This window comes from Aotus nancymaae, unplaced genomic scaffold, assembly GCF_030222135.1.
Source record: "Aotus nancymaae isolate 86718 unplaced genomic scaffold, 86718_ANA_hifiasm-v0.15.2.pri h1tg000040l, whole genome shotgun sequence".
In the NCBI taxonomy this organism is placed as follows: Eukaryota; Metazoa; Chordata; class Mammalia; order Primates; family Aotidae; genus Aotus; species Aotus nancymaae.
The window spans coordinates 45826312-45898400 of NW_026988454.1; the positions used below are offsets into that span (position 1 = coordinate 45826312).

The 72089-nt window shown below is 37.5% G+C and overlaps 1 non-coding gene and 1 pseudogene across 1 annotated transcript; one reads left to right on the forward strand and one right to left on the reverse strand.

Annotated features, from left to right (window-relative positions):
- Positions 1-9206: 9206 nt before the first annotated feature.
- LOC105715680 (alpha-endosulfine-like) lies at positions 9207-44721 on the reverse strand (annotated as a pseudogene).
- Positions 44722-61351: 16630 nt separating this feature from the next.
- On the forward strand, positions 61352-61540 carry LOC135268621 (U2 spliceosomal RNA). Its single transcript, XR_010336919.1, has one exon. It is a non-coding gene; the product is annotated as a U2 spliceosomal RNA (small nuclear RNA).
- Positions 61541-72089: the final 10549 nt, after the last annotated feature.

Sequence of the window (72089 nt, forward strand, 5' to 3'; positions counted from 1 at the left end):
TATATCCACACACTTCCACAGATTTCCTGCACTGACTCCAATACAAGGATGAGTTGTTTCTAAACCGTACCTTTGACATACAAAAAAAGTACTTAACTCCTTCAGTAAATTGTAACTTATTTCGGGCTCCTTACACCAAGAAACTAAATGAGATCGTGACTCTGATAATACTCCTTTACTAAAGCATTGTTCTTCAGTCTGTACAAAGTCCAGTTGCAACTTCTTCCCTCCCACTCTGGGATCCTAGAAACATGAAGCCGCAGATCTGCAATGAGAGGAAATAAGTCATCGTTACTCTAAAATTAAAGTACCTATTCCTGCTTTACAGTTTATCAGATGTTTTGTCCGGATGCTGATTGTTTTGAAACTTTGTCTAAACATAGTGTATTTCCTAAAGGAATATTAGCAAACCAATTGCTCGCTTCTAGTGACAACATCCTAAATTTTATTAACATAGCAAAGATAAATGAGTAAACAGACACGGTGCTACTCAGTATGAGTACTTCCCAAGAAAGCTAAAGTCATAAAAGAATATAACTTAATACTTTTTACTGTACCTTATTAATTTTCAGTCATAACCAAGACCTACCTAGTGCTAAGTTCTTGGAAGTGAGAAACACTACACTTCCAATAGGAAGCATAAAATTACCTTCTTTTCCTAGTTTCTGATAAGATTATTTATGTATCAGTGAACAAAATCTTATGAACTTGATCAAATAAATTTCGGAATGTTCACTAATGTTCACTCTTTCTCTCAGTACCCTGTCCCCTGTCAGTTCTTACACATACTTATGGTTTTTCTTAGTGAAGAACAATTTCTAGTGATGGAAAATTGTCTAAGCCACGATGTTTATTTTCTCAAGGTTGTTTTTTTGCTGTAAATTGAAAAGGAATCCACTTTTCTGGATTGAAGTTTTTGCCTTTGGGGATTACAACAGCTTTGCTCTATTTTTTCCCCCCTTGATTTTTAAGTTCCCCATACTTTCAGCCTCTTCCTGAATAAAGAATAATTATTTGACTGAAATTTACTTTGAGCGCACGACCAAAACAAAAATCTTTGAAGAAGCTCAAAATAACACAGGAAATACTGAAGGGCTAATAGCTCAGACTCCTACAATTATTTAGATTTACAGAAGAAAATTAAATGGATCAGTGTGTGTAATAAGGGCTCTTAAGATACTTTTAATGAAATAGAAATTAGTCGATCCATCAGGTAAACATGGCAGTCTGGACTGTATTTAGGTAAATTGGAGATGGTGATTTCAATAACACAGGTCAGCAAAGCACCATTAGTATTTTGGAGTTGTCTTGAGGAAACGGGTCTTTCAAAGCACTGATTGTGCAATGGCAGCTGAGTCACTTAGGAAATTATGAGCCTGAATCCTGTGAGATGCCATCAGGCCCAATAAATATTATGCTTTTCTTCTTCCATGTCTTTCAACACATCTGCATAATCTTGGTTTGAAGGTCATCCAGCTGCACTCTGGGTAACCTTTGTTAATCTTTCCTATGAATAATTTTAGTCTTCCTCTTTTTAATTCATAATCCATGCAGAATTTTGGTCTTTTGTTTACTCTGGTTTACTGTATGATCTGATGAGGCAATGGACACACACTTAAAATTCAAGAGTTTTAATTGAAAAAAAAAAGGAGAGAGAGTGTTGCCATTCATTCAGTTAGCCTGGCTGCTAAAATAAGCTATGAGTAGCTATAAGTCACTGTAGTCAGGAAAATGTCTTTATCTTACAAGGGTATGAAATGGTTTATAGTATGATTTTTGAAGTATTAATAGTTGATAAGATTCATATAAATGGTATGATACACAGAAGGCAAATGTTTTTAAATATTTTTCAGGTGATTAGGACTAATGCTGTAATGTGAGAAAAACAGCTGGAATGTTAGGCACAAAAGAGTAAAATGTCTGCAGAATTGTTAACATACAGTTCTCAGACTACTTGGAAAATGCCTGACTTAAGCAGTTTATGATCAAATAGCCTTTTTTTTTCTTTTTTTACTTAACTAGATTTTAGGCTGAGTTCTAGTACTGAATGAAACAACTCAAAAAATCAGTTTGTAATATTTCTTGTTTTATTTGATACATTAATTGTAATACTGGCCTTTGATACTAGGCTTTAAGCCCTTCATCTAGACACTGGTGATACTGCTAACAGGCAAAAGGTAGATTCTTACACAGGCCATCCGGTCAGCAACCTGCCAAGCAATTACCTAATACCCGTTGTGTATACTGCATTAATGCCTTGAAAACTGTGTGTAAAGGAAGTAAAAGACACTGTCCTATCTTTGAGGAATTACTAAACTCTTTGGCATAAAAGAATGAGTGGCTTTATTGCCTCTTCTTTCTCCAACCAGCTCTTAAATACTGTGCATATTTACTTCTTTTTTGCCAGCATCTTCTGTGAGCATTTGTATCATTTCCCACCAAGACCAGTGGCCTGGGCTTCAACTACCACACATAAGTTAGTATATCCAAAATTTCTGTTTGTGGTCCCAGATCCTTGCTCAAACATCAGAGTTGCTTTCTGTTTTCTGGATAAATCCGTGCACATCTACTAAAAGCTCTTCAGAAACTGCAAGTTGATTTATATTCTCTATCTCATCCACTCATTATCTTCTGCTTTTTTTTTTTTTCCCAGAGGGAATTTCGCTCAGTCACCCAGGCTGGAGTGCAGTGGCTGATCTGAGCTCACTGCAGCCTCCGCTTCCCGGGTTCAAGCAATTCTCCTGTCTCAGCCTCCCAAGTAGCTGCGACTACAGGCGAATGCCACCACGCCTGGCTAATTTTTGTATTTTTAGTAGAGATAGGGTTTCACCATGTTGGTCAGGCTGTTCTCAAACTCCTGACCTCAAGTTGTCCGCCCGCTTTGGCTTCCCAAAGTGCTGGGATTACAGACGTGAGCCACCATGCCCAGCCATCTTCTGCTTTTTTAAAAGTCTGTTAGTGGCTCACAAAATCAGAGAATTTGGAATTTTCCTTCTTACTGACATCTTCATTAAGATCTGCCCTTTCTCCCTCCAAACATCTCTCTATTAAAAGTCCCAGAGCAGTTAAGTTTATGTTAACAGGTATGGTAGCCTTACTTAACTGGTCTCTCTTGTTCTAGTATCTCCCCTTTTCCATCCACCAATCTGTATTATTTTTCTAACATTCATATGTAAACACTCATGTAACTCCCATGGCAAAAAGAAAAAAAAAGCCTTTAATGGTTCCCACATGCCTACAGAAAACATCCCCAAATCTTTATCATGTTATAAAGTCTCTTTTCTGCCTAGCAACCATCTCTATTTCCAACCAGTTTTCCTAGTCTCTCTTTTCCCAGGGGCTTTTCCTGCTTCCACACTACAGAGTCTCAGCTTTTGGAGCACATTAGAATTATGTGGAGTTTTATAAAAATGTAGATTCCAAGACTCTAGAACCACAATCTTTTTAGTGGAGCATGGGAACCCATTTCTACTATGAATCTGCACTAGAATTCCCTCTCAGAGATCATCCCCCACCCTCCACCCACCTTCTACCTAAAGGATAAGTAGAAATCCAGCAAATTTCTACTTATCCTCTAAGATCTTGCTCAAATATTCTCTTCTCAGCGTTCTTTTTCTACATAACTCACACAGTAGAAATCACTCTCAGTCATGCTGATGGAACTTTAAATATTCAAATATATAGATTTAGAAATTATTTTTGTTAAAACCACACCTCTAATGCCCCTTTTTCTTTTATGTTTTCCCATAGTATTTACTGACATCTGACATGTTATATATTTTACATATTTATTTTCTTATGTTTGTCTCCTACCGTGAGAATATACACTCCAGAGAATAATTTTCAACTCTATTCAATGACAAATGTCAAACATACAAAAAAGTTTAAAGATTTGCACAATGAACCATCTTATGAACCCTCATCATGCAGTTAATAATTGCCATGCAGAGTCAATAATTGCTAACGTGTTGTCACTATTTGCTTCATCTGTCTACCCCGAAATAAATATAGCTGAAAACTTTCACATTTTGTAAAATAAGTGCAGATAATATCTTCTAATTATGTGAAATTTTTTCATAAATACAACCACTTGTTCACAAAGGAGAGCTCAAAAAAGATGTTTTAAAGGGGATTTGGGTGGTTTTTTTGTTTGCTTTTTAAATAGAGAGAGTCCAGGGTGGTCTTGAACTCTTTGCCTCAGTCCAGGGTGGTCTCGAACTCTTGGCCTCAAGCAATTCTCCTGCCTTACCCTCCCAAAGTACTGGTATTACAGACATGAGCCACCAGACCTGACCAAAGGGTTAATTTGAATGTATTTCTCCTGTTGAAGAAGACTATAAACTCTAGTAAAAAAAAAAAAAAAATTATTTCCTGAATCATTTGATAGTAAATTGTATACTTCCTGAGAGTTCTTTCCTGAATACTTCATCATGTATCTCGTAGGAGTAACAGTTTTTATATAACCACATAATTCTGACACCTAGAAAATCAAAATAATCCCTTCATGTCAGCTAATAGCATTCCATTATCTGATTTTCTGCAGTTAAGATTTCTGTACGTTTTCTTCACTGCTGTATCCCCAACAGCCTGAACAGTCACTGGCTCATAGCAAGTCTTAAAGAAAAAGTTTTTAACTTGGTAGATCTGTATCTCTGATTAAACTGAGTTTCTTTAAGGCAGAAACTATAACCTTTTTGTTCCAAGTCCCTAGCATAGTACCTGGAATATGGTAGGAACTTTATTAAATGTTTGTATAATTTAACTGAAAGGAAGGACACATTGTATTAATTATAGTTATAAGAGTTGAGGTGACATAGAAGTAAGGCAAAATCAGAGAGGAAATAATTCAGGAAGAGAAAAGAAAGCTGATGTGTCTGAGAAGAGTTTGGATCCAAGTCTTAAAGGAAATGGTGTCATCCAGCATGGCACAGAGGAAAGCTCTGTTCAACAGATACAGATAATCTTTTTCTGACTTCTTAAATCTCAGTTTCTGTCGCTACTGTTGAAGACAGCTACTCAAGACCATGAAACAAGTAGCATTGTCATGAACAAAAGATGGCAAAATTTTCAGAATATATTGTATCAAACTACACAGCATAACCTAAAATTAAAATAGGCCATTGATTTTGGTTGTCTTTCCTTAATTAATTTCTTTATAATATCCAATTACATGAGGGTTTTTTTTTTTTTTTTTTTTTAAATGTTTTGTGGACCCCACCCTCAACTAGGAGGCAGAAAATCTAGGATATAACTCTGGTCCTGCCTAGGGAAAGGTGGGTAGCTTTCTGTAACCACTGCTCCGGGTCTTGGTTTCTTCTTTTTTTTAAATAAAGAAGCTGAATTAAAATCAATAGTTTATAAACTGTGTTACTAATAAAATTGTTTTTATGCTGCAATTTTTTATGGGTCATGTTGTCAAAATTCAAAATGCAAAACAAGACACGTCAGAAATATTGCCCCTAATCTTGAACCTCAAAAATCTAGTCCCATACCTTAAATATACTTAAACTCTCAGATTTTTTGTATAGCTTCTGAGGGACATTGTAAGTATAAATAGAAAATGTATTTATAAAATATATATGCATATTTTCTTTTTTAATGAAAATGAGGGGTAGATTATTTATATCATTCTATGCTCTGCTTCCTACATTTCATGATATATCTTGGAAATTCTGTCAGTATGTAGATAACCCATCTTCTTTTAAAGTTGCATAATACTCTATCCACAACTATTTATTTTACCAGTTCCCTATGATTGGACACATTGTTTCAATCTTTTGTACTTTTGTAATTATAAATGATACTTCAATGAATAAATGTGTAAATAAATGGTTTACAGAATTATATTTGTAGAATAGAGCCCCAGAACTGGAACTGATAGATTAAATAATATGCACATTTATAATTTTTATTCTTGATAAATAGAGGTTCTTTCAACGTATAGTCTCAGTAAGAATGTAAAAAAATATAGAAAAGCTCATGTCTCCCCACACTTATGCCCATATGGTAGATACACAATGAAACATTTTTATATGTACATTTTGTTAAGTAAAACATAAAATGTTCTATTTTAATTTTCATTTCACTAATAATGAGTTGAGTTCCTGTATACATTTGCATATACACATATACATTTCTATTGAATTATTTTTTTATTTGAATCATACTAAATTTATAGACTATGCCTCAGTGACAAGTAAGATATTCGATGTTAAGTTTTATCTAAGTATGCAATATATTTTTCTATTAATTAATGTATTTTTTGAGTCTCCCAATAGTGATTTAAAGTTTTCTTCATATTAATCTTACACATATCATGTACAGTTTATTCCTAGGTATTTCATCTGTTTTGATGGCATTGAAACAGGCTCTCCTCTAAAATATATCTCTAAGTGTTGTCTAAACAACACGTACACACACACAGAGTACTGTTTTTCAGGTTTTTGTAAACCATGTGTTCCTATCCTTTAAAGATTTGTTTGTCAGAATGTTGTTGGTTTTAAATTATTTTAAATACTCTTTATATGTTGGAAAATTTAACCATTTTTTTGATTTTCCAATATTTTTCTCCAGATGGTCATTTTCTTTAGACTTTGTATATAGTGGAGTCTGTCTTAATTAAATTACTCTAATGTATTATTTTATTCTTTAATATCTTTTTGATATTAAAAAAACAAACAACCCGAAACATACCACGATATCCCCACCATGAAATAAATCAGTTATCAAAATTGGGAAGAAATATCTTCCTCATTTCAAGACTATTTTTAAAACTATCTTTAATACCTTTTTGATATTAAAAAAAAAAAACCCACAACATACCACGATATCCCCACCATGAAATAAATGGGATATCAAAATGGGGAAGAAAAATCTTCCCCATTTCAAGAATATTTTTAAAACTCCTTCGTGATTTCTTCTGTAGTTAAGTTCCACAACACATCATGTGAAAATACTATCTTCAACATAACACAATTGACACTGGGTTACCATGTTCACACAGCCTCATTTTCAAATATAGATTGACTGATTATCTTATTCCAAGTTAATGTCGGCTGAAGCACAAAGAAAATAATAAAGCTGGGGAAGAGAATAGCAGGCAGCTCTGTCTGTGGAAATCTTCTCTGCTTCCAGTCTTCCCAGGGGATGCCGACAAAATGGTTCAACTATGCTCCAGCATCCTGGAATTGCTGCTGCCAAACACAAACCAGGAATCTTCCCCTTTGATATTTAGGTGGACGTGAACAACTGCCATGAGGGAATGACAAACTGTAGTCAGGTCTGGGTTTGGATAGTAAAGCTGAAATCCCAGAACTAAAATGCAGCAGACTAGTTAAGCAAGCTCGATGCTGTTTTGGTCATTTAACTAACTACACAGTAATGCACATTTTAAACAAACAATTGAATTTAAACAATTCAATTTTGAGATCCCATTTATATCATGGTGGGGATGTCGTGGTATGTTTCAGGTTTCTTTTTTTTCAACTTTTCAAACTATAAAACATCAGGAATGTATTTATATAAAGTATGAAGTCTGTAAGAACTTGACCTTTTTCAGATGGATACCAAATGTTCCTAATATTATTTACACCTAGGAATAATGTTCCCCATTGATACAAAATGCCACTACTATCATCTGCTATACAACGTATATAATAAATATATATAGTTTTTTCCTGGACTTCCTATTTTATCCATTGATATGTCTAGTCACATGACTGTCACATTGTTTTAGTCCTTGTAACTTTATAAGCATTCTAATATCTTGTGAGCTATTAACAATCCCCACTACCAATTCTATTTTTCCTGATACTTTTTATTTATATGTAGTTTTTAGAAAACTTGAGAACCATCTTGACCAGTTTCAATTCCTATTTCTTATGTGAATCATACTGAATTTATGAATTATACCTTAGTGAAAGTGATATGATTGATGTTTCCTTTTATTATCTAAGTACACAATATGTTTTGTTAATATTTTTTGGAGGTGTTTCAATAGAGATTTAAAGTTTTCTTCATATCCATCTTATACATAGCACATAAACTGTACTCTTAGATATTTAGTATTTTCTAATAGTGGTAGTCTCTTCTAAAATGTTTCTGATTGTTGTCTGAATGCCAAATGATTTTGTTCCAGAAAACTTACTGATTTTCTTTATTACTTTTAAAAGCTTTTGTTTTTGTGTTTTAGCAATTTTCCTGAACTTTCCAGAAAGACAATAAAATTATGTACAATTGGTAGCTTTATCTCCTCCTTTCTAATATTTATAACTCTAATTTCTTCCTTTTGTCTAATAGTCAGGCTAGGACACCCAGTTCGATATTAAATAATGATGGTTATAGTGAATATTCTTGACTTTAATGCAACTTGTTCTAGTGTTTCACCATTAGGCATAATCCTAGTATTGGTGCTGAAGCAGGTATATTTTATTATGTCATAAATATATCCATCTATTTCTATTTTAAATTTTTCATCAAAAATGAAATTTGAGTGTCATAAAATATTTTTGGGGGGGTTGGGTTTTTCATGGGTTTTTGTTTTGTTTCTTTTATTTCAAATACTGAAAAATTTCTTTGGGCTCTGTGGGGTTCCCCACGCTCACGGCGCCTTTCTCCCACACTCACTTCCTTTCTCTCCACAGCAAATCTATTTCAAGGACAGTACTTTTTAAAATGATTAACGTTGAGTTCTCAACTTGCTCTGCAGAACTAGAGGACCTGTTTGCATCTGTTCGTGTGGATGGAGTTTCTTTTATCTGACACCAGGTCTCCAGCCACACTGAAACACGGCATTTATCCACAGAGCTCAGCTAGAACCCTACCCTTATCTTCAGTCTACTCCACTTCCTTTCCCTCGCGCCTACGCCACACAGCCACATGGTTAAGGAGGAGGATGGTTCAGGAATGTTTTTACCAACTCCAAGCCCTATTTCCTATTCCTCCATATCTTTCCCACCCCATCCTCTCAACCCCACCGCCACCCCCAGGATTTCATTGAGATTTCTCCCAACTGTTATTTGGAAAAAGGTAAAACAAAAAAGGTTCAAGGTTTTGGTGCTCAGCCCAAGGGGCTCCATGTGCTGGGACACCGACGGGCAGGGGCTTCTGCCTCTCCAGCCCGCACCAGAGCCACCTCCTGATCCCTGGCTGCAAAAGCAGGGCTCAGAAGGTGGCTCGGGTGTGGGCTGGCGAGGAGGGGGGCAGCATCATTCAACCTGGCCACGGGCAAGCTTGCTGGGAGGAGCGAGGACTTTCTCTGGGGCAGATCCTGCGGGGTGGGGATGTGGTCACCAGTCACCAGGTTCTTGTCTGGTTCTGCACTTGGCAGCTGCTTATTCTTCACATTGGCTTTGACCATGTCGTAGTCTCCTGAGACAAAGTACTTTTGCCCTTCCTGGAGTCTCTTCATGAGGAAGTCCGAGCCTCCAGGCTTTTGTCCTAGGCTTGGGTATTTGGCCTTTAGCTTTGCCTTTTCAGCTCTCTCCGGGAGAATACCTTCTTTCTCCTGCGTGTCCTGCTTCTCGCCGGTCTCCTCCGCAGGGTTCTCTTCTCCTTGTTTCTGGGACAAGGCGGGACTGGGGCTGTGGAGTGCAGGGGCCCGGAAAGGCAACCAGCAACCGGAGAAGGGAAGGGAGAAGGGAACGGGGACAGCCTGCGCCGCTGCTTTGGCTCCTGTCACTAGGGTTGCTCCATAAAATATTCTATATTATCTTTGAAGATACTAAAAATGCTTTCTCACTCTTTTAGAATTAGGTTTGGTAAATTATATCTTCCCCCCCAAATTGTCACTTTAATCTAGATTTTCAAATTTATTTGAATGGGATTGAGAATTGAACAAAGTAATCTCATAAGATTACTTGCATGTCCTTTTTGTGTATGATTATTTTCTAGTAATTTCTTATTTAGAGTATTTGTGCTTTTTTCCCTTCTTGACTGAATTAGATACAAGTGTATCTACTTTTCCCCCCAAAGAACTAACAAATCATTTTATTTATCAGTTCTACCATCTTCTGATTCCTAATTACAAACCCATCCCTCACCCTCCACTTTTTTTTTTACATTAATGCCTTTCCTGTGCTTAATGTGGGTTAATTTGCTGCTTTCCTAGGCCTGTAATGTCTCTCTTCCCTTTCCCTGCTAGCATTCTACTCATATTTCTGCAACTCAGTTCAGAAAATAACTTCTCTGACACCTTCGTCAGAGGCAGTCATGCCTTATCTTTGTTTACATGGCATCTGTGCACATTTAATCTGCACCATCTTTTATATTTTATCTTAATTATCTCTATAGCTATCTTCTCTAACATACTGCTTGTAATATAATAGGACTCAAGAAATGTGTGATAATGAATCAATAATATAATAATCTCAATGGGCATGTATAATGCTTACCTTTCTTATTCATCATTTTGATCTACAGCTAGGATCTTAAATAGCTGAAAATTCAGTGAAATAAATTAGAGACAATGGACCATGAAGATCATTCTTCTCAGAGAAGTTCTTCATGTTACGCATCAGTGACTTCCTAATATAGCTTCCTACTTCTGAAGAAATTGAACTGAATTATGCTAGTTTATAACAACAGAAAAGACATCAAACTGTGGATCTGCTTATTCAAAGTAGACTGAATTTTATCAGACTATTTCTCAACAAATAAAGTATTTATAATTATGAATTCTCTTTGGACCAATTTTCTTGGAAAAAAATACATATATATATATATATATATATATGTATTTTTTTTTTGAGACGGAGTCTTGCTCTGTCGCCAGGCTGGAGTGCAGTGGCGCAATCTTGGCTCACTGCGACCTCCGCCTCCTGGGTTCAAGCGATTCTTCCACCTAGCCTCCCGAGTAGCTGGGACTACAGGCACATGCCACCACATCCGGCTAATTTTTGTATTTTTAGTAGAGAGGGGATTTCACCATGTTGGCCAGGATGGTCTTGATCTCTTGACCTCGTGATTCGCCTGCCTTGGCCTCCCAAATTGCTGGGATTACAGGAGTGAGCCACCACGCCCAGCCTCTTTAAATATATTTTTGTATTGAAGGCCATTCTTTGCTGCAAGTGAATCAGACTCCACCACTGATCTGATTTAATGTACTTCATAAAAACTTCTCTGTCCTTAGTCTACCTTTTTAAATTCAGCTCATTGAGGGTCCCAAATGTAGTTTGAGATAAATTCCTTTGACTAAAGATTACTTTTATCTCTCAAAATGGAAAGCTTTTGGAAAACAACACACACTATCAAAGAATCAAAAAATAAATATACAAATTCTGTGATGATTAAATTTATTTGACTCTTTTCATAAAGTCTCTGGTTAACTAGGTCTTAAGAAAGAAAAATTAAGCAGTATATTGAGCAAAAGACATTGGAAAAGGAAAGGCTGAGGGAATGAAAGTTTTCTTGCCCTACAGATTTGCCCATCGCTATCGTTTTTAGCCCTATAGACCAAGCATTGCATTAATGTAAAGACCAGGACATCCAGCACATATTGCTTAATACTCAGAAATCAATACAGCATCTATTTATTCAAATTAACAAATATTTATTAAATGGCTACTGTGTGTCAGGCACTGTTCTAGGTGCTTGGGATACATCTGTGAACCAAACATATTTTTATTCATGTCCTGTTGGAGCTCATATTCATCTGGGAAAAGTCAAATAATAAATAGTAATGATAATAAATAAACAATTTATAGGCTGATTGTGGTGGCCTATAACCCCAAGAGTCTGAGGCTGCAGCCTAGGTGACAGAGACAGATCCTGTCTCTTAAAAATAAATAAATAAATAAGAGAGAGAGAGAGAAACAGAGAGAGAGAGAGAGAGAGACTGGGCTTTGTGGCTCATGCCTGTAATCCCAGTACTTTGGGAGGCTGAGGCCAGGAGTCCAAGGTGGCAGTGAGCTATGATTGCACACTGCACTCTTATCTTAGGCAACAGAGTTAGATCCTATCTCAAAACAAAACAAAACAAATTTATAAATAGTTTTTTTGGAGGGTGGTGAGTGCTATGGAAAAATGGAGCCATTTAAAGGGAGGATCACACAATTTAAGTGGAGAATCAAGCATACCAGAGGTGGGGCAGGTTGCCATTTTAAATGAGATTGTCATAGCAAGCCTCACTGAGTAGGTACATTTGAGCAAAAATGTTTAAGTGTTAAGGCAGTTGACCATGTGACTATCCAGAAAATATAGTATTTTTAGTGCAAAGGCATAAGGGGGGGGACATGCTTGGCATGTTCAAGAAGCACAGGGAGGCCAGTGTGGTCAGAAATGAGTAAGGAAGGTAAAGAGTAGAGAAAGGAGATGAGATCAGAGAGATACTGGGGTGAGGGGTAGAGAGGATGGACTTGTAGGCATTGACTTTTACCCTGAGTGTGATATGAAATCATTGGAAAGCTTTAAGCAGAGGACTGATGTAATCTGACTTATGCTTACTCCGGCTCTCTATAAAGAGTAAACTGCAGTAAGGCAAGAGTAGATCAGGTAAGAAATTGCTGCAGTAATTTCAGTAAAAATAATGGCTTCTGAACTGGAATGGGACCATAGGAAGTAGTAAGTGACCTGGTATATTTTGAAGGTAGAGGCAACAGGATTAGGTTGACGGCAGACGAGTTAGGTGTGGGATATAAGAGAAAGAGAAGAAAAAAGGTTAACTCCAGAAATTTGGCCTGGAATCATTATTTAATGACAAGATAAAGACTGAAAGTAGAAAACTTTAGGGGGAGAAAACTACAAGTCCCATTTGGGAAGTGTTAAGTATGAGGTATCTGTTAGCCATTCAAATGGAGGTTTTTCAGTTAGGAATTTAGCGTATAAGTCTGAAGTTCAAGAAAAAAGTCTGGGCTAGAGACAAAAATTTGAGAATCTATGACATAGAGATGGAAGGTAACTTCACAAGACTGGCTGAGGATGGCAAGGAAGGGAATGTAGATGAGAAGAGAAAGAATTCAACTCTGAAGAACTTCAACATTGAGCATTTGGAGAGAAGAGGAGAAGTAAGAGGACACCCAAATAGCAGCAACCAGTGGCATGGGAGGAAAACCAAGAGAGTATAGAGTCCTTGAAACCAAGAGAAAAAGTATATCTAGAACAAGCTTGTCCAACTCGTGGCCCATGGTTTGCATGTAGCCCAAGACAGCTTTGAATACAGCCAACATAAATTCATAAATGTTCTTAAAACATCATGAGATTTTTTTTTTTTTGCCATTTAGCTCATCAGCTATTGTTAGTGTTAGTGGATTTATGTGTGGCCCAAGACAATTCTTTTTTCAATGTGGCCAAGGGAAGCCAAAACATTGGATACCCCTGGATCTAGAAGGAAGAAGACCTTAACTGTGTCAGATGCAGCTGGTATGTCAAGTAAGATGAATCCTGAGAATGGAGCATGGCATTCAGCAGCATGATGTCATTGGTAACCACAGCAACAGTGGATCCATGAAAGGACCAAAATCCTGATGGGAGGGGGTTTAGGAAGTAGAGGAAGACACTGAGTATAGGCAACTATTTCATAGAAGTAGCTACAATTGCTATGTCTGCTTTACGAGTCCCAGAGAGATTTTGTACCCACCAAGTTCATATAATAATAGCCAGGGGAGCTGAGTTTGTTTGAATCCAGAATCTGCTCTTTGTGCTACTATCCCATACTAGCTGCAATCTGCCCTCCTCACAGACATAATAATTCAGTGGAAGAAGAAGCATAGACTAGAATTTTCCATTTATTTCTTGTTTTTTGTGTTTTCCCACCAAAAGTTCAGACAAGTGTCCCTACAACCTTCCATGGAATAAGTTCTCTCACTTTCCACTTTATCTTTCCTGGGCCGCCTTCTTACTTTGATTATGGAACCATTTATCATTTATCCTATCTCATCTGATACTCTCCTCTTTAGGAAAAAAAAAAAAACTCCTGGCTAGGTGTGGTGGCTCACTCCTGTATTCCCAGCATTTTGGGAAGCCAAGACAAGAGAATTGCTTGAGCCCAGGAGTTCAAGACCAGACTGGGCAACATCAGGAGACGCTATCTCTACAAAAAAATTTAAAAAATTAAAAAACAAAATCCCTTGATTACTTCTATTCCAAGTTACCATATTCACAGTTTCCACTTCACTGAATCCCAATTTCATTTCCCACTGACCTAAGAATCAATGTCCTTCAGTCTATTTCCACCACCCAGTAGACTTTGTCTACTAAAACCCGTAGCGAGTCCACCACTGATTCTGCTTGGGAGGTAACACACCTCATGTAGTTGGAAGATAGAGTGAAGAATCTTTGTGTGCATGTATGTGGGTTGAGGGCAAAGGGAGTGGCAGGCAAGCTGAGAACCAAGAGGGAAATCAAAATCCCAGAGAAAGTTAGGTTTACTGTGACCTCCCTAGCAGGGTTGGCAGAAAATGGGTCCAAGTGTGGGGACAAACAATATGGTCCCTAGTGTGACAAAGACATGTATTGGAAAATAGTTTCACATCACAAGGCTTGCAGGTTTACAATGCAGGGATGGGGAGTGAGTTGGATAATCACAGACAGGCCAATTACATGGCAAGGAAGATCGCAAGAATGAGCCCACAAGCACAGATGACTTGGTACAAAGTGCTCTGCTTTTATTTCTTGCCTTATGGCATGACTTCAAGTAGCTATGGCCTAGTTGTTTGATAAAACACTCCCCAAACCTTTCTAACTGGAGATTCCTTGTCACAGTGACAAGCTCAAAGTAAATTGAACTTCTGTTCTACAATGTACTCTGTTTTGTATCACTTGAAATGCTGATTTCTTCACAGGAATTATTATCCTTTATGGACATGATGGTCCTAGTCATAGCATACTACTCAGAAATTCATTATTGATTTGTGAATTTTTCAGCCTGTTTCTGCATACGCTGATCTCTTCCCTTGTATATTGCCTGCCCTAGCTTCATGAAAGCTCATGACTCATGAACTTCTGAGTCATGCTCTGAAGTTATGTGAATTAGTCTTAATTTAGTACTTTCCAGTTATCAGTATAAGCCCTGCCTGCTGAGAGCTTTGTTTCGTCTTCCTTCCTAGCACTTGGAGTTCTCTTAATTGGTAGTTGATAACTTCCACAGTGAGTATTTTACATGAGGCAGTAAAAGTTGGCCCGATGGCAAACAAAAAGAACAAAATAAATTGGCACTGAGAGGAAATTGTACTGTGTAAGGCACTAATACCCAGAAAAGCCAAGATTTTGTAGATAAAAAGTTTCTTGTTTACATCATTATAAAGTAATTAAGGTCACCTTCTAACAGCTGATCACAAATGAAGATGACAACTCTAGAGAACTTAATAAATAAGAGTGGGGAGATAGAATAATTTATTCTCTTATGGCAAAGTAACAGGAGAAACTTTGTTCATTCATAGCTATATGTGTCAATGAGATTAAATTATTGTACCAGAGAGGAAGCATTAGATTAAATAAGTGGATAACATGCATGCACCAAGTGTTCCTACAATTGGGGCCCCAGGTGGAATATAATCTGAGATTATAACATCATTTTATGTCTTCACACAGTATAGTGTCTAGAAGCCTTTAGGAACTAATAGCATCTGAGAACCAGAGAAACATGCCAATGAATGAATGATCGGGTTTAGGAAACACGTAGACAATGATCCACGAATTCACTTCTGTGTTAGAACAGACAGCAACTCATTTCACTGTTAAGGAGTTTAGAAGAAGCATCTTGAAAGAGTGCCTATCATTTCCTTTTTTTCTTTATTTGTAGAGACGAGGCCTCACTTGTTGCCCAGATGGGTCTCAAACACCTGACTTCAAGTGATCCTCCCATCTTGGCCTCCTAATGTGCTGAGATTACAGGATGGACCACAGTGCCCAGCATTTTCTTTTTTTCTTCACTGCTCTAGATGTATTTAACTTTCACGGGTTTTCTGTGGGCATGTTTTTTTTTTGAGACAGAGTCTCACTCTGACATCCAGGACTAAGTGCAGTGGCATGATCACAGATCACTGTGGTCTTGACCTCGCAGGCTAGAGCACTCCTCCCACCTCAGCCTCCTGAGTAGCTAGGACCAAAGGCATGTGCCACCACCCCCAGCTAATTTTTTTTATTTTTTGTAGAGATGGTTCTCACTATGTGTCTGGGCTTGTATCAAACGCTTAGCCTCAAGCAGTCCTCCCACCTCAGCTTCCCAAATGGCTGGGATTACAGGTGTGAGCCACCACACCTTGTCAGTGGTCATTTTTTTAGAAAAGAAAATTTGATTTTCAATGTTTCACACATTTTTAAGTTTTGTAAGTAAAAAAGTCTTTAAATCCTGGGAATTCTACAATCTCTTACTCATTCATGATCTTTTTTTTTCCCTTTAGAGACAGGATCTGGCTCTGTTTCCCAGGCTAGAGTAAGAGTGGCACAATCATAGCTTGCTACAGCCTCAAACTCCTAGGTTCAAGGTGTCCTTCTGCCCCAGCCTCCTGAGTAAGCATACATCACAACACCTGGCTAATTTGTTTTGTTTTGTTTTGGTAGAGATGATCTCACTATGTTACCCTGTCTAGTCTCGGCCTCTTGGCTTCAAGTGATCCTTCCACCTTGGCCTTCCAAAGTGCTAGCATTACAGCATGAGCCACCAAACACAACCCGTTCATAATAGTTTTACACAAAGTTAATACTTTATTGTTCACTCCCAGTGGATAATCTAGACTTAATTTTTATTTGATGTTGTAATGTATTATGCTTCTCCTTCAGAAAATTCATTTACTTTTGGTCTATATCAAGATATTAATGAAAGAAGGCCAAATGTTTCTTAGCATCCGGGATTAAGTGCATATGCAGTTCTGTCTTTATATATTACAGATGCGACTATAAATCAGAAGTAGATTGCTGTCCAATAGGTATGCATTACATTACATTGGAGTTTAACAAAATGTACCTATTTCTCTTTCCTTTCTTCTTCCTTCCCTTTACTTTTTTCTTTAAAAATATTCATGAAGTCACCATGATTGTCTATGTATTGTCTGAGGTGTCATAAATAAAGTGCTAAGCAAGAAAGACAAACATATCCCTTGCTCTCCTGGACCTTAGCATCTAGAGAGATAGCTGATTATTGTTTGTTTGGTTTTTTCCTGAGGCAGGTCTTGCTTTGTTGCCTAGGCTGGATTTCAGTGGTGCAATCATGGCTCACTGCAGCCTCGAACTCTTGGGAGATATAGCTGAGTATTGAAGAAATCTCTATATAATGGCAATTGTCACTGTCATGATAGAAAATATAAAGAGTTATGTATATTAATTTATGAGTCAGGCTTCCCTGAGAGAACAGCATAGCTAGACCTGAAGTATAAGGAGAATATAAGGGAGGAGATTTGGGGGTGGATACATTCCAAGCTGAAGTTAATACAGTGGTCAGGATTGTGAACAAGCATGGGAGGCTCTGTCCTTCCCTTGAACCCAAACCTGGAGATGCCACAAAGTTAGAAAGGACTTTGATGGATCCTGGAACTCAAATCAAAGACTAAAAAGCCCATGGAGAACCAGAAGGTAAGTCAAACCCCACAGGACCTAGAGGAAAGCTTCGTAGTTCTGTGCTTCTCTTGCTTCACATTTACTGGCCAACTCACTCTCACTGCTTACTCTGCCATACTTGATTCAAGGGGTAGGCAGGAAACATAAGCTCCAGACCAGCACCAACCAGGGAAGTCAGTTCATCTAGGGACCATAGGACTCTGAGTAGGAAGTATAGAATAACCACCTAATGCAGGACTAAATGGGCTTCTTATCACCATCACTTAATCCCTACTTAGTAGCTACGAGAGAAAGAAGCAACCACCAGAAAAGAGCAGGTTGGGAGAAATAAAGGCAGGTTATAGAATGCAAAATCAGAGGCTCTTTCCCCTATGGTAGCCACCCTCTAACACACATGTACACTTTCATCAAGAGGAGTGTCAGCTAGAATCCAAGTCATCATCCCTCCCTTTAGGTAAATATCACCAGTCAAGGAAGATGTTGATTCCACAAATATGAACACACGGGAAAACACCAACATCTGAGGAGTACAAATGCAAGCTCTGTGAAAAAAAGACTCAACCTATCCATGAGAAAGCAAAACTAATGGATCCGATTGAATAAGACTAAATAAGACTTAATGGTTCTTAAGAGTCATAAGATTAAAATACTCATAATAACACCTTTATCAAGGAGAGAGAGAATGTTGAAAACATCAAGCAGTTAAGAAGATCTAAGTAGAGATATTAGCATGAAAAATATAATGTTGAAATAAAGGATTTAGCTGGGCATGGTGGCTCATGCCTGTAATCCCAGCACTTTGGGAGGCCTAGGTGGGAGGATTACTTGAGCTTAGCCTGGACAACATAGTGAGACTCCATCCCTACTTGGGAGGCTGAGGTGGGAGGATCGTTTGAGTCCATAAAGTAGAGGCTGCACTGAGCCATAATTGCAGCACTGCACTCCAAGCTGGGTGACAGTGAGGCCCCATTTCAAAAAGAAAAAAATAAAATAAATAAATAAATGAAGAACTTAATATCTTAGGGAGGTTGAGAAAAGAACGTATCAGAAATGATTTCACCCAAAGTTTGCAAGTGACTCATCTGGTTAATATTGAGAGTCCTATACAAACAGATTTTTTCTATTCATTGAATTGATTTTAGATAAGGTATTTAAGAAATCCTCAAACCTTTCTCTATGGCTCATTTTTTAGTGGAAAAAAATAGGTAATTTTATATAAAAAGCATTTTTTGTAAATAACACAAATAGTACATAAATACATGATTACTGTATAAACTTCAACAAAGAAGTCTGTAGAAGAAAAATAAAATTTTCACCTCAACATCATTCTCAACATAAAGTTTGCTTTTCCTTTTCTTTAACATAAATAGGGCAACATCATGGTATTCTTTTGCTTTTTTCATTAAAAATTATGTATTTTAAATACATCTCTCATATATACATATTTCTGTGTATTTATAGCTCATCTTTTCTTTTTTTAAATTAGCTTTTTCTTGTGTCTTTATTTTATAATTTTGAAAGTATTCATGGTTATATGCTTATTATGAAAAAATCAAACAACACAAAAGTGTGTGTAAAGCAAAGTCAAAATCCCCTTTCATCTCTTTATCCATTTATCCATTTACACACACACACGTCAATACATGAATATGTGCATGCATGTATGTATATATTTTCACTGCTGTGAATTTGGGGACTAGGAAGATAAAAAGTAAGCTTCCACACCAGATAGGTGCAGTAGAAAGACGTTGGTTTCCATTTCATGCTATTATATAAGTTTAATCTCTTATAGTTTGAATATAAACAGAATCAGATGATATGTATGACCCCGTAATTTACTGGTTGACTGGGTAGTATTTCTTGGCAACTATCTCAGGTGGGCATATGGAACTAACTTATGCTACTAATGAACGAAAATTCTCAGGTTTACCATTCCAACAAAGATAGCATCTAGGTATTTTACCAGAGCTATATGGAACTATATTAGCTTGATCTTTATTCTAAAGATAACCACTTGTTTACTGGAAAATTTTTTTCCTGAATGAACAGTAATAATACTGTGTCTGGAACAAACAGTAGCAAACCGTATACAGTACTGTAGTATTTCTTTCCTTGGAATTTATGGAATTTATTAATATCACATTCCATCCTCAGGCAACTCTTGACCGCTCCAAATATTGTAGTTTAAAAACTAAAATGAAATATACTAGAATTTCAAGAAATTATTAGAGAATTTTCTACCAAAGAAAATTAAAGAACATACAGGGAATTTTACAAACACAGAAAAACACATAGTTATGATAATCATTTGATTTTAATAGTCACTACAATTCAGAAGCAGTCTTCCTTTTTATTCCTATTATTTTTATTGAAATAATCTGGCTTTTCTGTTGAATATGTCTCTGGTTTAGTTTAATAATTTAGTTAATTAATAATGACCTACTGGTTTGTTTTTCCAGAAATTTTACTAGTATAGTCAGGAAGTTTTCTAGAATCACTGGAAAAATCTGAAGATACAATGTTATTTCAGTTTGGTTCTTCAAACATAGGTTTTCATTCTTTTTAATACTGGGCATTAAACAAGCCAAAGTTTGTTACACTTAATAAATCTCGTCCTATTCAAAAAAATTCAAAAATTTTACAGAGAACTTTTTTCAATTACTATTTTTCCATTACTTTATATTCTAAGATATAATGACAAAGGGAAAAAAGAAGAAACAAAACTATAAAATGGAGTCAGGCACAGTAGCTCATGCCTATATTCCCAGCACTTTGAGAGGCAGAGGCAGGAGGATCGCTTGAGCTCAGGAGATTGAGACCAGCCTGGGCAACATAGTGAGACCTCATCTTTAATAAAATTAAAAAAAAAATAATAATAATGGGCATGGTAGCACACACCTGTAGTTCCAGCTACCTGGGGGGCTGAGGTGAGCATATGGCTTGAGCCCAGGAAGCCAAGGCTGCAGTGATCCCTGATCATGTCACTACACTCCAGCCTAGGTGACAGAGCAAGGCCCTGTCTCAAAAACAAACCAACAAAAAACAAACCAACAAAAAACTATAAAATGTAAAGATAGGGAAATGGAGAGTTTCATGTGCAGTTCAGTGTGAATAATATCTAATAAAGGACAGAAAATACTGCTACTAACAAATGATTAAGCAAAAGTTAAATTAATCCTGTGTTCATATTGCCTTTATTCAAAACAAAATAATTATTCCTCCTCTCTTTTCTCCAGTTGAATATTCCACTATAGTTACCTTTGTGTTGTCATTGCTACTAAATCTGGGTCCTTACGAAGAGGGTAAATCTCTTATTCCTCTTTATCTTATCACAATGGGACACACAGAGCACCTAGTATTCAACACATTATTAGTTGAGTTAATGAAGTAGAAAATTTATTTTTTTTCTTAGTATCATCTTCAGGTTGGGACAAGAAAATGAACATGATTTTATTTTGCAACATATTTCTCCTGGGTAGTAAAAGGATTTGTGGTTCTTCTAATTGTTTGTGCGTATAATGCCACGTAGAAAGAAAAGATGCCAGGCACAGTGGGTCATGCCTGTAACTGCAACACTTTGAGAGACCAAGGCGGGAGGATCGCTTGAGCCCAGAGTTCAAAACCAGCATGGGAAACAGAGTGAGAACTCATACAAAAGCTAAAATTTTAGCAGAGGGTGGTGGTGCATGCCTGTAGTCCCAGCTACTCAGGAGACTGAAGTGGGAGGATTGCTTCAGCCTGGGAGGTTGAGCCCACAGTGAGCCATGATCATGCCACTATGCTCCAACCTGGGCAACAGAGAAAAATCCTGTCTCAAATTTAAAGAAAAAAAAAAAAAAAAAAAAAAAAAAAAACAACTCTCAAGTAATTAGCATCAAACTTCCATTTCCCCTGAGATAGGAGGATTCAATGTTTTTAACTAGTAAAGCCAGGAGTGAGCCAAGCTTTAGATAACAGAAGAATGTTTCCTGTTAACTTAAAACCTGATGCTAAAGAAAGCCAAAGAATAAATGAGATAAAATTTAAGGCTCTTACATTGCCCAGAATGTAGAAAATGTTTAGATTACTTTTGACTTCTGTAAATCAAGAAAACCATAAAAAGAGTAGTGAAGTGGTTAATGTAATATCATGGGGAGAGACCTGGAATTGCCAAGAATTAAGAAGTGTTCATACTGTGTTGCTATCCCTTTATCTGTTCATTAATTTTTAGCTGTTATTTAGCATATAGACTATTATAAAGGAAATCTTCTGATATTTAACAGCCCTATTTAACGAAAGTCACCTATCATTATCAAAACTATTGGTGACTAAAAAATTAGTATCTGATGCTGATAAAGTGAAACTCTAAAGTTAAGGAATATTTTAAATCCTTCGTAACAGAATTCTGTGACACAACATTTGACTTTAAAGTAAGTCACCACATCTGGCTAATTTTTTTATTTTGTAGAGACAGAGTCTCATCATGTCGCCCAAGCAGTCTCGAACTCCTGGGCTCAAGCCGTCTTCCTGCCTCAGCTGCCCAAATTGTGGGAATTACAGGTGTGAGCCACCATACCTGGCTTCACTCTTTTTTACTTAACTGGTTTGTGCTGGAATTACTGTCTCATGTAACAAAAAAATCCTAACTGGTATAGATCACATACAGGATAAAGAATTATTCTCTTTTCTCCCATCTAAAGCTTCATATATATGTCCTACATGTCATGCTACCCAGAGGAAGGGCATGGCTCAGTTAAGAAAGAGGCAGAATACAGCCATGTGTAATAAATCAATTATATTCTTCTGCAGGGGGCACTGTTCTTTTCTTGGTAACTCTGCCAGAATCAGAATTACCTGGAAGCTTTGTTAAAGTACAAGTTATTAGGACTCAACCCTAGCTTTTTATTAAGCAAGTGTGATGCTTAATTTTATGTGCCAACTTGGGTGGGCCGTGGGGGTATTCAAACATTGTTTGAGTGTGTTTGGGAGGATGTTTCTGGATGAAATTAGCATTTGAGTCAGTGGACTCAGTAAAGTAGACTGTCCTCCCCAGTGTGGTTGGGCATCATGCAATCTATTGAGGGCCTGAATAGAACAAAAGGCTGAGGAAGGAGGAATTTCCCCTTTGTTCCTGCCTAACTTCTTGAGATTGGGTATATCATTTCATCTTCTCCTGTGCTCAGGTTTGGTTATATGTTATTGGCTCCCCAGTGGCCTTCAGACTCAGACTGAATTACACCACCGTCTTTTCTGGATCTCCAGTGTGCAGATGGCAGGCAGATTGTGGAGCTTCTTGGCCTCCATAATCCTGTGAGCCAATTCCTATAACAAATCTTCAGATTTATAGATATAGATATAGATATAAATGTTCTGTTTTTCTGGAGAACGCTGACTAATACAGCAAGTCTGAGATGGTGCTCATAAATAATGCATTTCTAACAAGTTCCTAGGTGATGCTGATGCTGCTGGTCACTAGGCCACATGGAAAGATAGATGCCTGTCTCCCCTCACTTTCTGAGTAAACCAGAGTAGCCCTCTGAAAAGGAAAGGATGAGCTGAATTAGTACCTGATCATCATGTATCAAATTTGCTCTCTTAGTATTTGGTTAAATCATCTTTTCTAGTCCTTCCTATTCAATTTATTTCTCCCTAAAGCAAATATACAATTAAAAAAAATCAGTACAGCAGTGCATCTGCTCTTATAGTCCATTGAGTAAGTAGAGGTCATGAAAGCTACTAAGGTAGAGTAGAAAAATGATTGAATAAAACAAAATATATACTTGAACGCAAATGCCCAGTAGCAAAGCCAAAATTTGTCTATATCCATATCTGTATCTATCTATCTCTACATCTATATCTATCTAAAAAGTGGAAGAAAGCAGACATGGAAGAAAAAGTAGAAGAAAGCTATTAACTATTTTGAATTAAGTTTTATGTTATGACTTTTGTGAGTGATATTTATTTCCTCACTGATTACTGAGTAAGTGTTATTTGTAAAAGTTAACAAAGTTATTGAGACATTTTACAAAACTGCTGAGAGAAGATTTCTTAAAAAAAACTCAAAAAAAGATCAGTAACTCATAAGTCATAGAAAAATACACATTAAGTGTTCTAAATACATGAATTTAAGATATCTTTTTACTTGACTATCCACATTTTTAAAAACATTTTCTTTAAAATGTGCAAATTGGAAATCTAATGATTCATTGCAAAATTTTCAAAATAGCCAAAAGTACCAGTTTATATCAATCACACTAAATTAATAAATATCTTCTAATGATCTTGTCCAAGAATATTTAAGTATGAATTATTTTCTGTTTTACTTATTTATTTTGGAATACAAAGAACTACTAAAACTAAACCAATGGCTTTTATTATCTTTTGTTTGTTCGTTCTGGGGATTTTTAAGACTTAACGATATACTGACAATTTTTTTTTACCTTAGTTTTTATTTTTATTTATTTATTTTTTTCCTGGCTGGAAGTTTTTGAGTTTTATAGCAAACCATATTGTACAGACTTGGAGACCAGAGTTTAAAAAAAAAAAAAAAAAAAAAAAAGGAATAAAGATTGCATGGCAAAACCTTACAGACTATGTTTTATCCCCACAGAAAATGTTAATGGGTTAGTAAAACTATCCCAAATTTACAGGTTCATTTAAATATGAAATAAGACTAAATGTAGTAGTGCAAAAAAGCACCATTATGACAAATAACAGAAAATTTTTCTTGATATTCTGCCCAATACTCATTCAGAGGCATAAAAACAAAATAGGGTGAGAGGAGAGAAATTTGAATAAATAGACAAGTAGAAAACAAAAGGTCAGCATTTTCTCATAATTCTCATTATCATACATTGGTTTACACTATCCCTATATGGGTAGTGAGAATGTAATACTTTATAGGAGTTTTTCCTTTTTTTTTTTTTTTTTAACTGAAACTTCAATAAGAGTTTAAGCTATATGAAAAAGAAACTCAGGGTTTGGGGGAGAATTGGTTTATTTCAATGTATTCATTTTACACATATCTTACAAAAAAAATTACCTAAGTAATGTTCAGAAATAATTACCTAGTTACAAATCGTCTGAAATAAACCCCAACAGCTTTCTCATATTCCTGTAAAAACCTATTAGAAACCTGAAGTGAAATAAAATCAGATTTACAAGAGTTCCAAAACAATGTACCACACAACAGAAGATGAAGTTGCAGTGATGGGCGGGGTCCAGAACATGTGGGACCTACCTCCAGGCCCTGGGAAGCCATGCAAAACCTTGTGATTAAAACAGGGACAGAGACATGGTCTGTATTCTGGTAAACTCTCCTTTCGCTGCTGTACACAGAATGATTTGTGGGGGAAAGAATGGTTTGGAAGTTAATAGTAGTACAGGTGAGTGGAGACAGGGAATTGGATTGGTGTGTGTTTGCAAAGCACTTAGTTCAGGTTCTTGTGCAGAGTAAGCACTATCTGAAATTATCAATCAAAATAACCCCGAATTTACATATTTTACAATTTTCCTCTCCTATCATGTCAAATCCAGATTTAAGAAGATATTTAAAGCCTTCTGTTATTCAAGTTCATTTTATTTTTTCCAATTACCCCACCACCACCACAAAATTATTGAATCCAGGACTTTGTTATTAAACAGAGAAAGTAGATTAAACAGAGAAAGTAGATTTAACATCAAGTCATGAATTCTTCAGCTTCCAAATAGCAAATCCAAATCTCTCCTAAATCTGCACAATTCTTTTCTCCTAGTACATGACTAGGAGGCGTTTCTCCTTAGCCTAAGGCTAAGCTTTACCTCAACTCTGGATTACAGCCCCTCTAGTCTTTTTGAACTCACATTCTATCCTTTGAATGATCACTTCTCTCACTGGTATCATCAACCACTTTTTAATCTACCAACTTCTTCCTATAGCACTTTCTTTTCTATTTGAAAAGAATCCACAACTCTCTCCTTTTTACTTAAAAAGTTTCTAAGGTTTGAAAGTTTATGGTCTTCATTTCTTTACATCTTCTTCCTTCTTCAGCCTCATACAACTTACTTCCACCTACACTTCTCATGGTATCTGTTCTTTCCAAGGTCACCAGAGAAATGAGTTCTCAGTCTTTCTCTTATTTGCCTTCTTGTAAGTGTTTGACGCTATTCAGTAATCTTCCATTCTTGAAATGTTCTTTTCTTTGCTTCATTGAAATTTCCCTCTTTATTTCCTTAAGAAAATTTTTGCTGTTCTCACAGACTAAGTTAGGTCCTATATTTTATATATATTCTTCTGGAACAAGATGTAAAATAGAAGTTTTAGGTGAATTTCTAACACAGCATTAAAGTGAGGTACCACACCAAGACGGAAACTTTTAGGGAAAAATATCAAATCCAGTTCATGACTCCTAAATCTCTCATTTATATGGAGAGCAAAGATTTTTCAAGATGATTGATTGGGAATGGCTGAGCTGCAAGACAAATACTCACCACTGGGAGGATCTCTTCATTCTCTATTCACACCTGAAACCTAGTGAAAGTGGCTTCAAGGAGGGTTTTCAAAGAGTTTGCTATTCACCTTCTACAGTTAAGAGAATATAGGGGACTGGCATGTGACATGCTGTCCAGAAAATCCAAAAGGAATAAGAGATGGTTGACATACTAAGAGATGAGCTGAAGAAGATGAATTGCTTTGGAATCTGCCTGCACTCCCGTTATCAACAGGGCAAATGCTGTGTGAAGGTCCCCGAGAGCAGGTGTGGGCCATGCACAATAGAAGGAAATTGTGGAGTTGACTTAGGATTTATCAAGACCATCTCGGGGTAGGGGTGGGGGTAAGTCCTCAGTGGAGAGAAGCTAAAAGTATCCCTTGGGTCTTAGGGCATGTGAGGAAGGTGTACATGACCCACAAGAGAAGAAAGCACCTTAGACAAGGAAAGTACAGGTGAGAGACTCTACTAAGAACATCTAAAAGCACCCTCAAAAGACTCAGTTTTAGACAAGGGCTAGGCCCAGGACCAAGAAATCAATTTAGAATATTCCTAGTCCAATAAGAAATGTTCTCTTCCTCTTCCCTATTTTCTTCCCCACACCTTCAGCCCTTCCCCAGAAGAGTCAGAAATAGCAATCAGTAAAAAAGAAATGAGAAAGAAAGAAGGAGGCAACCACACCTCTATCCCTGTTGAAAACCGGAGAGAACAGCATTTACATTGAATGAAGCTGGAAACTTGACTATTAGAAGGGGCAAGCACTTTAATTTCTGGCTAAGAATGTATTTGTAATCTAAAGTGACCATAAATGTAAAATGGCATTGTCCAAGTACTCATGGGAGCAGAAAATCACCTCCCTCCAAATTTTAAAGGGACAATGAGAAGCAACATAAAGGTACATTGTCTGCACACCCATTTGTCCAATGCGTTCAGTGTGCCAGCTATACTCCCATACACGTGCTATACAACTTCAGCTTTGTAAATGTCATCACAGTTACAACTACTTACTTGAGCTCTGCTTATCCCATGAAAGCTGTCATGTAGCTTTATCCCTAGACCTAGGCATTCAGTATATTATTCTTCAATTAGTCCTCCTTTCGTGCTATTTTTTTTGAATATATCTTGTCCAATAGCTTCACTCAGCTTTTGTTCCTGCCATTGTTTCCATTTGTGATCTCTACCTCTAAGCTAAGCAACGTAAATTCTACTCAGCTTTGTAGTGCATCTCAAATCTTTCTTTCTCCAGGAATTGTTTCTCATAGCTCCATGCCCTGCTGGCCACTGCCTTCTCTGAACTTCATACCCTCATTTCAACACATTACATTTTTACGTGTTGTCATCTTCCCAACAATATAAGATCTTTTGAGCACAGAACAAGTATTTTCACAATCTGTTGTCATTAAAAACATTATTCATTTCCTCAAGAAATATGACTTATTTTAGTCCAGGCACAGTGACTCAAGTCTGTAATCCCAGCACTTTGGAAGGTCAAAGCAGGAGGATTTCTTGAGGTCGGGAATTCAGGATCAGCCTGGGGAACACAGTAAGACCCTGTCTTAACAAACAAACAAACAATAAGTAAATAAATAAAATATTATTTTAGAGCCTATTTTGGGTCATGTACTATGTGTGGACTAATAAATATTCATGGTTTTGAAATAACATAATCTGCATAACATCTCGTATATAGGTGGAATCAGTCAAAGGAGTTTCCAATGTGCATTTTACACCGGGCACGGTGGCTCATGCCTGTAATCCCAGCACTCCGGGAGGCTGAGGAAGGCAGATCACTTGAGCTCAGGAGTTTGAGACTAGCCTGAACAGCATGGTGAGACGCCCATCTCCCAGACTCAAGCAATCCTCCCACCTTAGCCTCCCGAGCAGCTGGGACTACAGGAGCATGCCACCACACCCCACTGATTTTTAGCTTTTTTGTAGAGATGGGGGTCTCATTATGTTGCCCAGGCTGTATCAAACTCATAGGCTGAAGTGATCCTGCCACCTCAGGCTCCTAAAGTTTTAGGTGACTGAAGTGCTGGGGTTACAAGCATGAGCCACTGCACCTGGCTTATCATAGATAAAAGATTGTTATGTATAACCAAGAACAGAGGTCTAACATAAATAATATTAACAACAAATGTATCAAAAATTGGTTTAAATAAAATATGGTAAAACAGTAACAATGGTTGCATGGTTATAAAATGCAACTAGGAGCATTTTTTTTTTCTTTTTGGTTTATTTTTGATAAATGTTCATTAATGAGCATACATTGCATGTATAATAAAGATAACCTTTAGAGTATGTGTTTGTGTGTGTGTGTGAAGTGTATACTGTCTCTTCCTTTTGTAGGCTTTAAACCTAAATAAACCCCACCCTTCTTTTCATTCTACTATTACCGAAAGTACACATAAGTGTGCCAAAGGAGATCTGGGAAACATTAATTTAGGGAAGATACATAGTTCACTATATTCATGACATTTAAAAACATTATAAAAATGTCCAGTAATGCTTTATCCTTTGATGAGCAAAACACCAAGCTAAGCCAAACTATTTTTCAGTCAAGCTTGTTCAAGAGACAACCTGCCCATGGTGCTGATAACATCAAAAGTAATAATTCCTGTTGCTTAAATGAATGCAGTTTAAATCCATTTGGACATCTCAATAGGTATTTCCATCAGTGAAAATACAAAACCATTTTATCTAGGCCATGTTCAAAGTTGTTTATTTTGACTGTGGTGCATTGTATTATGTTTTTATCTTAATTTAAAAATTGAGGTATCAAATTCCACATACTATAAAAGCAACATAAAGGAATATTCCTTGAGAAAATCACAAATCATTAGCATGGGTGACTGATTACCTGCTGCTCCTTTCCAATTATTATAAAGTTAAATTATTTTTAGCCCATTTCTTGTTTAGAAAAAAAAAAGTGCAGCTCACTGCCCGTGCAGTATTCTGTATGGGGCAAACTGCAATTGGGTAACTGACTTTCAACACTTTCTTAATAAAGCTTCTAAAGACTAACACCACATTTTTGGTCAAGGCTCTTACCTCTGAGCCATCTCGCTCTGTTTTGTTTTTTGGTTTTGTTTGATTTGGTTTTGTTGTCTAGGCTAAATTTTTATCTCTTTGAAGTCATTACCTACTTTGAAGTTTAGCCTGGGAAAGCATTTTGTTTTGGAAGCCAAGAAGTAATCTGGAGAGTTAATTATAATTATATATGATAATGTGAAAGGTTCTTCATTCTAGCATAAATATTTCATGCATATAAATCTTACCACTCAGTTATTGTTATCCCAGTCTGAAGGGGTGTGTGTGTGTGTGTGCGTGTGTGTGTGTGTATATATATATATTTATTTATTTATTTATTTTTCTTTTGAGACAGAGTCTCACTCCATCACCAGGCGCCAGGCTGGAGTGCAATGGCGCAACCTCGGCTCACTGAAACCTCCTCCTCCCGGGTTCAAGCAATTCTCCTGCCTCAGCCTCCTGAGTAGCTGGGATTATAGGCACGCGCCACCACGCCCAGTTAATTTTTTTGTACTTTTAGTAGAGACGGGGTTTCACCATGTTGGCCAGGATGGTCTCGATCTCTTGACCTCGTGATCCACCCGCCTCGGCCTCCCAAAGTGCTGGGATTACAGGGGTGAGCCACCGCACCCGGCCCTGAAGATGTATATTATAATGCCTGTCTCTTTTCTCTTATGAACTTCCACCCACTGAGGAGAAAAGCAGGCAGTATATAGAAATGATTAAAATGCCCTACAGTTAAGAGCTGAAAAGCAAAGTCATTAAAGTTTAAAACAACTTAAGCTAAAACAACTGCAAAGTATAAGAAAGTATTAATAAAATTATTCAAAGGTATTATTTGAAACATTTGAGAAATCTTATGTTGACTTATTACAGTAAAAGAATAAAAAGATTATTAGTGCTGGGATATATTTACAATTTTTAGTTTTTATAACTTCCTACAATATTCTAAACAGTAACAGTAAGTCTAATAAACTAAAATGTTTTACTGTCCTACACTAACAAAACTTGTTCATTTTAACATTCATTAAAGCAACAAATACTTCTCAAGTGCCTACTACATTTGAGATAATTGAGCTAAGTGCTGGGGATACAGTAATGAACAAAAAGCAGTCCCTATTCGTAGTGAAATTTTAAAAAGGCAAGTAAGCCACTAACTTTAATATAATATGGTAAATGCTACAATGGCATTAAGGCAACATATGAGAATGGAATCTGTCCTAGTTCTAAAGTTTTGGAAAAAGCCTTCAAAAGAAGGTAGCAGTCAAGCTGAGACCACATCTCTGTGAAGAAAGCATTTACTTAGCCATGGAAAATAATTCTAGGTTAAGATAATATTTATTTAGTCAGCAAGTAGGTGAAATAATTTAAAATTAGTGTAGCATTTAAAAAAGAAAAGACTAACAAACACGAAAAGGAAAGAGAAAAACAAAGATGAAGAAAAAAGGAAAATATCATAGGATGATTAAGTAAACTCTTCTTATTTCTAAAAATCACCATTCAGCTGGGTGCGGTGGCTCACGCCTGTAATCCCAGCACATTGGGAGGCTGAGGTGGGTGGATCACGAGGTCAGGAGTTCAAGACCAGCCTGGCCAAGATGTTGAAACCTCATCTTTTAAAAAATTAAAAATTAAAAAAGAAAATCACCATCCAAAACCAAAGAGAACAAGTAGGGGGAGGCAGGAGAAGAGGGGCCCAGGTGGGTGGTATGGAGGCTGCTCTGGGACCTTAGTCTCCCATCCCTTCCCCTGCACTAAAGCAAATACCAAACAAACAAAACAAAATCCAAGAGAGCAAGAAACTGAAGCACAAATACCTTGTTTAATGAAACCAGAAGACACTTGTAACCCCATCCACAATAGATGATAAACCTAGCAGATGAAAAGTTGGCATATTGCTTAGGAGAAGCAACAGAGTTCAAATCCATGTGCTTAGGACAAAAAAAAAAATCCTGATTCAAAACAATCTAGTTTGTTGTTCAGTTCCCCTGAAAGTTTCAGAAACTGGAAGTAGCAGGTATCTCTGAAGGTGGGCATGTAAGGGGTTTCAAAACAGCAGTAATATTTGCAAATCTTTATTTAAAAGGAGCAGTAAGACCCTCAGTTTGTCCTGTTTCTGTGCTGTTAGGTAACTAGGTACACTGCAAGAATTGATTTTTTTCTTAAGAAGTTTAACCTGAATTGTTTCAGAGTTGGAAAACAAGACCCAAAGCAATTCTGTAGTAAGATATTAGACTTAATTTCTGGGTGGTAATAGGAGAAGTGAGATGAATTTAGTAAAAACCTGCATGTTGAACTGTGAAGTAAACAGCTCCCAGAACTACTCAGCCTACAAATGCCAGCTGCCAGACATAATCTCAAAGCAGGAATCTGGAGGATCATCCTCTAGGAACACTAACCAACCCTTAAGAAATCATATAGGTCCACCAGTCCAATTGGCAACCTACCCCAATACAAAGATCTGCCAAGCTCTTTATTGATTCCCCTTTAATGACGAAAATAAAAATATTCATGGCCGGCTACAGTGACTCACGCCTGTAATCCCAGCACTTCGGGAGGCCAAGGATGGTGGAATGCTTGTGCTCAGGAGTTCAAGAGCAGCCTGAGCAACACAGAGAGACCCCATTTCTTAAAAAAAAAAAAAAAAAAAAAAAAAGGTTGAGGGGAATTAGCCAGGCATGGCGGCATGCGCCTGTAGTCCCAGCTACTAGGGGTCTGGCAAGGGGCCAGGGTGGGGGGGAATGGGGAGGTGGTGTTGAGGTGGGAGGATCACTTGAGCTGGGGAGGCAGAGGTTGCAGTGAGCCAAGATGATGCCACTGTACCCCAGCCTGGGCAACAGAGCAAGACCCTGTCAAAAGAAAGAAAGAAGGAAAGAAAGAGAGAGAGAGAAAGAAAGAGGGAGGAAGGAAGGAAGGAAAGGAGGGAGGAAGGGAGGAAGGAAGGGAAGAAAGGAAAGAAGGAAGGAAAGAAAGGAAGGAAGGAAGGAAAAAGAGAAAATAGAAGAAATCATAAAACAACTAATCATAAAAAGTGTTCTTGAAAACTCAAAATTATATCTCCAAATAAAATATTCAATAAATGGGTTACAACCTAAAGTCTATTTTCCTACAAAATAAAATTAAAAGGTCCAAAATGATAAGTAGTAGAAAAGCAAAAGAAAAAAAATGGAGAATTGATCCAAAATGTCCCACATTCTACAGATATCTATCCCAAAATGAGTCAATTAAAAAAAAATGAGTGGGAAGAAAACCATCATTAAAGAAAAGGCAGAAAGGAATATTTTTCAGAATGGAAGAAAAGAATATGTAGTAAAATTAATGGTATGCAGTAGGACTCACGACTGCATTTTATTATGAAATCTCAAAATTTTAAGTTTGAAATGAAGATCTTAACAGCTTTCAAACTTAAAAAATAAAATTACATAAAAAGGACTAAGAATGGGCTTCTCAATTGTAACATTAAATGCTGGAAGACAAAGACTATGCCTTTAAAATGCTTAGTGAAAATGATTTTTAATCCTAAATTCTATAGCCAACCAAATACTAATCAAATGTAAGATAAAACACTTTTTAAAAGATTCAAAAACCCAAAAAAATTACTTTTTCATTATATTTTTTGAAAAAGCTCTCAGAGAAAGTTCTCTACTAAAATGTGTGATTAAACCAAAAGGGTAGAAAGCATGAGTCTTAAGAAATTGACGTCAAACATGGGAAAAGACATGAAGGAAATTCCAAAGTTGAGGGCATGCCTAGAGAGCCATCCGTCCAAACTGGAGTAGGAGGATACGTAGATTCAAGAGAAATGTCTTCTAAAAAAAAAAAAAATTAAGTGAAAGATTATTTTGGCAAGATTAAATTGTAGAAATCTACGAGAAGGGGTAGAAAACTTAGCTCCTGGTTCAAAGAAATGAAATAAATAAAAAAAAATATGAACCGATAATTCACTTTAGAAATATTCAAACATATAAAAATCAAGCCCATACTTATACTATTTAGCTCTACAATTTAAAAACAATTATGTAACCATAACAACTCCTCTAACTAAGGATGTTTAAAATTATGTTCTAACTATTGGGCAGATGTGGGATAGATAAGGGAATGTAAAAGAACTAAAATCTCTACCTTCTTTTAAAGAGGTGAATATAAAATTTGTAAGTTGAATGAACCAAGAACTATCAATACTTGCACAATATTTAGAAATGCATAAATAGGCCAGGGAGAGTGGATCACACCAATAATCCCAGCACTTTGATAGACCAAGGCAGGAGGATTGCTTGAGGCCAGGAGTTCTGGGATCACCCTGATCAACATAGATAGACCCTGTCTCTACAATTGGAAAAATTAGTAGATTATTATTTTTAAAAAAGCAAAAGAAATATGTAAATAAACACTATAAAATTATTTTAAAAGTTGAAAATAGTTGCCTTTATGCAACATTAATAGGGGCAAGGGAGCTATGCAGAGAAAGAACCTCTGGTTGTATATATTAAGCTTTTTAAAAAGTATGTGCATGTGTTGCCTTGATCAAATAAAAATTCTTAATATAATAAAAGTTTTAAAGGATATTTAATAGTTTGATCATATAGCTATATACAAAAAATAACAACATAGCTAAGATTTTATTTTCTATCTATTCTTTGACTGTGCTGGCCTTTAAACCAGCACATTGTCTGTTAGTGAATCACCAACAATTGAGTAAACACATTTTCTCTTAGAGTCTACAATCTCAACACAAGCACAAGTGCAAATTGTTTGGGAAGTTCAATCCTGTAAATGTTGGCAGAAGTCAGGTTATTTCCTTAAGAGATTTATAAGTAAAATGAAGAAGAGACAAATAGACCTTTCTTTTGAGAGTATTATATAACATGACTTTCTGAGTAAATTTGTAAACAATGAATCTATGAGAATAATCATTTTTCTTTTTAAAGATAATTCTACATAGCCAAAGATCCTCTGAACCTCGTACCAGACAATATTGCAAATAGTTTGCATTGATTTCCAGTAAGTTTACATTTAAAAGTTAGTATGTGCCAGAAACCACAGTAGGTCAGTTACACACATTGTTTCCTATAATCTCTATATGCTTGTTAGACAAGCATTACACTGAAAGCAGGAGCTCAAAGAGGTTATATGACCATCCCATAGTCACACAGTTGGTATGGAACTCAGACTGGATCTCCTGCCTCTTGCTATGAAGAAAGCAGGTTTTTTGTTTTTTTCTTCTAATTTGTATTTAATGTTATAGGATTTCCAAATCTTTGCTGAGTAATCTAGATCTCTGCTTTAATGTCAACAGAGATTAAATGTTCCTTTTACTCAGAAGATTTATTAAACCCAATTTGATACATTTAGTCTGTTTATGTCTCTCTACACCAACACAATCAAATCTAAAGAAGAAGGACCCTGGCTAATGGGATTTTCAATTTTTAATAGAGTCCAAAGCTAAAATGTCTACATGCTTAAATATCTAGAGAAATGTATAATGATGCCTGCAACTTATCTGAAATGCATTTTTAAAAAAAGATGGATTGTTGGATGAATAGAAAAATGGAAACATGGTTAGATAAATGACAAAACAAGTATAAAATGTTGATTGCAAAATATGTAGATGCTCACCATAAAATTGTTTCAATTTATTTGAAAACTTTCTTTTTCTAATTTATTTTATTTATTTTTTTATTTTTTATTTTTTTAAATGTAGTCTTACTCTGTTGCCCACACTGGAGTGCAATGATGTGATCTCAGCTCACTGCCATCTTCGCCTCGAGGTTCAAGTAATTCTCCTGCCTCAGCCTCCGGAGTAGCTGGGATTACAGGCACCTGCCACCACATCCAGCTAATTTTTGTATTTTTAGTAGAGACGGGGTTTCACCATGTTGGCCAAGCTGGTCTTGAGCTCCTGACCTCAGGTGATCTGCCCACCTTGGCCTCCCAAATTGCAGGGATTACAGGTGTGAGTCACCATGGCCAGCTATTTGAAAACTTTCATAAGAAAACATTGGGACAAAAAACCAAAGCATCTAACTGTTTGAGTGTATGGGAGAGTGAATTAGTGAGTGTGATAAAAAAGAAAGAAAGAGAAAGAAAGAAAGAAAGAAAGAGGGAAAGAAAGGAAAACAAAGAGAAAACACAAAAGCATCTAGGCTTCAGTGTCTAATAGAAATACAAGAGCCATGAATTCAAGTCACATATATAATTTTAAGTTTTCTGATAACCACATAAAGAAACAGGTCAAATTAATGTTAATAATTATTTAACCCAATATGCCATTTTCAAGATACAATCAATAAAAAAACTAATGAGATATTTTATATTCCTTTTTTCTTAGTAAGTCTTCAAAATCTAGGATATATTTTCCACTTATATCTCAATTCAGACTAACCACATTTAATGTGTGCTAAACAGCTACATGTGAGCCAGATGTAGTGGTGTGTTCCTGTGGTCCCAGCTACTCAGCTGGCTAAGGCAGGAGAATCACTTAAGTCCAAGAATTTCAGTACAACTTGGGCAACATAGCGAGAACCTGTCTCAAAAAAAAAAAAAAAAATGAATGAATCATTGGAGAAACGTAAATCAAAACCACAATGATGAAATACCATATCACACCAGTCAGAATGGCTATTACTAAAAAGTCAAGAAAACAACAGATGCCGGTGAGGCTACAAAGAAAAGGGAACACTTACACACTGTTGATGAGAATATAAATTAGCTCAGCCACTGTGGAAAGCAGTTTGAAGATTTCTCAGAGAATTTAAAACAGAACTAACTACTAATCGACCCAGCAATCTCATTACTGAGCATATATGCAAAAGAAACGGAATCATTTTACCAAAAAGACACCTTCACTCATAGATTCATTGTATCACTATTCACAATAATAAAGACATGGAATCAACCTAAGTGCCCATCAACAGTGGACTGGATACAGAAAATGTGACACACACACATGGCTGTGCAGCATACACACACACACACACACACACACACACACACACACCATGGAATACTGCACAGCCATAAAAAACAATGAAGTCATGTCCTTTGCAGCAACATGGATGGAGTTATCCTAAGTGAATTAACGTGGGAACAGACAACCAAATACCCCATGTTCTCACTTATAAGTGGGCACTAAACATCAGGTACTTGTGGACATAAAGATGGCAAAAATAGACACTGGATACTGCTAGAGACGGGAGAGAATGAAGGGGACAAGGGTTTGAAAAACGACCTTTTAGGTACTATGCTCACTACCTGGATGGCAGGACCATTTGTATCCCAAACCATGGCATCACGCAATATACCTATGTAACACACATGCACATGTAATTGAATCTAAAATAAAAGTTGAAATTATAAAAAGAAAAACATAACTACATGTGACCATTGGCTCCCTTACTGGCAGTGCAGTTCTTGATATAAATTGACTGGCTACCATGTTCATAGACTCATTTAAGCATTTGCATAAAGCAAATACAGTAAAAGAGAAAAATAATTTCCTAGGAGAACTACAATGTAATAAATTGTGACCATTTCACAGTAAATCTCTCAGCCAAACAACAACATTACCTACAAGTTTATATATTTCAAAATACTGGACCTGTTGCAGTGGCTCATACCTATAATCCCAATACTTTGGGAGGCCGAGGTGGGCAGATCACTTGAGGTCAGAAGTTTGAGACTAGACTGGCCAACATGGTGAAACCCCATCTCAACTGAAAATGCAAAAATTTACTAGGCATGGCAGCAGGTGCCTGTCGTCCAGGCTACTCAGAAGGCTGAGACCTAAGAATCGCTTGAACCTGGATGGTGGAGGTTGCAGTCAGCCGAGATCACGCCACTGCACTCCTGCCTGGGCGACACAGTGAGAATCTGTCTTGGGGAAAAAAAAAAAAAAACTATTTAAGTAAGGTTCTTCTTCTGCTGCTTCTTGAGAGTAGAAAATAATTTATTTGACATGATGTGGAATATGAATCGCACTTTTAAAAAGCTATTTCTTTTGCCTTCTCCTACTCTTCTTTACATTTCCCTAGTTACATACAAAATAATAAATATAAAAAAAAATTCCAAATCTTGAGAAATATTTTACAAGACCTGTGGCATTTTTCTCTCATAAACATTTGCTATGATAGTATACTTCTCATTACTAATATCCCAGCACACCTGAGAAATAAAAGCAGAAAGACAAATAATGACATCACGTGTAGATGACAATTTCTCAGTTGTCTTGAGTTGGAATTTCTAGGATTAGAAATAACTTATCGACCAGTCTTTCCTTAGAGGATGAAACTATATATCTGAAAACTTAATGCTCATAAAATAAAAATTATCTTTTGCAACATATGTAATGGTAAAATTTTAATGAGGAATTTTTATCTCATAATTCCTTAGTGACTTAAAGCAAATATAATTATAGCTCCCAAATCTCTCACCAAATGGGAAGAAAAAAAAAATCAAACTTGAAGTAAATTAGATTGATCTAGTGTATTAAGATTAATATGATTTACTCTATTAAATGTGCTTTATAGATAGTAACTATCAATAAATTATAATCTCATTAAAACTGAAGCTAAGGCAGCCTGTATGCAATGACTAGATGCTACAATATATAGGCTTTGCCACCTTGTCTTAATTCAGAACAACTTTGAAGAGCAATCTCAGATCTCCAGCTCCCTAAAATTTCACCTGTGGCCCTGTTGAAAGTACAGCACAATCCAATCTCTCCCTCTTTCCAAACCTGCTTCCTTCATTCCCTTACAGGTGTTTCTGAGAGCACTTTCTAATACACTTAATGCATCCAAATGTTCATCTCAGTCTGTTTCCAGGAAGCCTGAGTCAAGAAAAGCATAATCAATTTCTTTGCCTTCATGGGCACAGGGAGAATTATATTTCCTAGCTCCCTTATAATTAGATGAAGCTATTTGACTAATTTTGGTCAGTGGGCTGTAAACTTATGTGATCTGTGTCATTTCTAGTCCTAGACATTTAATTGTGGACGTAAGTTCTGTCTTCCCCTTCTGCAGATACCTCCAATATCACTTACTCTGGATGTATCTATGCTATAGTTTGAATGTATTTAAATTTATATATTGGAACCTCAGACCCAATGTGATAGTACTAGGAGGTAGGACCTTAGGGAGGCAATTAAGACATGAGTGTAGAACCCTCATAAATGGGATTACTGTCCTGTAAAAGGGCTCTGACTAGACCCTTTTCTGGCCATTTCACTCTTCTACTATGTGAAGACACAGCAAAACAGCTTTTACTAGACACCAAATGCTGGCTCCTTAATCTTGGACTTCCTGACCTCCAGAATCATAAGAAATAAATTTCTATTCATTATAAATTATCCAGTCTCTGATACTTTGTTATAGCAACACAAACAGACTACGACAAGCTACACATGGTAAGGCCTCATCAGCTGAGATGACTAGTCACTGAGGGACTACATGGAACAGACTTCTTTCATTCCTTCCTCCTATTGACCTGCAATTGACCTGCAGAAGTGAGAGACAAACCAACCTTTAGGTTAAGCCACTGACTTTAGGATTAGCTGGTTATTGCTGCAATGCCTAGACTCTCCTGGCTACTATGTACCCATAAACATACCTTTCCCTTTGTATAATATATTTTATTAAGAATGAATGAAAAAAAAAAAAAAAGAATGAATGAAAATCAATCAATTTCCTGGGTTGGATTTCCTTATACAAAATGGACCCAGAAATTCTGTGATACTCATTTGATGACTAAGAAAACATTATTTCCCCTCCATATATTTTCTCCTTTACTTTTGGTTTTTCAAAATGTTATAGTAGAAAAAGTCTGGAGATTTTTTTATGTAACTTTTGGAATTACAAATTTTATTTCCTTCAGCAAAAAATGGAGATAATCCAACCTAAGAGAGTTATTATAATAAGCAAATGAGATAATGCATTCAAAACACCTTAGCATGTTTTAGCCAATAAATGTTAGTTTTCTTTTCATCTTCCTGTCCTGAAATCAAAAAAACTCAAGTAAATACATCACCACTTTAGTTTTAAATCATTTGATTGGGTGTTTCCACATGGATAATCTCAAAAGAGATATCCTTTGAAATTCAAAGTAAATAAAGTAATTAGTCCTGGACATCATGCGCATGGTTTATTTCACAAGTGAATCCAAAATGTCTACAAGATTCTGCTATTTATAAATAGGAGTTCAGACTGACATTTGCAAATAAAACCATTCATAATTATAAATTATTTTCTCACTTTCTTTCCTTTATTATAAAGTAACACAGGTCATTTATGTTTTACCTTGTTGTAGAATACTTCTGCATTAGAACAATATATTGATGATTTAGAATTAATTTAGACCAAAGTTTGCACACTAAAATACTAAAGAGGGCACACTACCACCTATAAAATATTATTTCTAAAGACTTTAAGCCAATTTACAGGAAATGCAGATGATAGAGGACCATGTTAAATTATACCATAGGGAGGCAATCAGCAAACCTTGGACTGCAAAAAATTCCACAAAACAATCAGCCTGGTTTATTTATAGCTGCTGGGGATTGGGACAGAGAAACAGTGAGAGGTTATAGATTAAAAGAGATTTAAAAGGTGTATCAACCAATTACCTGCTATAGACTCTATTTTAATCCTGATTTAAACTGTAAATATATATATATAAAAAATATGTAAATTCTGATTTAAACAAACTGTAATACATAAACACATATAAAACAACTGAAAATTTGAGCGCCATGAGTATTGGATAATATTGAATACTTAATGTTTAGATTTGATAATGAATGGCTGTGCAGTTATGTTTTATAAAACGGTCCCTATCTTTCTTGTTACATGCTCAGGTATTTACAGATAAAATGATAGGATGCCCAAAATTTGCTTTAAAAATATGTTGGAAGGAGGTAGAGAGGGGTTATAGAAAAACAAGACTGGACTTGAGCAGTGAAAGTTAAAGCTGGGAAATGGGAAAGTGAGGGTTTATTTAACTATTATATCTACTTTTCTAAATGTTTGAAATGTCTTCTAACAAAAGGCTTCAAAACTATTCATGAAGATTGGGCACAATAACTCACACCTGTAATTCCAGCACTTTGGGAGGCCAAGGTGGGAAGATTGCTTAAGGCCAGGGTTCAAGACCAGACTGGGCAACACAGCAAGATGCCATATCTGCAAATTAATCAAAATTAAAAGTTTTTAAATCTGATTTAAAAAAAATAGAAACTGTTGTCATGAGAGGGAGTTAAAAAGAAAAAAAAAATTAAAACACAGAACAGATTTAAGAAGTATCTCAGATTTGTCTAAATTCTGCTGCAAGCAAAACAACAAAATATGTATGATGGTAAAGGACAACTGCCTCCCATCTATTGGTCCGAACAGTGGGGATTGTGGGGACTGGTGGACAGGAGAGCGCATGTCCATTGCAAGAGGCAGGAGCAATTCAGCACAAGGTTATGGATACTCTGCATGCCTGCATGGTTGGTAATGCTAGATCTTCTAATATTTTCAGGAAATGTGTAAATCAAGATACACAGACAAAATATCTTCATGATAAATGTTGGCAATTAATGCAAATGTCTTTTAAGTTACTCTTTGGAGAAGTAATATATGGATCAAACAAATGGATCAAATATGCAAAACATAATATTTTGCAAGCTCTGGTTTACAACAAACCACGCTGGCACCTTAAAACTAGCTTCCTCATCACCTACAGTATAGTCAGAGGTTATAAAACACCAGCATCTAAATCTCACAGAATATTGCCAGAAACCCCTTTGTTGAGTCTACATGCCTTTGGTTAAATCATTGCCTCATGTCTAATTTCTCTTTCTGTGCCCAGTCTCTCCAGATTGGCCCTTTGGCTGGAATGATCACTTGGACTTTCAATTCCAGATTCCCTCTTGAATACTATTAATCAGAATTTAAGAACCTCAGGTCCCAGTCCAGTCACAATTTTGGCAGAAATCTCCACAAACCCCCATCTCTATCCAGTAATGCAAACTCCCTGCTTATCCAGGAGACCTGGTTGATAAGAAATTAATTTGTAGTTATTTTAAATATTAATGTGACTTTGCTAAATATAAAACACATGTTTTCCTCATTCTCATTCAAGGCTAGCTTTCTCCTGGCCTTCATAAAATACTCTACCCCATTAGAGAGTTATTTGCTGTTTGTTTATAATCCATACCAAGTTGGAAAATCACTATCTGGCTGAGTATAAACACATCTAACATTTGATCATCAAAATGTCCCAGCCATTTCCTCTGCGCCTACATGTACGTGTAGTGATGTAATAAGCTCTCACATACTGTCTCATTAGGACTTCCAACTTGTTTGCTGTTGTTGAAACTGAACATGGTAATATAAATGTTGATTTTAGTTAGGTTTAATTTGTCTAAATGTTGCTCTTTGTAATAAAACTTGGTGTACAGATGTTAGACGCTTAAAATGTCACTTAAAAAATAGAGACATAAATTTGCAGTGATAAATATATTTACTACCAGGGTTTTCTGAAATATAGCCTGGTTTGCTAATGCAACAGTTAATAGAATTATCTTCCTACAGCTGTTTCAGCTGTTTCTCTACCATCCCCACCTCTCACCCTTGCCACATGTAGATCAAACACAGATTCACATGTTTATGTATTGGAGTATTTGGGACAAAAAAATGGGATAATGAGTTTGATTCACATCTCTAGCACTTTAAATATATTTAAAAAAATGAACTGGAACCTTGTATATAAAATGTCTTCTGCTTATATTGGCAGTTAAGTTACTAATATCTATTATTGCCTAGTATTAAGAAAAAACATTTAAAATTTGCATAAATTATAAAGCCTTTATTCATTCTTTGTTTCTTTGCCTTTCCCACTACCTTCCATAGATATGTATATAATTAGTTGTCTTCTTCTAATCTGATCTGGTGGTTATTCCCAGGAGTCCAGTTATAAGGCCTCAGGGCTCCCACGTTGCCTGTCTTGGAACAGGCATGGCAGCTTCCAGTATGCCCTAATCAAGAGAAAGTCTTCATTTATATTTTGTTTTGAATTGGTTTTCATACGCTATTTTTCTCTCCTTTATTTTAAACACTGTAAAACAAGCAAAAAACAGATGTCCTTGTATAAGAGATATTCTCCAAACATATCTGTAGGACAGGATCAGTGAAAAGTCTCATTAACAAAAGATAGATTTGGATGTGTGGTGGTGGAAGCAGTGGCAGTGTGTGTAGTGTATGTATCTGTGTGTTCTGGTACAATTATCCCTGTAAATTATGTTTGTTTTCCTATTTTTGAAAGAATTTAATTTTTCTTATTTTGTTACATAAAACTAGAAAATGAAAATCCCTAAAACAGTAGCAATACAACTATATTTACATTTAAATTAAACCATTTATCAGATTTGGTACTTAAAATTAGGCAAAAGAAAAAGAAACTATAGCACAAAATAAGACTGGTGCAGTGACTCATGCCTGTAATCCCAGCACATTAGGAGGCCGAGGCAGGTGGATCACCTGAGGTTAGGAGTACTAGACCAGCCTGGCCAACATGGTGAAGCCCTGTCTCTACTAAAAATACAAAAATGAGCTGGGCATGGTGGCACATGCCTGTAATTCCAGCTACTCAGAAGGCTGAGGCAGGATAATTGCTTGAACTCAGGAAACAGAGATAGCAGTGAGCCAAGATCAAGCCTCTGCACTCCAGCCTGGGTGGCAGAGCAAGACACTGTCTCTAAATAAATAAAGAAAGAAAGAAAGAATGAATGAATGAAACTATAGTACTATAGTACAAAATAGAATGTTAGTGTTAGAAAAGAGACATTTTAGATCTCATTAGGAAGTCAAAATGGTAAGGATTAATGGAGCTATTTTCTATATATTAAAAAGACTCTGAAATTACATATGCATTAAAAATGGGGTAGTGGCCAGGTGCAGCAACTTATGCCTGTAATCCCAGCACATTGGGAGGCCAAGGTGGATCACCTGAGGTCAGGAGTTTGAGACCAGCCTGGACAACATGGTGAAACCTTGTCTCTATTAAAAATACAAAACTTAGATAGGCATCTGGTACACACCTGCAATCTCAGCTATTTGGGAGGCTGAGGCAGGAGAATCACTTGAACTGGGGAGGAAGAGGTTGCAGTGAGCCAAGTTCATGCCACTGCACTCCAGCCTGGGTAACAAGAGTGAAACTCGGTCTCAAAAAATAAAGAGGGGTATAGTTTAGGGTAGTAAAGATTCTTCCTTTGACAAGAATCATATATTTATTATGAGAACATGGTTTATCTTACGCTGACTTAAAGTTACTAATACCTTTATTTTAAAAAGATGAAATAAGTTATTTTATCTAAAATATTCAATGTAATCAGTTGACAAAGCCTTTAGAGACTTTGGGTTTGGTAGCCAAAATGTTAAGCATCTTGGATATAGCCTGAGATATTTCTTTCTTCTTTTCATTTTATAGGTGAAAACTATGCTTGGGAGGCTTAGTGTCTGATCTATGATAACACATATTTTTGTTCCTTGTAGCCAAACTGATATTAAAACCAACTTTTATAAATTATACTACAGAATACACAATCTGTCTTCTCTCCCCCAAACCTCAGTGAATTACAACAACAAAGGTTTATTTCTTACCCACCTTACCTGTTGCCAACTCTGGGTTGCCTGCTGTTCTATTCCATGTGTGCCTCCTTATTCTGAGACTAAGGTTGAAAATGCCTTTCTTTCAAACACGCCATTTATATGGCAGAGTGAAAAGAGAGGTTTTATGCAGCCATACATTGCCTCATAAAACATCTGCTTAGACACTCTGTATGTTGCTTCCACTCATATTCTATTACCCAAAGCAACTTATATAACAAATCCTAAATCAATGGGGTAGAGGTGTAGAATCTTCTTACATGGAGCTTGACAAAGAAATGAATCCCTCATCTACCACGAAAGATCCCTGACTCCTAGGAACTGCACACTCTCTCAGCAAGTTTGGGCCTCTCCATTTCTTGGGGTCACGAGGGACTCAGTGGCTACCACGCCGGTTCTAACTTCTAATTTTGTGGACAGACTGAAGATGTTATTGAGATCATTAGGTTTTGAATATCATTGCTCCTGCAGACTAGAAAACCGAATGACCAAATAGGAGTAAATTAATCCTGAGCAAGTTCCTTTCTTAGGTAAACTCATAGGCAAAAAGTTGCTTTTTTCAAAGAAGATTCTTCCTAGGTTAAAAGTTCACTTATTCCTTTCCACAAGATGGCCCCAAAAGTGAAGAAGGAAGCCCCTGCCCCCTCCTAAAGCCGAAGCCAAAGCGATGGCTTTAAAGACGGCAGTGTTGTCCGGGCGTGGTGGCTCACACCTGTAATCCCAGCACTTTGGGAGGCCGAGGCAGGTGGATCACAAGGTCAAGAGATCGAGACCATCCTGGTCAACATGGTGAAACCCAGTCTCTACTAAAAATACAAAAAATTAGCTGGGCATGGTGGCACGTGCCTGTAATCCCAGCTACTCAGGAGGCTGAGGCAGGAGAATTGCCTGAACACAGGAGGCGGAGGTTGTGGTGAGCCGAGATCATGCCATTGCACTCCAGCCTGGGTAACAAGAACGAAACTCCATCTCAAAAAAAAAAAAAAAAGAAGGCAGTGTTGAAAGGTGTCCACAGCCACAAAAAAAAAAAAAAAAAAAAAAAAAAAAATATCCGCACATCACCCACCTTCTGGCGATCCAAGACACTGTGACTCCGGAGGCAGCCCAAACATCCTCGGAAGAGCACCCCCGAAAGAAAATAGCTTGACCACTGTACTATCATCAGGTTTCCACTGACCACTGAGTCTGCTATGAAGAAGATAGAAGACAACAACACACTTGTGTTCATTGTGGATGTTAAAGCCAGCAAGCACCAGATCAAACAGGCTGTGAAGAAGCTCTTTGACATTGATGTGGCCGAGGTCAACACCCTGATTCGACCTGATGGAGAGAAGAAGACGTATATTCCTTCCACTGGCTCCTGATTATGATGGTTTGGATATTGCCAACCAAATCGGGATCATCTAAACGGAGTCCAGCTGGCTAATTCTAAATATACGTATATCTTTTCACCATTAAAAAAATTCACTTTTTTAGATTTCTATAATCTGATTCAAAAAAGACATTTTTAGTAAATATTGTATTGACTCCCCAATATCCATTTCAACTTGCTCCCAATGAGTAGCAGTCATATAATTCAGGGACTTATCCTTAATTCAAGGGATAGGACTGGTCCAGCTAAGGAAAATCTCATTTCCCTTGTTGGTGACTGAGTCAGAATGGTTTGATTCTGGCCATTCAGTTGTGAGGAGAAGGTTGCAGAATACTTCTGGGAAAGATCCCTCTTACTCCTAAGAAGCGGTGATGGAAAACTATCTTCTCTGCCTCCCACAGAACGTGAACTGGAAGCACATTTCCCCAGAAGCTATTGTCAGCCATCTTGAGAGCATGAAGCATGACAACCTGTGGATAAGGTGACACCGATGGTTCAAAGTTGAGAGAAAAGAGAAATATTGCTAGACCCCTGATTAAAGTGTGACTAAATCTTACAGCATTTACATTTATATGAGCGAATAAAATCCATTAATGTTTAGGCAGATTAAATTTATATTCAGATGCTTCCAACCAAAAGCATCCTAACCGATAAAACATGCGTCCTTCTTTCCCTGTTTAAACTCTCCATACCAAACCAAGAACCAAAGGTGTAAAATTTGTGTCAGTTTTCTAAGAGGTATAAGCAAATATCTATTTTGCCTCTTGAGTTCTACAATGAAAACTGCTATTTTTTATATTAAAATATCTTACATATTAGTATATACCTAAGTACAAGGCATGAGATAGCTTTTGTAATATTATTTACTTAAATGAGAATTTTATGCAAATGATAATATATTCACCACTAGAAAGGAAAAGACAAATAAAGATGATCAAGTCACTCCTTTAAAAATACATTTAAAAAGATATAATTCTCAGTATATTGCTCATTGTATATTGTCTTAGTGGTGAGCATTTCCACTAAAAAAATAAAATAAATATTCAGATGAGGCAAAAAGCTGTTGAATAAACAGAAGCATGAGGATTTTTTTTTCATCTAACCTCTTGGAAGACATAAACATATTTGTGGGGTTTGTAGAGACAAAGTCTCATTCTGTTACTGAGGCTGGAGTGCAGTCGCGTGATCATAGCTCAATGCAACCTCTAACTCCTGGGCTTAAGTGATTTTCCCATCTCAGCATTCCAGGTAGCTGGGACTACAGATGTGCCCTACCATGACTGGCTAGTTTTTTATTTTTATTTTTGTAGAGACAGTGTCTTGCTATGTTGCCCAGGCTGTTCTCAAGCTCCTGGCCTCAAGTGATCCTTTCACCTCAGCCTCCCAAAGTGCTTGGATTACAGGCATGAGCCACCACATCTGGCCTATGAGGTTCTTGCTAGTAGTTTTCAATGTGGCATTAAAATAACTTAGATAGAAGGCTGGGTGTGTTGGCTCATGCCTGTAATTCCAGAGTTTTGAGAGGGCAAGGCAGGCCCCATCTCTACAAAAAAAATAAAAATTAGCCTGGCGTGGTGGCAGGTGCCTGTGGTCCCAGCTACTCAGGAGACTGAGAGGTATGAGGATTGCTTGAGCTCCAGGAGGCTGAGGCTGCAATGAGCTGAGATTGTGCTGTAGGACTTTTCCTTAGTTCAGCTAAAGATGGGGCCCTTATTGCATGGCCACAAAAGATTAGGATGGCAGACAATTTGAAAGGTGAGAATAATGGGATTTATTAGGCAAAAAGGAAAAAACACACAGAGACTTGGGAGAGCAAGAGTCCTTCTAGTGTATGCTTCCTGCCCCACAGATTGAATCCCAGGTTCCACCCAAGAAAAGGGGCCGGGCTCCTCCCTGCTGCACATGGTGGGAACTTCCATGACTCCACCCCGTGTGCACTCCTCCCAGTGCGCAGACTGGCTGGAGTTTCTCCGAGGACCCCTGTCCCACTCAGTTGTACCACTGCACTCTAGTCTGTGTAACAGAGCAAGGCCCTGTCTCAAAAAGAAAAGACAAACTAGGTGGTATTAAAATCATTGTATGTCTCTATTTCCCTTATTTTAACTGCTATATTCTCTTCTATCTATGCAAATATTAGCAATAATAAATGTCATTCGTTACTGCTCTTTATGTCTTTCTCCTACAATGTGTCCATTCACAGGTAAATTTTGATGAGTTCTTAATACGAATTTAATCCGACACTCCCTACTCCTGCCCAACAAACATCAATTTCTTGGTCCCAGCTTGTAGCCTTTAAACTGCTTGTTTGCAAGTATCTTGGCGTGGGATGGGGTGGCAGAGCTGAGAGAACACAGTAATAAATTCATGTCTTGACAAGTTGCAAATTTTCATGTATGTTCTGAGCCAGCAAAATAAAATTTCAATATCAAGGACTTGTCAAAATATATCATCTATGCTAAAGACAGGAAAAAAAGCATTAGAAAAGTCATAAGCAAAGGCTTCCAACATTTTTCTGGATATCAGAAACACTCCAAAAAGTAATGTAATAATACTCATACATTAAGAATAAATAGAAGATAGAGTTTCCACAAGAGTATCAAATATTCAAATTTCAGGGAAAAAACTCAGAAAAAAAATGTTGGGGTGTGTTTGGCACCTCAGAGACACAAACACATCATGTGATGGCATGGGGTGCAAAGCCGACTGTTCTGGAAAGGTATATAGGATGGGACTGAGGATTCCCAAAGAAAATGCAATGGCAGCAGGTAGCATGGAGAAATATGGAAACTAGAGAGGGGTCTGTGAAACAAGAAATGCTTGAGTATGAAATTTGCTGTGAACAAGGAGTGGCAATTTGCTCAACAGAGAGTGTGGTAATCATGCCACTAAACAGTCTAACTTTCAATTCAGGGAAGCCGGAAATACAAGATTCCAAAACAAGACCAAAAAAAAAACCAAAACCCCAACATTTTTAAACATTCAAAATGGGGGGGAAAATAAGCTCTGATAAGAACCTGTTGAATGAGGATGCCACCTGGTCTCCTATGCATGTCTCTCTTTTCTCACTTGACCTTCCAAAAAAAAGGCAGATGAATTAGTTTCCCCAAAATATAATAAATCTAATGCCATAATTAACATCTTTATGGAAGTCTCCCTGTTGAATTTTAAGTAACAGGTTGAGTATTTTGGACAATTGGCATAGACCAACCAGCATGCTTCTGAGAATGAAGCCAAGAAGATTTTCCAAGTCTGAAAGACCTGTTTCCATTTAGAAAATGGTGTCCACTGGGGTCCTTGGGGGATGAAAATAACATGAATCTTTATTTTACCATTTATTGGATACTAGAGAATTGTTCATGTTTATGAGTGTGGGGCAGGGGCTGTAATAGCCTTAAGAGTTCTGTTAGCTTTTCAGACTGTCTACAATAAGAGCACATAGGAAGCATGAGATTGAATTAATGCAATTGATTTCAGCTAATGCACTGTTAGAGGTTTCGGTTGCAGAAGGACTCCCACATGCACAGGCATCTGACTGAGACCCCTCTGGCTGACACAGAACAGAAAATAACCATAATCTTTCATTTCTACAAGTTTAATCATAAGTGATTAAAATACTTGATTTGGGTCTTTAGTTTGTCCCTGAAAATACAATGATTAGGAGGAGGAGTTTTGTTGTTCAAATTTAAAGTCGATTTTTATTTCTAGCATTGGCTTACTTATATCAATTTTATTCTATTGTTTAGTCTGATTGCTTAGTCTCAAATAAGTTAATTAGAGTAAATGAAAGGTCATTCTATACTGAAAAACAGAGGTTCTCCACCAGGAGGGTGGAGGAGTGGATTTGGTATACTGGGGGATATTTGGCAATATCTGGAGACCCTTTTGGTTGTCATAAATGGACAAGGGGCAGTGCCATTTGTATCTAGTGAATAGATACAAATGCAAAACATTGTGCAATGCACAGGATAGCCCCCCCACAAAGGAATGATTGAGTCTGAGCATGAGTGTGTAGGGTTCCACAAAGCATGCTCTCTACTTTCATATAAGTTTGGAATTTTCTTTCTTTCTTTCTTTTTCTTTCTTCCTTCCTTCCTTTCTTCTTTCTCTTTCTTTCTTCTCTCTTTCTCTCTTTTTCTTTCTCTCTTTCTTTCTTTCTCTTCCTCCCTCCCTCCCTTCCTCCCTTCCTCCCTTCTTCCCTTCCTCTCTTTCTCTTTCTCTCTTTCTTTTTCTGAGACAGAGTCTCACTTTGTCACCCAGGCTGGAGTGCAGTGGCACAATCTTGGCTAACTGCAACCTCCACCTCCTGGGTTCAAGTGATTCTCGTACCTCAGTCTCCCGAGTGGCTGGGAATACAAGCATGCCCACCATGCCCAGCTAATTTTTTTATTTTCAGTAGAGATGGGGTTTCACCATGTTGGCCAGGCTGGTCTCAAACTCCTGACCTCAAGTGATCCACCACCTCAGCCTTCCAAAGTGCTGGGATTATAGGTGTGCGCCACCATGCCCAGCAAGTTTGGAATTTTCTATAATAAAAGATTTAAAAGAATCTCAGGAGTAGGATCCAAGGAATGTGCATTTTGAACAGACTCTTTCTCATGTGATACTCATGGACTAAGTTGTTTGAGAACCTTTTTTCCGGAGCCTATACATCTTCTTATGGTTCTGTAGAGTGTGAGGTTTCCAAATAGCTTCGCTTGTTCAGTTTCTCCTCGATCCTCCTTGTAATCTTCTGCTCACCAACTTCTCATCACAAGTTCTGGCCACATTCCTAGAACCCTTTCCTTTCTGATTTCCACCTTGGGTTTTTGTTGCATGCTATGTGGGAGCTCTTTATCCTTTTTTAATAAGCTTGATAATTTTTCTCAAACTCTTTTACCAGTGCCATCTGCCAGGAAATCAGCTGACTTTCTGCTCTCATAATTACAGAGAGACTTGGGCAATAAGATAAACATTGAACATATCCTTCAGGTTCCTAGGAGCATTCCTTCCATGCTTGCAGTTCTGAGTTTACAGATGATCTACAGATCTACAGTTTTTGAGCCTCCTCCTGAAAATTACTCCTTAAATTGTCACAGTAAAAGGCCCATTTGCCCTGGCATTTTTCTCTTGAATTTGCTGACACTTAGGAAATTAGAAACCCCTAGGAACAAAGAGGGCTATTATTGGCTGTTGCTCATAGCAGACAGCTGTTAGTCTACTAAAGTGTTGGTAATTAACAACAATTTGTATCAGCGAAGTGTCAGGCAGACCTCCTCAGCAGGCACCATAAACACGCAGAGGCTCTGGAGCCAATTTTTCCAAACACTGGCAAACACTGCACTGGCACTTCTCCTTGCCAGATGGGCTTTTCTTTTGCTTTTTTTTTTTTTTTTTTTAAGTAGTGGGACAGTGTGCAGTAAGAAAAGTGGTGGACTGGGAGTTCAAGACATCTCTACCAATATCCATCTGAATAATGCTTGATAAATTCTTTTAAGCCTCAATCTGTAATATGAGGAGGTTTGAATACATGAGCCTCAAACTTTGCTACCCAACACTTGGTTCACAATCTAGCAGCAGTGGTTCACATTGGAGCCTGTTAGAAACACCAATTCCTAGGACCCACCTCAGACCTACTGAATCAGGATCGGCATTTTCAGTAGACCTCCAGATGATTCCTACTCACATCCTATTAATTTCCTAGAGCCACTGTGACGAATCACTGCAAATTTAGTGATTTAAAGCAAAACAAATGTATTATGTTACAGGTCTATAAGTCAGATGTGCAACACAGGTTTCACTGAGTTAAAATTAAGGTGCCCAGGGTTACGTTTCTTTCCCCTACAGACCTCTCCTTCTGACCATGAACTCAGCCCAGAAAGCTTCTCTGCTTTAAAAAACCAATGTGAATAGATTGAGCTCATTCAGATTATCCAGGATAATCCCATCATTTCAAAATCTTTACCTTTCACATCTAAAAGTTCTTTTCACCATGCGAGGCAAAATATTCACAGGTTCCGGTGATTAAGATGTGGCTATCTTTCAGGGCCATTGTTGTGCCAACCATAACACACTAAAGTTTTAAGACATTCTACTCCCACAACATATTCATCTATATAAGAAAATAAAGAAATGGAATTCTGGGTTGAGTGCAGTGGCTCACATCTGTAATCCCAACCCTCCAGGAGGCCGAGGCAGGTGACTCACATGAGGCCGGGAGTTTGAGAGCAGCCTGGACAACATGGCAAAACCCTGACTCTACTAAAAATGCAAAAATTAGCCACACATGATGGCACATGCCTGTAATCTCAGCTACTCAGGAAGCTGGGGCACAAGAATCGCTTGAACCCAGGAGGAGGAGGTTGCAGTGAGCCGAGATTGCACCACTGCACTCCAGCCTGCGCAACAGAGACCCCATCTCAAAAGAAAAAAAAAATAGCTGGGTGTGGTGTCACACAGCTGTAGTCCCGGCTACTCAGGAGGCTGGGGTGGGAGAATATGTTGAGCCTGGGAATTTGAGCCTGCAGTGAGCCACAGTCCCACCATTGCACTCCAGCCTAGGTGACAGAGCAAGACACTGTCAAAAAAGAGAGAGAGAGAGAGGGAGGGAGGAAAAAGAAAAGGAATTCTTTTGTTATTAACTGCATTCTTTCTTTTATGGCTGAATTGTGTCCCCCAGGAAAATTAATGTGTTAAAGTCCTAACCCCTACTATCTCAAAATGTGACTCTATTTGAACATAGGGCCTTTAAAGAGGTAAATAAAGCAAAGTGAGATAATCTGAGCAAGTCTTAATTCAATAGGACTGGTGCCTTTGTACGAAAAGATTAGGACACACACCCAGAGCAAAAGGACCATGTAAAGATAAAGAGAGAAAAACCATCTACAAGCCAAGAGAGGCCCCAGAAGATCAATGTTTCCAACACCTTGATCTCGAACCTCTAGATTCCAGAATTGTGAGAAAATAAACTCCTGTTAAAGCCGCCCAGGCTGCTGCGCTGTTGTTAATAGCAGCCCTAGCACACTAATATACTCCCCAATGCTAGTTCAACATATTTTGAAGCAACCATGACTACAATCCCAACATTACTGCTTCATTATCGAGCTACTGAAGCTCTCCTGACCCAATTTTAATCACTTTGTTTCTCTCTCCCTGGTAACAGTCTAATTTCGACCTGAATGTAACACAGAATCCCCTGCATTTCCTTGATTACTCAATCTGTGGAAAAGACGTTCATCTTCACACCCTCTGTTCAGTTCTTTATCTAATCCCTCCTGCTTTATCCAAGATTATATATCTTTAATTATTCCCTCTTTCTCTAACATCATCAATCTTCCTACTAGTGAATCTTTCTACTCCAACTACAAAAACATTTGATTCCACCTACTCGGTCTCACTGCTACTAGCCCATAGTTTTCTTAAATCACTCAACTCTGGACAAAGTAATCTGCACTCAACCTTTACATCCTCATCATCAGTTCACTCCTTCACACCTCCCATTCTGACTTTTTTCCCAAACATTTGGCTAAAACTGCTACTTCTGATGTCACTGGTGACCTTGTTTATGATTGCCAAATCACTTCTCATTCTCCTTGATCTGCCTGCAGTTTTTGACAGTGTAGACTACAGTCTTTCTCAATGCTATCCCATTGTTGATTTTTTTCTCTTCTTCTCAAAGCTTTCCTTCTTTTCTTCTTTCACAGATTCTACCTCTAAAAGTGTTTATTGAACCCCTACCATGTTTCAGAAAAAGGCTGATTCCAATGCTTAAATAATGTTTTCTTTCTCTTCTCTACTTGAAGTGAGATTTCTCATGTTTAAACATAATTGTTTCTCAAAGATCAATCCTTGATATCCTTCTTTTTAAATGGATTTTGCCATAACATGAATTTACTAGTAACAATTTCAACTAGGGTTTCAATGCAAATAAAACCCAAAACTTAATTTTTCTCCCATCAGTCTCATTACATTTTTCTATCAGCATGTTACTCTAACATTTAAATTTAACATATCTAAACTCAACTTTCTATAAATTAGCAGAGCATGCTTACCAAACTTGTGCATTGAAAAAGGCAGAACATACGATATTAAATATCATGGCAGACTTAATCATTAGGTTGATACTAATTATATAAATTTTAATATGGATAAATACAAAGTCCTGCAAATATCTGTCATACAGATATAAACATGAGTGACCTGTTCTTAAAAAGGAATCTACAAAGAAGAGACAGAAGACTGCATTGGAAAGCCAGTAAATCATAGACTACATTAAGATAGCATGATATCTAAAACAAGAAGAAAAAGTATTTTGTTGTTCTTTGAGCAGAAGAAACTAGATTCAAACTTTTTTTTTTTTTTTTTTGAAAAAAGGTCTTACTCTCTCACCCAAGCTGGAGCACACTGGTACAGTCACAGCTCCTGCAGCCTCTGCCTCCTCCTGGGCTTAAGCAATTCTCCCACATCAGCCTCTCAGGTAGCTAGGACCACAGGTATGCACCACCATGCCCCACTAATTTTTTTATTTGTTGTAGAGACAGGGTCTCCATATGTTGCCCAGGCTGGTCTTGAACGCCTGGGCTCCTCTGGCCTTAGCCTCCTAAAGTGCTAGGATTATAGGTGTGAGCCACCATGCCCAGCCTAGAGTCAAACTTTTAAAATAGTTGCTGGAACATACCACCAAACAGCTAGCCAGAGCTAAGTAAAAGCAACCTAGAGGGAAGGAATCTGAAAATTGTTTTCTATTAAAAAAAAAAAAATTCAAGAACTGTTTTGTGTAAAATAGCTGTGAGGAGCTAACATACTGAAATGTAGCTACAGAGGGCAAAAACACATGATAAAGTCCATCTCAAAAAATGGAAGACCTTTCTAAGAAAGATGTTAAATACATAGATATCTCTACAGACAGTTGCCATATAGTGGCCTCTGTAACACCAAAAATATCTAAGCATTTAAAAGCTGCATTAAAGGGAAGCTATCTAATTTAAAAAACAATGAACTTGATTCAAATAGTATTGAATTTCAATACAGACTCAGCAACAAACATCTTGGAAAAGTTACTTCTCTGAGCCTCATCTTCTCATATATAAAATTGTATAATATTATCCTGGGTTGTTATAAAGATTATATATAATACATGTGAATCATTTGACTCTTATTACTACGATTTTTAACAATATTAGTTAGAAATTTTGACAAAATTACCTCTAAGTTTCTTTACAACACTAACAACTTTTCATTCCAGATTTGCTGAGAGCCTGTAAAAATATATAACATTGTTTAAATGCAATTGTTTTTCTATATCATGGAAAAGTTCATTATGTATTAGTCAGGGTTCTCCAGAGAAATAAGACCAATAGGATGTGTGTTAATATATGTGATACAGAGACAAAGAGAGAGAGAGAGAGAGCAAGATGGATTTGTTTTAAGGAATTGGCTCATGCAATTGTGAAGTATAGCAAATCTGAAATCTCCAGGGCAGGCCAGCAGGCTGGAAACCCAGAGAAGAATTGATGTTATAGTCTCAAATCTGAAGGCTGTCTGGAGGCAGAATCCTTTCTTTCTCAGGGAACCTTAGTCTTTTTTTTCTGAAGTGTTTCAATTGATTGAATGAGGCCCATCCACATTATAGGGGATAGTCCACTTAATACCTTCACAGCAACATCTAGACTGGTGTTTGATCGAACATCTAGGTATCATAACCCAGCCTAGTTGACATACTAAATTAACCATTAGGCTGAGTGCAGTGGTAAGCACCAGCTACTCCCAGCTACCCAGGAGGCTGAAATGGGAAGACTGATTGAGCCCCGGAGTTTGAGTTCAACCTGGGAAACATAGCAAGACCTTATCTCTTAAAACAACAAACAAACAATCAAAAAACAGTTCTAAACCAAACTACTTCTACATTCTCACACAAAGGAAGATATGGAGAAAAATACATGTTTGCTTGACAGAGCAAGCAAAGGAAAAAACTTAAGGCCAGGTACAGTGACTCAGCACCAGTAATATTAGCATTTTGGGAGGCCAAGGCAGGAGGATCACGTGAGCCCAGGAATTTGAGATAAGACGGGGCAACATAGAGAGACCACTTCTCTACAAAAATTAAAATTAAAAAAATATCCGGGTATGGTGGTGCATGCCTATGGTCCCAGCTACTTGGGAGACTGAGGTGGGAGGACTACTTGGGTCTGGAAGGTTGAAGCTGCAGTGAGCCATGATTACACCACTGGACTCTAGCCTGGGCAACAGAAAGAGACCCTGTCTCAAAAAAAAAAATTAACCATGTCAGAAAATTTTTATCTTCCCAGTGGTATTATATAACATCTCTGCCAGCATTTTGCTACTTTAAAATTTTTCTTTCTACGCTCATGTGGTAGCTCATGCCTAGTTCAAGGAAAGTGGTTCATATCTATAATCCTAGCACTTTGGGAAACCAATGTCAAAGAATCACTTGAGTCCATGAGTTTGAGACTAGCCTGGGCAACATAGTGAGACCATGTCTGTAAAATTTAAAAAAAAAAAATTAGCTGGGCATCGTGGTGCCCACCAGTAGTCCCAGCCTGGGTGACAGAGTGAGACCCTGTCTCAATAAAATAAAATAAAAAGACTTTGTTAGAGTTTGCTGGCAAAAGTGACTTCTTTTATCATTCACCACAATCTCCTGAGCTTTATTTCCCAATGTTGTATGCTCCATTAACGCTTCCAAATAAGTGTCAATGGTCAATATGCTGATCTCAGGAAAGCCAAAATATATAAATTCTATCATTTAACTCTGCAACAATTGCATTCATATATCCATAACCCTAAAAAAGACTGAAAAGTTGAAAAGAAACCAACTGTTTTACTGGAGTGACTGACTGGTTTATTTTTCTGTGCAATTGGACTAAGCCTCTAGAAAGAACTGAGAGGACTGGATTATTTCAGGTTCATGTTTTTCTCCAGATCATGGCACACTTTCTCCACATCAAATGACATATCTAAAGAGAAGACATTTTAAATATTTTCCTTTGGATTATTTTCGAAATTTTCAGTGTGACAGTGGTTATTTTTTAATGAGTCTTTATATTTTGGACATGCATATTGAAATATTTACTGAGAAAATTGAGGAAAATGGTTAAAGCTAAGTGATGAATACATGAGATTCCTTATATTATCCTCTACTTCGTATAGGTTCGACAGTCTTATAATTTCTGTTTGGTATAGTGATATTTTACTAGTATTTTAAAAATAAGTAAATATGTTTAGCTGTCTACCTCTTCCTTAGAGCCATAAAAAGTGTATGTCAGTTCATTTTTCAAGAACTATAAAATTGGGCTGGGCACAGTGGCTCATGCCTGTAATCCAAGCACTTTGAGAGGCCAAGGTGGGTGGGTCACTTGAGGTCAGGAGTTTGAGACCACCCTGGCCAACATGGTGAAACCCCATCTCTACCAAAAACATAAAAATTAGCTGGGTGTGGTGGTGCTTGCCTGTAATGCCAACTACTCGGGAGGCTGAGGCACAAGAATCATTTGAAACCAGGAGGTGGAGGTTGCAGTGAGCCGGGAGGGTGCCACTGCACTCCAGCTTGGGTGACAGAGCGAGACTCGGTCTCAAAACAAACAAACAAGAACTATAAAATTATAATCATTAATCTTGCAAATGTCTCTAGACTGGTGTCTATCTCTATCAGTCCCCAAGCTGTTCCCTTTGGGGAAGAGGGCAGACATTTTCAGTAGGAGCAGAAATTCTTGGCCTTTGGGACTCAACAAGTAAACAAAGAGAAAAATTTAATGAATTATTTTATATAAATAATATTCAACACTACATAAAGGTTTACTATGAGGATCAATGAAATGTAGTAACTTATGGGAGATACTCTGAGATTTGGGAAAGATTGCTGCTCACTAAGGCTACCATTATCTTAATAGCTGTTTTTGCCTTCTTCATCACTGACCTCAGCCCAGTTCTTCACTGTGGTCTCAGGGAAGCTTATGAACATACAAAAGCGAAAAAAAAGTCCTTATCTTTTCTCTCCATAGCTAAAGTATAAGGTTAAGGAAGGATGAACTTCCATTAGGGACTCCCTCTAAGAGCAATGACCTACAGGAAAGGGTGAGGAAGGAGTTATGAGAAACCTTGTCTAGATAAGTCTGCAAAGAGACTGACTTCTAAGATTTGTCAACATAAAGGCCCATTTAACAGGCTACTTTTTCAGAGCAAGTCATTATCATCACAGGTCATTCTTATTGCATTATTGTCTTTGACATAAATGACAGATAATACATCTACTGTATCACTGCAGAAAAATGTCCACAGGTATACCATTAAAATGTTTCAAATAACTTTTTTTTTCAAATTCAGTTTTCTTCTTAAATAAACTAGATTTTTAATATTATCTGTAGTATGCATGCAACTTCAAATTTGCTCTCTTCTCTTCCAAATACACAGCTTCTGCTGAGTATGGTTTTCTATTTTCATCTTGCTCTTTATAATTTACTGATGTTTCTTAGCAAGAATCTTTGGTTTAATCCACAAAACTCAAAGGAACCATCGGAACCTATTGCCAGTGTTGAAGTATTACTGTTTTAATGTCATTATTTAATCATAAAATTATTTTCTGTGTGCACATTTGTTTTTAAATTATGTGTAAATAAACTCTACCAATGCTTTCAGATTGCAGCCCATAATCCTTTTTTTTGGTATGTTGTTTATTGATTTACATTTGAGAGAGGGTCTTATTCTGTCACCCAGGCTGGAGTACAGTGGCGCTATCATAGCTCACTGTAACCTCAGCTCCTAGAGGTTCAAACAATCCTTTCACCTCAGCCTCCCAAGTAACTGGGACTATACGTGTATACCACCATGCCTGGCTAATTTTTTAAACTTTTTGTAGAGACTAGGTCTTGCTGTGTTACTCAGGCTGGTCTCAAACCCCTGGCCTCAAGTGATCCTCTCACCTTGGCATTCCAAAGTGCTGGGATTACAGGCACGAGCCACCACACCTGGCCTTGTGTGTGTTTTTAAATAGTCTTGACATATTTCCAAAGAAGTGCATGTACATTTAATAAAAGTAATTAGCCTCTTTTTCAGTGAGTTTAAAAAGGATAATTTGGAAATTTATTACATTTGTTTTCCCCTTTTACTATGTCATCAACACTGGCTGTACATTCTTTGAATTACAGTAAAGAATTTGGCTGTCTAGACACAACAAAATAAGAACACAAGACTTGTTTCAAGTAAATCACTAACTTGTGTTAGCCAATAATGAGCAAAAACATTTTTCCTAACACTTTTGCTCTGTTTCAGTGAAGATATCTAGGATCTAAGAACCTTATTTGTTTCATATTTTATCTCCTACCTTTTCCACTCTATAAATAACATACTTAGAAAGAAAAACTATCAAAAACTACAAAGCTTGGCCTGAACTGTCTTACGTCAATATATTTTCATTGGATAAATTTATATAAATATACGATGGCCAAGCATGGTGGCTCACGTCTGTAATCTCAGCACTTAGGGAGCCATGGCAGTAGGATTTCTTGAGTCCAGGAGTTTAAGACCAACCTGGGCAATATAATGAGACCCACTAATCTACAAATAATAATAATAATAATTTTTAAATTGCCTGGGTGTGATGGTGTGTATCTGTAGTCCTAGCTACTTGGGAAGCTGAGATGGGAGGATTGCTTGAGGCCAGGAGGTGGAGGCTGCAGTGAGGTGGAATCGGGGCCATAGAGCAAAATCCTGTCTCTAAATAAATAAATAGGTCAGGAATGGTGGCTCACACCTGTAATCTTAATACTTTAGGAGGCTGAGGTGGAAGGATCACTTGGACTCAGAAGTTCAAGCCTGGACAACAGAGTGAGACCTTGTCTCTATTTCAAACATAATAATAATAATGAAAACAAACAAATATATGTTATACATACACACACAGTCACACACACACATACACACACATCTAATGTAAACTTTACTGAAGAAATCTAAACACAAGAGATATTACTTGTTAATCTGACCTGCATTTGGAAAACCTCCATTTAGACCTTTGTTTATTAAAATAGTATCACAACTTATTTAAGAGAGAAAGACTGGAGATAGTGCATGGCCTCCTTATTTAAAGGATACAGAAAACCAAGGACCAAGTCAAAGGAGGAATTTTTCAGTATTCAGCTAGTCAGTATTCTCTGGACTCCTGAATCCTCATAGATTTCTTCCTTAAAAAAAAAACTGAATAAACCTAAAATACTTCTGTGCCAAAATTGAAAAGGCAGCTGAATTCATGCTTAGTTAATTTTAGATGAAAGAAAAATAATTATTTTTAATATGTGTAAATCTAAATCATTTGCGTAGTAGGGACTCATTAAAAAACACAACCCTCAAAATTCAGGTCTCCATCTGTTTCTTTTGGTAAAAATTATGGAATACATGCAATCTCTGTTGTGGTTACCCATGACAGAAAAACACAGAAGCACGCTTTGTAATTTCTCTAAAAGCATTTTTAAATCCTCAGGGACATTCCTTAAACGGAATTACTAATGCTAATTATATGATGCTTTGTTGATTTTACTTATATATTAATATAACATTCAAATCCTATTGTTGTAAATCTGGACGTACCAAGAGAGATTTCTAGCTTCATGTGGGACAGATTACTCCCATATTCTCATTACAAGCAACTAATAAGTAGGGCAGTGAGGCATTTGGCTTCATAATGGCTGCTGAGAAGGATGACTCAAGATATTTCATCTTCCTTTATTAAAATGGTTCTATCTTGAGACCAGAAAGCCATTTAGTGCTATCTGTGGTGTGCTAAACTCTGAAGAGGTTTCATGATTTCCTTAATGTTGTTTTTCAGGCCAAAACTCAAAAATCCTTTCTGTAGAATCTTCATGGAAAACAACACACACACACACACACACACACACACACACACACACACACACACACACACCCCACCTACCTACTACAGTGCTTTCAGACTTAACATCTGAAGTTTAGTATCCCAAAACAGAAGAGGGAAAGGTATATCCCCAGGGACATACGGATTTAGCAGAGACCGTCCCATCCCGCTGTAAAATATTTTTGAAGTTTCATGCCTTGAAATCTTATACTTTATTTTTTAAATTACCCCAAATTTTGCTTTAGCTGCATGTTTCTGTTTTAATATAAATATTATGTCTCAAAGAACTAAAAAATGGCCCAAACTGATATTACAAGAAGATATGTGTCCTGTGTTATCACATACACAGTACCACAGGTCATGGGCACCCAGTATGAGAGTCTGAAAGTCCAAAACGAACATGTTAGCAAAACTGAGCTGAGCAATAGTAGAAACTGTGTAGATAGTAGACTAGGCAATCCTACTTCCAGCAAGCATCCAGATAATTTAGACTAAACTTACTTGGGACCTGGAGATCAGATGCACAGGCAGTCTTCCAAAAGGCAGGGAGGAGGTGGAGTTCAGGGTGGCTGAATAATGGGGGAGTCATTCAATTGTTCAGTTATTTACTCCCTTATGAGCTCTGGGCACTGAAACAAGTTACTAACTGGAAATACAAAGATGAATAATTACAGCTCCTAACCAAAGAAGATCACAAACTAGCAGAATAAAACAGACACCTAAGCTGGAACTTACAAATTGAAGTGAAAAGTGAAAAGGTAGAGAGATATCAAAAGCATCAGAGGATTGAGGAAGTGGCAGGAACTAAGGGCAGTGGCACTGCCTCTTCCATGGGCTTAAGAGATCTAAGAATTGTTTTAAATTTCTGTAGCAGTGCTCAAAGGCTTAGGAAGAAATGTGAAGCATGCAGGTCTATTACTTTCTTCAAGCTCTAACTTAAATGCGAAGAGGTAATATCTGGCTTATTTCAACACAATCAATTCTAAACTCAATCTTGAATAACTAAGTCGTTCTAAAAGGGTAAGAAAAGTTTTGTTGTTTTTAAAGATTCATCTCAATTTAATCAGGTTGCTCCTCTCTGAAGGGAGTATCGGGTCACAGAGAACTTGTTTGAAGACCTTTAGTTTCAGCTACCAAATTGAGTGAAGGGACACTCAATTTGAGCCATCAGGTTAGACTCCCGGCCCCACAAACGCGCACACGCATACACACCCACAAGTTAACATTATGGAGGCTGGAGATAAATAGAAGTAGTAAAGAAAGACATTCTATTTTGCTGACTTAAGCAAGTCAGATATTAAATAGAAAAAAAAAAAGGTTAAGGAGCAGATAATTTTGTGGGGATTCAGAAGAGAACTTAGTAAGTACAGGTTTGGACAAGTTGAAGCTGAGATTCCTTGTGAGCCAGCAAACTGGACATATAAATCTTTCTATTAGGTTTATACAACTGGAGATCAGGAGAGAGATTTGAACTAGAAAGTTTTATTTGAGAGGTTTTACAATATAAATAATCTCTTCATGGCCTTTGGCTAAGATCAAGTGTGGTATCTGTTCTTATCAGCTTAAAATCTGACCTGTCCTCTATTCAAGGACAATATATTAAATGTATTTTTGAGCAAGGAGATGGAATAGGAGCTTGCTCCAACCATTCCATACATCAACCCGGTACTGCAGTACCTCCAGGAATGGTGCATTCCAACCACACCCACATACACCCCCCAATAGATAATACAGAAGCTGTGAGAGGAAATAAATATTCCTTAGTTTACATAGTTTCTTATAAGAAGTGTTCCATGTTGTCCAAGTAATTCAAACTATAAGCTTCACTGGTTTTGTTCTTTGTTTTTTTGTTTTTTGGTGATAGAGTCTTTCTCTGTTGCCCAGGCTGGAACACAGTAGCATGATCACAGCTCACTGCAGCCTTGACCTCCCAGACTCAAGCAATTCTCCCACCTCAGGCTCCCAAATAGCTGGGACCACAGGTACACACCAGAATGCCCCGCTAATTTTTCTTTTTTTTTTTTTTGTAGAGACAGGATTTTACCATGTTGCCCAGATTGGTCTCAAACTCCTGGGCTCAGCAATCTACCTGCCTCAGCCCCCGCTAAAGTGCTGTGATTCCAGGTGTGAGCCACCTAGCCCAAACAGCTTCACTCTTAATTGTTGTACACAAATTTTACTATCATGCAATAATCTCATGTAAATAAAACTAATAGATTGCCTTAGAAGATTACACAATTAGTGTGAAAAAAAAAGATTACTTGGGGACAATGGGGTAGAATATGGAATGAAGAAGGCCAAAACCACAGCCCTGATGGAAAATAGCCTTTCAGTGGATGGATAGAAAAGGAGAAGTCAACAAAAAATACCGAAGCAGCCTGAGAATTAAGAGGAAGATCACAAGAGTGCATTTGCTTAGGAATCAATGACACAGGATGTTTTTTAGAAGAGAGGAGTGATCAAAGGTGAAAAAAATCTTTCCAGGAATCATGTACGTAACTCAGGGGCTTATCTAAGAGCATGAATGTCATTTGTGATCTTCATGAAAGAAGTTTTAGGGCAGTAGTTGAGAAAGAAGCAGAGGGTGGGACTTTATTTTATTTATTTATTTATGTAAAGACGGATTCTCACTCTTGTCGCCCAGGCTGGAGCGCAGTGACACCATCTTGGCTCACTGCAACCTCCACCTCCCGGGTTCAAGCGATTCTCCTGCCTTAGCCTCCCAAGTAGCTGGGGTTATGGGTGCCTGACACCACGCCCAGCTAATTTTTGTATTTTTAGTAGAAATGGAGTTTTACCATCTTGGCCAGGCTGGTCTCAAATGCCTGACCTCAGATGATCCAGTCGCCTCAATCTCCCAAAGTGCTGGGATTACAGGTGTGAGCCACCATGCTCAGCCAAGATGGTGGGACTTTAAGAAAGGTTAAGAAGCAAAGACAAAAATAATCAGTAACTTGTTCAAGCATTTGGGCTTTATAAAGAAAAGAGAGGTCAGTAGCTAAAAAGAGACATGAGACCCTGAGAGAATCATTTGTCTGGTATCTTGTTTTTTTGTTTTAATATTATGCACTTGAATTCAATGAGTGAGAAAGACTAAGTAAAACGGGAAAGATTGGAAACTGAAAACACGGGGGGATAATTCTCAGGTCCAGTGCAGAGATAGGGGAAGTAACCTCAGAGAGGAGGAGGAAGACCTTTTCCATTGAAACGAGAGGAGAGGCAGAAAGAAAGGTAGTATTGCATAGCAGTGAGCAAATTTGGTGCTGGGATATTGAGGAAGTTTCTACCTGAGGGTTTCTCTTTTCTCTGTAAGGATCCATTGAAGAAAAGGATATGAGAGGCAGAGGAAATGTGGCTAAAGGCAGATATTTGAGGGAAACTAATTAGTCTTGAAATCACCACAATGAAGAGCAGAAGGATAAATTTGCTTGGGAAAAAGTAAGTATTGTCCAGCACTGTTCGTGGTCCAAGTGAAGTGGTTGACTATAAATTTAACAAGTAGTAGTTATCCTGGAGTTTTCTTGTTTTCTTTTAATTTTCTAGAACAGTACTCAGAAGTCAGAAACACATGTGAAGAATAGAGGTTCATTATTTTCTCCAACCTAAGACCTAGATGTGAAGAGTTAATGTCTGGTTTACTTACATTAGACCAATTCTAAAACCATCCTCATGAGTAATTGATTACTCCAAAAGGCAAATACATTTCTGTTACTTTTAATGATTTATCTCAATTTAATCAAGTTGCTTCTCCCTGAGGCAGGGTCAGGTCATGGAGGTCTTACCACAAGATGTGTGGTCTCGGATGCAAAATGGGTTGAAGGGACAAGACATGAATAACCAAGCTAAACTCCTCACTCTCAATTTTAGGGGAACACAACAGCATACATACAGAGTTCATCAACAGTTATTGGAGAATAAGAGGAACCAGTTCTTCAAAATAATGCGATAACAAGAATAATTATATATTTCATCTGTAAAACAAAGTCAGAGAACAAGGATCTAAGCTCACTTAATATGACATTATTGCCAAGTTCTTTAAATTCAGACAACTTAAGGGTGATTGGTCTGAGAGGTTGAGTTGAATTTACAGATAGGAATGAAATGTCCTCAACTGTGTGGATTGAAGGGTTGCAGAGTCAGGCAGATTACAAAATGCGGCTTTGAAATCTTAGAAGAGCTTCCTCCACCCTCTATTCCCTAATCACATACTCAGAGTATTTGTGCGGTATCACCAAAATGATGGGTGCTGTAAATACTATATTGGAATTAAAAGGAAATACTATGATCATGAGTGGGTAAATTATGATGAAATGAAGAAAGAGGAACACAAAAGAATGACAGTAGAACCAGAGTGAAAGAAATGTCAAAAGTTCAAGAAATTTTCAAAAGAAAATTTCACATGTGAATAAAAACAGACTAAAAGGACAGAAAAATGTAGAAATACTAGTGGCCCTTCTTCCCTTTCCTCAAATATTAATATAATAATGATATTGACAAAGACTCTCTCCTTTGACCAAAACTTTAGAGAGGCTCTCCAGTCCTTTCTGACTAGAATCAACCTTCAAGGTCCCTCTCCATCCTTGTAGAACTGTTAGATCAAAAATCCTGCCAGCCAGTTTACCAAAAATTCCCCACCCCTGATATTGGTCTCTGACTACCTTTGATATCTGATCTCACCACCTTGCCTTCAGCAATAAAACTATTAAGTCAGTACAGCCAGAAATCCCCAAATCCTTGATGTCTCCTCCTAGTAATTTCCCATCCACTCACCTTCAGCATGCTCCTTGGTTATAAATCTCCACTTGTATACTTTTCATGGGGAGTATGTAGAAAGAAAAACAAATCTTCACTTTATCTTGTTGGAATCAAACTGGAGTCTCTCTCTCTCCCTCACTGTAAGACCCTATTGCAGTTGCTATACCTATCATCATGGCCTACCTTGAATAAAGTCTGCCTCACCATCTTTAACAAGTGAAATGATAAATTTTTTCTTAAACATTTTGTATAATAAAGTGTAGAAATGTAGGGGAAAGGAACACATCTGGAATAGATGATGAAAAGAAAACAAGTTAAATGATAGGACTCAAGCGTAACATTCAACTGAAAGTGATCACAGAACATAGCGAGAATGCACTGAAGTAGAGCAACATTAGCCTCTGAGAAACTAGTAGGAGTCTACTAGAGGTACAGGTGAGCAATAACAAGTTGGAATCTAGAACTTTGATTCTTAAATTCTGTATGCTCTTCTATTGCTTTCAAAATGTACTTCTGGCTGGGCACAGTGGCTCACACCTATAATCCAAGTATTTTCGGAGGCCAAGGCAGGCAGACCACCTGAGGTCAGGAGTTTGAGACCAACCTGGCCAACATAGTGAAACCCCTTCTCTACCAAAAATACAAAAATTAGCCAGGCGTGGTAGCTGGTGCCTGTAGTCCCAGCTACTCAAGAGGCTGAGGCACAAGAATCACTTGAACCAGAGAGAGGGAGGTTGCAGTGAGCCGAGATCACATCTCTGAACTCCAGCCTGGGCAACCGAGCAAGACTCCATCTTGGAAAAAACAAACAAAAAAATGTGTTCTTACACCTTATCAAAAATTGCTTAAACTAAGATTATCATAACTATTTAGTAAAAGAAAAAGAATCATATATAACTTAAGAACAAGAAAAATTATGTACTTTTTAATAAATTACTCCTCATTGAACAAACAAAATCAATCCACTGAGACCACAGCATTGCAGTAAGAAATCGGCACAAGGCCGGGCGCGGTGGCTCACGCCTGTAATCCCCGCAGTTTGGGAGGCCGAGGCGGGTAGATCACGAGGTCAAGAGATCGAGACCATCCTGGTCAACATGGTGAAACCCCGTCTCTGCTTAAAATACAAAAAATTAGCTGGGCATGGTGGCACGTGCCTGTAATCCCAGCTACTCAGGAGGCTGAGGCAGGAAGAATTGCCTGAACCCAGGAGGCGGAGGTTGCGGTGAGCCGCGATCGTGCCACTGCACTCCAGCCTGGGTAACAAGAGCGAAACTCCGTCTCAAAAAAAAAAAAAAAAAGAAATCGGCACAGCGGGGCGCGGTGGCTCATGCCTCTAATCCCAGCACTTTGGGAGGCCGAGACGGGTGGATCACGAGGTCAAGAGATCGAGTCCATCCTGGTCAACATGGTGAAACCCCGTCTCTACTAAAAATACAAAAAATTAGCTGGGCATGGTGGCGCATGCCTGTAGTCCCAGCTACTCGGGAGGCTGAGGCAGGAGAATTGCTTGAGCCCGGAAGGCAGAGGTTGCAGTGAGCCGACATCACGCCACTGCACTACAGCCTGGAGCCTGGTGACGGAGTGAGACTCTGTCTCAAAAAAAAAACAAAGAAAAAAGAAAAAAAGAAATCGGCACAAAGCTGTCCCATGCAAGAGAATGGGAGTTATCATGCAAATCAGTCTCTGCAAAAGCTCAGAGATTAGAGGCTTTTCTGGACCATTTGGTGGGCAGGAGACTGGGGAATGGGTGTTGCTGATTGATTAGAGATGAAATTATAGGGTGATGGAATGCAGTCCTCCATTCTCGTGCACTGAGTCTGCCTCTAGTTGGAAACACAGGACCAGTTGAGCCATAAGTCACAAGTCCAGATGGGGTCAGTCTGAAAAAATCTCAAAAACATTATCTTAGGTTCTACAATAGTGATGTTACTGATAAGCATAATTGGGAAAGTCACAAGTCTTGTGACCTCTGGCCATATGACTCCCAAACAGTAAGGGACTATAGAAGCTATGCCTACATTTTATCAGAGTTCACACCACTCCCAGAAACCTATTCTTGTGGCCTTTCATTAGCTTTACAAAGGTGACTTTCAGTTCATGAGCAAAGGAGTTAGTTTTGGTTCTTTTATTGTTGTTTGTTTGGGGGTTTTTTGGTTGTTTTTATGAGATGGGGTCTCACTCTGTCACCCAGGTTGGAGTGCAGTGGTGCCATCTCCGCTCAATGCAACCTCCACCTTTCTGAGCTCAAGCATCTTCCCACCTCAGCTTTCCAAGTAGCTGGAACTACAGGGTCATGCTGCTACACCCAGCTAATTTTTTGCATTTTTGATAGAGACAGGGTTTCACCACATTGCTCAGGCTAGTCTCAAATTCCTGAGTTAAAGCCATCTGCCCGCCTTGGCCTCTCAAAGTGCTGGCGTGAGCCACCACACCAGGCTGTGGGGGTTAATTTTAAGGAGGGACTATTATCATTCCTCCTTTCAAGTTAAACTATAAACTAATCCCTCCCAAAGTTAGCTTGGCCTATGCCCAGTAATGACCAAGGACAGCTTGCAGATCGGAAGCAAAGTGGAGTCAACGATGTCAGATTTCTCTTACGCTCAAAATTATGTAATGGCAATTTCATTACTGGCACAATGACTATTCTACTGTATTTTTTATTTAATAATATTTAGGGAACTCAAAGCTTTGAATGCACATGTCATCATATACATGTATATGCCTTTTGAACTTTTGATAAAAACACCATCTGACACAAAAATATGACTTCATTTCCTACACTGTCTTAAACAGCTTTGGAAGAAGTCTTGGTTTGTGCAATTTTTAAAAACTTTCAAACTTCATTATCTCAAATTATATTTGAATTAATCCAGGAGTCAGCAAACATGTCTTGAAAAGATCCCGATAGTAAATATTTAAGATTTTGTGGGCCAGAAGTATCTATTACAACTTTTCAACTCCACAGTTACAGCTTAAAAACAGCTATAGACAGTATGTAAATAAATAGATATGTGTCTGCGTTCCAATAAAACTTTAAAAAAACAGGTGGCAGTTCAGATTTGACCCATCGGCTGAACCATGGGCTACAATTTGCAGACCCCTAACTGATATGTGAATTCATAAATTCATTAGATAATTTTAATCTAAATACTATAATTTTACAATCCAGGTTGATTAATTTTTTAAAACTTGGCTCAATCTGTAAGTATTTTATTTAGGTATTTATCTAATAATTTATTGACACACAAAATTTTGAGAGAAAAAATTTTGCTTTGTTCAACATGGTACCTCTAGCACCTGGAAAGGTCTCTGGCATATTATAGGATATATTTCCTATAATATATAGGTACTATTATATATATTTCCAGGTGCTATTATATATAATATATATAATATGATAAATAACATATTGTATATATTTATTAAATATAAAATATAACAAAATATAAATATATATGTTTATTAAATATATTATATATTTAATACTAAACATAAATTTATTAAATATATATTTAATATAATATATGATAAAAATGTAATATATAAGATATAATTATATATTATATATTAAATATATTTAATTTATATATAAATATATATTTAATAAATATAAATTTATTAAATATATTTAATATATAATGTTTATATTATATATTAATATATATCATATGTTATAATAGTATATAATGTGTTAAATATATTATATAATATTTAAATATATAATAAAATATATAATATAGTAAAATATTATATATATATTTATCATATAATATATAATTATATACTTATTATATAAAATATAATATATGATACATAAATATATATTACATTTTTATTTTTATTATATGTTATATTTTATATTTTATAAATAAATATATTTAATAAATTTATATTTAATTTATAAATATATACAAATTATATAAATGTTAAATATATATATATATTGGTGGACATTGGCAGGGAACACATGCAAGCCAGTGTCTGTGGAATTGTAGGGCATGAACCCTACATCTACACAGCCTTGTTTTGGGTTTTCTTGGTTGTTTAAACTAAGATTAAACTAAGATTTATCATAACCAGTGAAAGAAAAAGAATCATATGTAACTTAAGAACAAGAAAAATTATATTTAATAAATAAACTTACTTTGTAATTCACCTGTTCCTTCACAAAGTGAAAGTTAATGAAACTTCTTTTCCAGGGAGTATACATCTGAAATGTACTTTTCTTTATAAAGTCTCTCAAAGTTGCTATGTTCTTCCTGCCTACATATCTAAATAAATATCCTGCTATTTATGCTATAAATATGCTATAACTATATCTGCTATTCATCCTAGGCAAAGGATAAGTTATCTAGATTTCAAATCACTAATTAAGGAACTAATTTTCTTGCTCAACAAAGTAACATTTTTTATATATTATTTTTTAGTTTATTATTCTTTTTAAATTTCTTCTTTATCTGTAGTCTGGAACATCACCCTCTCCCACCTCCCACAAGAATACTGCCTCCTTCTCATTGCATTCCTAATGTAAAAATACTAATTCTTTTTGAGGCAACAGGAATGATTCTGCCTCTCAGAGAACAGGTCAAAACAAAAAGAAAAATATTTATATTTTCATATTCATTTTAAAATATTGCATATTCATTTTCATATGCATTTTAAAAATAAATACTTGGCCACCAGCAAGCCAACTCTCTACCTAATGGTATAATGAGGCTGTTTGCTCCACTGTCCTGTCTCTTCTGAGTATGAAGCCAGGACCCTTTCTCTTTAAATATTCAGTGCCCCAACTTGACCCCCTCTTTCTGTTTGCATGCAGCAAAGTCTCAAGGCACACATGAATGTTCTTCTGCTGGATAATCCCCCAGGGAGTAGGCAGCATATGTAGGATTCGTGCCCTATGGTTCCACAGACACTGGCTAGCATATGTTCCATGTTAATATCCACCAAAAAAACTCAGCCTTGCTGCCTCTCCTGCAGACTTCCAGTTCTCCAGAAGCACATGCCCGCTCTACACCTCCACCTTGACTTCCCCTCCACACAAAACTTCAGTCGCACCCAACCACCCTCTGCTGCTTCCTAAATCCTTCAGCCCCTCCTGAGGTGGGGCAGTGGTCTTCAGTCTCTACCTCTATTTTCTCTCTAGTGCTGTTAATCTCACTCCCCTCAGAAGCTTTTACTCCTCTCAGAAGCTTTCCTTTTGATACTCATGAGCCTGCTTGAAAGTGAAAGAAACAAAACCATGCTTAATATTGACTTTCTTTCTTTGAGCATTCCTGTTTTATTAGTAGCTTGGAACATCCTTCTTCCCCACTCCCTGCCGCCAAAAAAAAAAGTACAATTTTCTTGTCCCTTCTCATACCTGTTGTAACAGTACCTATTCTTGTTGAGGCTACATGAATGATTCTGCTATCTGAGTAAATGTCAGAAAGAAAAGGTAAAATGAAATGTACATAATAAAACCCAAGTCCTTCCCATGACCTGAAGGCCCCTCCATAATCTCTTTTTTCTTATCTCTCTGACCTCATATCCTATGACTCTGCCCTTCTGCTCACTATGCTAGTCACACTGCCTTCTTCCTTTTTCTCAAACTTCCCGAACACATTCTCATCTCAGGTCTTTTGCACTTGCCGTGACCTTTATTTAGGGTTCTTCTTCCACAGACGTATGCTAGCTCTTTCACTCTTTTACATGCTTATTCTAAAGTCATTTTCTCAAGAAAAGTTTTTCTTGCCACTTTGTGAAAATACAGATTCTCCTAACATTATATATCCTTCTTCCCGTTGTTTTTTTTTTTTTCCCTAGCTTATTAACATATTTGTATTGGTCTGTTCTTACATTACTACAAAAAAATACCTGAGACTGGGTAATTTATGTATTTTATTTTTAAGATGGGGTCTCTATTGCCTAGGCTGGAGTGCTGTGGCGCGATCTCGGCTCACCGCAACATCTGCCTCCCAGGTTCAAGCTCACCACCATGCCTGCCTAATTTTTGTATTTTTAGTAGAGACAGGGTTTCACCATGTTGGCCAGACTGACCCCAAACTCCTGACCTCAGGTGATCCGCCCTCCTTGGCCTCCCAAAGTGCTGAGATTACAGGCAAGAGCCACCGTGCCTGGCTGAGACTGGGTAATTTATAAAGAAAAGAAGTTTAATTGCCTATAATTCTGCAAGCTATACAGGAGGTATGATGCTGACACCTGTTTGGCTGCTAGGGAGGCCTCAGGAAACTTACAATCACAGCAGAAGGCAAAGGGAGAGTGAGATGGCTCACAGGGCCAAAGCAGGAGAAAGAGAGATGTAGAAGGCACTATGCACTTTTGATCGCATGAGAACTCACTCAGTTACTAGAACAGCACCAACAGGGAAATCTACCCCATGATCCAATCACCTCCCACCAGACCCCACCTCCAACACTGGTGATTACAGTTTGACATGAGATTTGGACAGGGAAACAGATCCAAATCATATCATTTTGTACCTGACCTTTCCCAAACCTCAGGTCCTTCTTACATTGCAAAATACAGTCATGCTTTCTGAACAGTCCTCTGAAGTCTTAACTCATTCCAGCATTAATTCAAAGGTTCAAAGTCTCATCTGAGATAAGGCTAGTCCCTTCTGCCTATCAACCTGCAAAATCAAAAACAAGTTTGTTACCCCCAGGGTACAATAAGCATACAAGCTTAGGTAAATACTCCTGTGCCAAAAGGAAGAAATCAGCCAAAAGAAAAGGGTTACAAACTCACACAAGTCTGAAACCCAACAGGGCAGTCATTACATCTTGAAACTCCAAAATAATCTCCTTTGACCCCATGTCCCACATCCAGGGCACACTGGTGCAAGGGGTGGGCTCCCAAGGCCTTGGGCAGTTCTGCCTCTGTGGCTCTGCTGGGTATAGCCCCCCTGGCTACTTTCATGGGCTGGCAGTGAGTGCCCGTGGGTTTTCCAGGGGCACAGTGCAAGCTGGCAGTGGATCTAATATTCTGGGATCTGGAGGACAGTGGTCCTCTTCTCAGAGCTCCACTAGGCAGTGCCCAGTGGGGACTCTGGGGCCTCCAGTCACACATTTTCCCTCTGCACTGCCCTAGCAGAGGTTCCATATGAGGGTCCCACCCCTGCAGCAGGCTTCTGCCTGGATATTCAGGCTTTTTCGTACATTGTCTGAAATCTAGGTAGAGGCTCCTAAGCCTCAACTCTTGCACTCTGTGCAGTAGCAGGCTTGATACCACGTGGAAGTCACCAAGGCTTATGGCTTGCACCCCCTGAAGCAGCAACCTGATCTGAATCTGGGTCACTTTAAGCCACAGCTGGAACTGGAGCTGGGGTGGCCAGTATGCAGGGAGCCACGTCCTGAGGCTGTACTGGGTGGCAGGGTCCTGGGCCTAGCCCACAAAATTATTCTTTCCTGCTAGACCTCTAGGCCTGTGATGAAATAGAGTGCCACAAAGGTATCTGAAATGCCTTCTAGGTTTCTCCATTGTATTGGTTA